At 39.9% G+C, this 72089-nt stretch overlaps 2 protein-coding genes across 2 annotated transcripts; both read right to left on the reverse strand.

The window, feature by feature from the left end:
- Positions 1-38398: 38398 nt before the first annotated feature.
- On the reverse strand, positions 38399-57542 carry cops9 (COP9 signalosome subunit 9). The gene is made up of 3 exons (XM_063044935.1): positions 57409-57542; positions 55765-55837; positions 38399-38631 (listed from the first exon to the last, which is right to left on the reverse strand). The coding sequence occupies exons 1-3, from the start codon at positions 57469-57471 to the stop codon at positions 38594-38596; spliced, it is 174 nt and encodes a 57-aa protein (XP_062901005.1). The 5' UTR covers positions 57472-57542; the 3' UTR covers positions 38399-38593.
- A 9751-nt stretch (positions 57543-67293) lies between these two features.
- otos (otospiralin) lies at positions 67294-70595 on the reverse strand. The gene is made up of 4 exons (XM_063044936.1): positions 70486-70595; positions 70240-70302; positions 69953-69979; positions 67294-67905 (listed from the first exon to the last, which is right to left on the reverse strand). Exons 2-4 carry the CDS (start codon positions 70295-70297, stop codon positions 67688-67690), a joined length of 303 nt encoding a protein of 100 aa, XP_062901006.1. The 5' UTR covers positions 70298-70302; positions 70486-70595; the 3' UTR covers positions 67294-67687.
- Between the last annotated feature and the right edge of the window lie 1494 nt (positions 70596-72089).

Genomic DNA, 72089 nt, shown 5'->3' on the forward strand with positions numbered 1-72089 from the left:
GGTTTAAACACAATAAGACAAGGTAATAGATAGAAATAATGGATTTAGGATCCAAACTAGCAAAATAAAACTCGAGAAATTCTGATGATAAGATCTGAAATATATCAGATTAGTCTCGATGTGACATTTTTACATTACATGGAATACATTTGCAGCAAGATTACAAAATAAATTTGACCTTTAAAATATCTTTGTATTTCATTTCTTATGTTTCAAATCTTGCTATATTTTTGTAATTTAACATGAATCCAGTAGCATTAAAATAGGCATGCTTTTAGATATTCAGCCAGATGGAATGCATCTGTGTACTGTTATACAAGAATAAAATCTTTTATAGAATATTAAAAGTAGTTAAAATAATTTCCACTCACCGGGTAAGAACAAAATAGTCAGAATCATAGTCGCCAGGATCAAAGAGGAGAAGTTCCGTTTTGTGTCGGCCATGTTAACCTATGTTTTAACACCTCTATATATTGTGGAAAAAACACAGTAAAAATGTGCCTAATTGCCTTGTGATGCTGAGAGCAAATTGATGACACATTTCCATTTGCAATCTGGGTTTAATAACATACACAACAAATCTGCAAACTCAGACCATTATATAAATCTTATCAGAACAGTTGAAGATTACAGACCTATTGCTGTTTCACAACCAATTCCATTTTCCTCATTATCCCTTCTAATCTCCCACCAGAAATGATATTAGTTATACTCCCTGTTTCAATTGCTAATTTATTCCAAAACCTATCCCTCGAGCAGAAAATTTACATAAAATCTTCTAGGCAAAGTTGAAAACCTCAAAGCATTGCTTCTCCATCATTCCTCCTCACCTCTCCCAGAAAGGTGTGTTATTTATATTCATATTTAATTTAATACAAATTAAATTAGTGACTTATTTCAAAACTTTATTCCTTTGGCAAAAATATTTAGAGAAATTTGCCCCAATTATTCAGTTCCACATTTTTCCTTGTTGTCTGCTGTCTTCAACATGGTCTTCAGTCTTCACTGTTTCACTGGGATCATTCATATTTATGAAAACAAAAAGCAAGCTGAAGAATGCACACTCAATGTTATTAAATTTAAAACTCCTTTAACCTGTAGATATATATGATTTATACTACTGGCAAAAGTTCATGTGCATATAAATATATTGTCTTTCATATTTTTAAAAAATCTGATCTCTATAACTAAAGAATGTTCCAATAAATCAGAATTTATAGATCATGTAATACTCTAGTGAAGTGATGAAGGACAGCTTTAGCTGATAATAGACAATATTCACACCACAAATGTACCAGGCAATAATCATCACTGAAAGGAACGTCCAGTGTACCAGTTAGGGGTTAATTGGTCATGGTAAATTGTCCTGTGATTAGGCTAGGGTTAAACCAGTGGGTTTCTGGGTGACGTGGCTCAGTGGGCTGGAAGGGCCTACTCCTTACTGTATCTCTAAATAAATAAATTCCATTGTCAAGGGGATTACTGTCAGCAAGTCTCCCACCAACAACATTCCATGGGTGTCACTATTGACCAGGGACTCTGCTGGCTGTGCAGCAGCTGGGTGCCTGCAGTGCTCATGACACTAATCCACACATCCACCACCTTCAATGTTCACCTCTTTCAGCAAAGACCAAATATTCCTGCAAGCTGCACTCTCTCAGAAGTACTGCAGAGACTTGACAAGGCTAAGTCCATAGCATCTCAACGGTTTATAACCTGGAGTCATAAACAGAAACACCTACCGCACGGAAACAAGCTGTTCAGTCCACTGAGTCAATGCATAATAAGCCGACAGTAATCCCATTTTATTATCCTCATATTCCCTTCAGCTCCTCTAGATTCTCATCATCATCATCATCATCATCAGGTGCCATGCCCAGTTTGAGCTTTGACTGCCATGGCCCACACACTCCTGTTTCAGGTCAAGATTCTAGATTCTACCAAACAAAATATACAGTGGTTCAAAGTATCCTACCAAATTACCAGACCCCAGTCAGTTTGGATCAGCAACAACATCTCCTCCACATTCACCATCAGCACAGGTGCACCACACTGGGCTTAGCCATTGCTCTACTTGCGTTACACTTACGACTGTGAGGTTAAGCACAGCTCCGATGCAGTGGTGCTTGGTGATGACATGACACCATTTTCATTTGCAGAATCAAAGGTGGTGACAAATCAGCATATTGGAAAACAGTTGAAAATCTGCCTGAGTGGTGCCACTACAACAACATCTAACTCAATATCGGCAAAACCAAAGAACTGATTATTGACTACAGGAAGAGGAAACCAAAGGTCCATTAACCAGTCCTCATTGGGAGATCAGAGGTGGAGAGGGTCAGCAAATTTAAATTACTCTGCATTATCATTTCAGATTATCTATCCTGGGTCCAACATGCAAGTATTATTACAAAGGCACAGCAGCACCTCTACTTTCATAGATATTTGCAATGATTTGGCACGTCATTTAAAGCTTTGACAAATTTCTCTAGATGCACGGTGTAGTGTATACTAACTGGCTGCATCACTGTCTGGTATGGAAACACTAATACCCTTGAACAGAAAAGCCCACAAAAAAGTAATGGATGTAGCCCAGTCCATCACAGGTAAAGCCCTCCCCACCAGTGAGCACATCTACAAGGAGTGCTGTCATAGGAAAGGAGTATCCATCATCAAGGACCTCCATCGTCCAGGCCATGCTCTCTTCTCGCTGATGCCATCAGGAGGGAGGTATGGGAACCTCCAGACCCACAGCACACAGGTTCAGGACATCAGACTCTTGAATCAGAGGAGATAGCTTAAATCACCCCAACACTGAACTATTTCCACAACCTATGGACTCACTTTCAAGGACTCTTCATCTCCTGCTCTTGATATTTATTGCTTATTTATTTATTATTATTTTGTTCTTATAATTCTTCTACTTGAACAGTTTGTTGTCTTTCGGAGATATGTTGCCATTTTTCATTGAGGTCTTTCATTGTTTCTATTGTCTTTCTTTGTATTTACTGTGAATACCTGCAAGAACCGAATCTGAGGGTGGTATATGGTGACGTATATGTACTTTAATTATAAATTTTCTTTGAATTTTAAACACATCTTTGGGATGTGGGAGGAACCCAGAGGCCCCAGAGGGAACCAACATGATCACAGGGAGAACCTTAAAGCTCCACATACACAGTACCGGAGGTCACGATTGAACTTCAGTCACTTGGGTGTGAGGCAACAACTTTGCTTGCTGTGCTGTTCTTGATCAATATGACACTATCATAGAAGGACAAGGGCAGCAGGGAGCTCTCTACAAAGTCAAAGACTGTCTGAACTTGAAAATATATTATCATAACAGTGAGAAAAATCCTAAAATTCACAATGTAAATGTACTCTTGTGGTACCTTTGGCACATTGCCTCCAGGATAGTCAGTCACCAGCAGCTTTCAAAGGACAATAAGAATTGACAATGAATGCCAGCCTTACCACCGATGGCCATATCTTGTGATTGGACGGAGAAAAGAATCAATACTGAAATGATTTCAGTTTAACTGAACATGACTTAGTGTGAAATGCAAAGCAAACTGCAGGGATTTCCCAAAATAAAATTGCCATTTCTGGTGGAGCCTTGATCATGCTCACGTCAAATCTGTCATTTCATAGTCCATTAAAACAGTGAGTGATGTTGGGAGTGAGCTTAGAGACTGCTGATCAAAATGTGCACCAAATGAGTCTGTAAAATTGCCAGACACAAGGCTCAGGCACCAAGCTGTTTTAATTTGCTGTACTATCTCCTTTTATGGGAGCAATCTAAATTCTGCTCATAATGACTTTCCAGCTTTTGTAGACAGAACAGTATTTCCTACCTACCAAGAGGCACCCTTGAGTTTCCTTTAATCATAAGATGAAAGGAACATATAAACTGGCAGGAAACCATTGACTGATGTGGAGAAGTACCAATGCTTTAGCTTACCCACTTAAACCTAGACAACCTTTAACGCTGTGTTTTCAATTATATAATTACAGTTCACTGTTACTCTGCTAAAGTAAGCATTTTCTACAACTTTATTCCATCAATGCCCTGCATTGGGAGTTGTAGAAATGGTAGACCACTGAAAAATAGATGTTACACATTGTTTTAAACTGTGTTACTTTAAAGTATTTCAACGGAAGTAGCTTTTGGCCATTATGCAAGTCAGATTAGTATTCACAAACTAATGTAGGAGATAGCATTTAGGTGTAGACACTGATGGAAAATAACAAAACACAGCAGCCAATTTGCACCCAGCAAGCTCCCCTGGATCACAATGTGATGATAATGATTACTACAAGTGTGGGTCACTTGTAACATGGCCTCAGCACACAAATACAGTACATTGGAAAATCTGGGCAATCGGCTTCGTCCCCAGTACTACTGAATAATCAGTGCATGGAAAATATTGAGAATCTCTTCTGTTTGCAACAGATGATCAAGCTGTTTTGGAGACATTTTTACTTGAAAGGCAGTATGTATCATCTTAGCAGTTCCACAAAATTAACTGTTAATTTGGTTCTTCTACAGCAGAGGAGAGTTTAAAAAAAAAACTCAAACATATTTTCTAAATAAAACTTTGGAAAGAAGATCAAGATGTACTTTATATCCAAAAGTGCAGGAAATATGTTCCTGTAATTTGTCATTTTCTTAGGCTCTGGCAAAAGAAACTGCAATTAATGGAAGGAATTTAAACCCACAAACAATTATTTCCATGATTCAAAGATTCAAAAATTCAAGATTCAAAAAACTTTATTGTCATTCTAACCATACATCAGCTCTGCAGGGCAGAATGAGACAGCGTTTCTCAGGGGCAGTGCAATCATAACATAACAAACGCAACACTAAATAATAAACATAACAATAAATAGTAAAACACAACAGCCACATGTTAGTTAAAATCAGTTATAAGTGTCCAGTGCAAGTTAAAAGTGTCCAAAGCAGTCAGGTGGAGCAGCTATTTAGTAGTCTGACTGCCTGTGGGAGAAAGTTGTTTAGTAGCCTTATGGTTTTAGTTTTGATGATCCTGTAACGTTTGCCTGATGGCCGAAGAATGGATTGACCTCAGGACCACCATCATGACTGAATCATGACTTACAAATGTTACGTATTTTTATAGCACAGGATTACAGAAAAGTGTCAGAATGTTAAACCAACCCAATTTCACTACTGTGTCCTCAATAAACAATTCCTTTAAAAACAAACAGGCCTTTTTCCACCTGAATGCACCAGCTCCTTGATCTTTCTGGAATCACCAGTTAATGTAAAGTGATATGCACAAATGCTTACATTTTAATACGTGTGCTTCACCTCAGATTGGACTGATTTGTAAATGACATTCAGTGGACTTGATCTTGTTTCAGTGAAGGGTTCTTTATTGTTGGAGTGACAGTTAGGGAAGATGGCTTTGGAAATGTTGGATGTGATCCTGAAAAAGAAAACTAGTTGATTTTCACTTCCTATTTTGCAAAATTCAGAATAAATATGTAAAACAACCTCATATGCAGAAGTTGTAGGAGGAAGGAAAAGCATGTTTTTAAAAAAATGTATATCAGAGAACAATTACTAAACATTGAATGGTACAAAATAATTAGTAAGATCTTATTCTGTTCGATCAATCTGATGACACACTTACTCATGTTATGGATCCGACCAAGACAATATACACTGCTCTTAGAAAAATAGATCAAGTGGGATCCACGTGCTTCCCCATAGAATGGCAGGGAGAGCTGCAGAACAAGTCACGTGATATTTATTCTTATTCTTTATGGAAGATAATTGTAGAACTCTGAATTCAGGCCTTTCCCACCATGTTCTGTTGGTCCAGGAAAGGGTACAATGTGGGTGCAGAAGCAAGAAAGATGGGGCAGTAAACACCAAAAGCATTTATGTATTACCTTTAATACAGTAAAGCATTCCAAGGAGATTCACAGGGGTAAATCAGTCAAAATGTAGCATGGACAAGAAAGCTTTAGAGGGATATGGGCATTTTGCTCAGCATGGATGTGTTGGGTCAAAGGCGCTGTTTCCATATTGCACGACTCTGTAAGCAAAAGGACAAGCGACCAAGAGTATTGTTCGAAGAGCTAGGTTTAATTTTAAAACAAAGTAAGAGAAAATAAAGGAATTCCTCAAAATAAAAAAGTGAGGAAAACTTAATGATTAAGTGTATTCTAAGAGAGTAACATCATTTTAATCTCTTAAACACAAGAGATTATGCAGATGCTGGAAATCCAGAGTAACAAACACAAAATGCTGGAAAAACTCGGGAGGTCAGGTAGCAGCTATGGAAAGGAATAAGGAGCTGACATTTTGGACAAAGACTTTTCATCAGGACTCTTCATCAGAACTTACATTCAGACTTTTAATCTCCGCCTATTAAGTTTGAATTAGGATATTCCTTCACTATCAAAATTCTTTAGAAGTACGTACATTATTTCTAAAATAAGCACTTCACATTTCAAGTATACTAATGAACCAAATAATTATTATACTATTACAGTTTGTAAAGAAATAGATACAATTTTGAACACTTATTGAATATTTTGTGATCATTGTTCTGATTAGAGCATCTATACCTGTACATTGGTATGCTTTTCCTTATGAGAATATGTTATGGAAATAAATGCAATTATTTTAGGAGTTAATTTTATTTTTATCATGACAGCCAGGAATCCAAGGGCAATACTGAATTTCCTTTGTGCTTCCTGATAACATCAAGTTTGGTATTAACCCAAGTAGGATGTTCCTTTGGCAATATCTTATTTCTTGGTTAACTGCCCATTGTTGTGCTGTTTTAGCAATGGAAATTCAATCATGAGCACCACTGTCAGTGGTCAGATCACTGTGATTAAATTGCCAACTAGAAGGGTTAAAGCGCAAGTCACAAGTCTCATAGTCACTACCTTTGCTCTTCTGTCCTGTCTACTGCCAGCTTTATTCAGGCTCAGCCTTGATGCAGTCCCTTTTTGAGTTGTTCAGCTGTGAAATTGGCCCATGAACCATTGCTAGGGAAGTATTTGGTACATCCAACTGTTATTTTCCTCAGTTTTCTGAATCAAAGATTGAAAAAAAAAACAAATATGCAAAACACCTTTCTGTGGCTGGGCGATGAAGATAGATCAGTACTGTGGAATTTCTAATGATTTATTGGAGATGTCATTCCAAAGATCATGTTATTTTTTGCATGGGTGATAATTTATGACAAATTGGACTGCAAAAGTAACATGCCTTTTCTAATCCCATGCTCTCCATACAGTTTTCAGTTTTATCCTCTTGAAATTAGAAGACAGAAAAGTTAAGTGCAGTAATGATTATGATATTTCACATTAAAGATTGAAATTTATATATGGGGCCTCTTTTCAACATGGATTAAACAAAACATTATCAAACAACATCCATTTTAATTACTAATAATTCAAATGAACCTTGACAGAATAAAGAATCAAACCATGCAGTTTCATCATCTTCTCCCCGATTGAACTACTATTGTAAACAATATATCAATGAGGTTAAGTAACCAGTGCTAATTAAAGTAGTATTATGGGAAACCTAATATCATAAATGTCTGCACACAGGGAATTTAGTAGATTTCCTCAAACTGCTTTGATTTAGGATCTTTAACAACTACTTCAGACAGGAAACTTATGCCCCATCCATATGGAGTACATTAAACTGTCCAAGAGGCAATGGGATGTGTTCTAATCAAGTGTAGCTCACAGATCTTGGCTTTCCATTGCTACATTACTACATATTAGCAGAGTCACCGGAAAAAAAAACAATAAATATTTCCTGAAGCAAAATCTGAAATTTATGAGAATTAAATACATAAATAAATCAGTTTTCAAACTGTAGAGTTTTTAATGAGCACAGTTTTTGTGGTTGTTTGCACCACTTCATAAGTTTTCCTTGGAGAACAGCATTGGTAGGATTTGTAAGTTAACATACATTCTGAAAAATCCCACTCTTTCCATTGTATTCATTATCTTTATATGTGATGTTAAGACTAATTCCATAAACTCCTTTGAAGTAAGCTGAAGCTTGTGAAGAATGATTGAGAACATGGAGAATTTCACTTCTCAAAAACTGCCATTCCCTTTATATTTGTAGCTATTAAGCTGATGGCTGAGAACTTCTAAGTTACATCTTTGAGGGATGTAACCACTACCTGAAAGTTACAGAGTACAAGCAAATGGCTGCGTATGCAGAACCAGGGAATAGGACTTTTTTGTTCCAGCCCTCTTAAAATTGGTTTCATTAAGTCTTGAATTACCATCTTCCTCTTTGATAGTTGATAAAGCTCTTACCTACATTCAGCTTCCTGAATGCAATTGTTTTAACATGGAAAATGCACAATTAGAATCAACAACTACCATAAGTATCCAAATAATTTTCAGTTTGTCTGTTTAGTTGAGGGTCAATTTAAACAGACATATTGGGCCTCAATACGTATTACAATTGTTGTGGAATGGGGTGATCTGAACTTTATTACCCCAACCATCTCCCATGTATGCCACAGAAAGACTTCTCGGGAAGAGATATGCATTTTGCTATTTATTTGTGGGATATTGGCATCATTGTCAAGAATGGCATTATTTCCCTTTCAACTTAATGACTTGCTACAACACGTTATGTTTGAAGTCACATACAAAGTTGGCATACAAATCTTCTTCCCCAATACTCATCAATAAACCAGGGAGGTTTTTCCGTCATCTCAATACTGCATGGCTACCATTACTGATATTGGCATGACTTACATTTACAGCATGTAGTTAATTGTCTTTAAGTTACTGGTATTTGAGCTTATTTCTCAGATAAACAGTTCTGATCTCTGAATTATGGGTCCACAAGCATAATGTCAATATTACCTTTGTCAGCTTTTTTTAAGCAGACTAAGTATCCTTTTGAATTAGTAAGCAAAAAAAATGCACAATGAAGATTTGCAAGAATTCTCCAAGACATTATGATTAGTGTTCAAAATGTAAATCCAACAACGTTGACATGTTTTATGCTCTGCCTGTGCTGCAACAAAACTTTCAAAAGTAATCATCTATTTCTTCTATAAATTATTTGAAACTCTACTCTTCCCTGAGCTTTTACAAATGAAAGATCATTCTACAGTATTCAAACTTACATATTTTTCAGTGTGGACAATGCAAAACAATTATGAATATAATTTTCAATGATAGATCAAACAGTGATGGAAAATACACAAACACAGAGTTGGGAATTATGGGTGCTATCTTGAGATGAGGAGATAAAGTATTTAAAATCCATCTCTGAACCTGATTCCGTCACTGAAAGCTTATTTCATTCAGACCACGAAACAGGCGTGTGGAACAAGTGGTAGATTGAAAAGAGGAGGTACGGAAGCCGCAAGGAAACACTCAGTGATTCAGGAACAGCTTCTTCCCATCTTCCATCCAATTTCTGAATGGATATTGAACCCATGAATACTATCTCATTACTTTTTCATTTCTATTAATTTAGTATTCAATTTAATTAGTTAATATATAATGCATGTTTTTTCTATTATTATGTGTTGCATTGTACTCCTGCTGCAAAGACAACACAACATGTGCTGGTGATGTTAAACCTGATTCTGATTTTGATTTTGAGTGATTGAATACCACTGCCTTATTTTCATTCTACAAGAATGTAGATTCAGTTTAATAAAGATACAGGGAAAAATAGGTTCATCCTTTAATGACTTTTAATCCTGAACCATATAAATCTCACAAGTATCACACTGCTCAACTGCTAAAAGTGTTTAAACTGCCATTATTAAAAATATTATAAATGCAGTAGCATGTAAATTAATAACACTGAACTCTCTGTAAAAAGTAAACGTTATAAACAAAACCAACTCACCAGCTATTCATTGGTATCACTAACCAACTTTTGTTTCAGTATCACTTGTGTGATTTAACCAAATCTCCGATCGAGAATGATTGGCTCCATAAAGTATTGCTCCAGTTCTCTGAGCAAACACTGCAGCAACTGTTACTAAGCAGGGAAAATCCTAGGAACCACTTTCAGATCACTCCTGCGTTTCTGCAACCATTTTATATAAGAAACAAATAGGCATATTACATGAAGAATGCATGCTGGTAGCTGAAAAGCAATTGGTTCCTTTCTACTGCCTAAGATTCCTGTAATACAACCACCAGTTAAGATATTAAAGGCTCTGTGTTGCTTTCATAGATAATAATTTGTGTTAAGTACGCCTTAGTCTGACAAATAAAATCGAAAGGTACAGATGTGTAATTCACTGTAGAAAAATAAATCAATTTATAGAAGATAAGCCTAAATAAAATCACTCATAAAAATGGATATTTTAATGTACTCGTTTTATGATAATATTGATAACATTTCGAATACAAAAATATTCTTTTAAATCCCTATTCAATATTTTTCTGATAAAACACTCTCTGAGAAATCAAGAACAGCAAAAAATCACCAGGAGGGGAAAGACTATTTCTGAGCTTGTGTCAATCAACATACAAATTCCTTCTGATGAAAAGAAAGTACATTTCAGGAAATACAAAATAATACTTCAAATTTATAATTATATTCATTTATTCTGACAACTAATTATTAAACTATGAATAAACTTTACAGAAGAATAATAATGATATAATCTGCTTAAATTTCCATTAATGCCACACATGCTCAAATGCAGATCATGACATATTTTCAGGCATAATGCCTCAGTTTGCACACGAGTTCTTCTTCTCAGGAGAATATAATCATCTTTCCTTGATCTTTATAATAGAAATAACTTCCACTGGCCATAAAATCGGGATATGGTAGATACTGGAAAATTGAAATAAAAACAAATTGCTTTAATTAAATACACAGCATTCAAGCTAATATGATAATTTGGAATCAAATTTCAAGAATATTTAACCATCGGTAATGCTTCTCCCAACTCAAGTAAACCTATGGACTTTGTGAAATCATAGTAGAACCTCCACCATTTGCAACACGGCACGGAGGTACAATTGTGGGAGGATGAATGGTAGCTTTCTTGTGACTGTAACATAGCACAGACGATCACAGATATTAACATCAGTTGAACAAAACCATTCTACTCATCGCACGTGTTCCATTGCCATATGTCATTTGCTTTCTTTTATATTATACTCTTTCAAACATTCTTTTTAATTGTGTTAAATAGACTCCAGCTTCAGTAGCCTACCAATAACCTTCTGTACAGAAATAACGCCTTCCAATTTCTCATTCAATGTTTTTGTCCTATATATATATATGAATCAGAATTAGATTTAATATCATTGCCATATTTCATGAAATTTGTTAACTTAACAGCAGCAGTACAATGAAATAGATGATAAATAAATATAGAAAAAATCTGCTACATTAAGTCTATTAAATAGTTAGTTAAAATATGTCGTGCAAAATAATTGAAATAAGTAGTGAGGTAGTGTTTATGGGTTCAAAGTCCATTTAGAAATCAAATGGTAGAGGGGAAGAAGCTGATCTTGGATTGCTGAGTGTGTGCCTTTAGACTTATGTACCTCCTTCCCAACAGCAATAGTGTGAAGAGAGCATGTCTTGGGTGGTGGAGATCGTTAATGATGGACACCATCTCCCTAGGCACCACTCCTTGAAGGTGCCTTGGATACTATGGAGGCTGCTACCCATGATAGAGCTGACTAATTTTACAAGTTTCTGCAATTTATTTCAATCTTATACAGTAGCCTTTCAGAATGTTCTCCATGGTACATTTGTAGAAGTTTTTTGAGTGTTTTATCTGGCAAACAAAATCTAGTCAAGCTCCTAATGAAATATAACCGCTGTCTCGCCTTTATAACTGTATCAATATGTTGCCTCCAGGTTAGGTACTCAGAGATTTTGACACTCAGGAATTTGAAATTTCTCACTGCTTCCACTTTTGATCCCACTATGAGGATTGGTTTGTGTTCCCTCATCTTACTCTTCCTGAGGTCCACAATCAGATCTTTGGTCTTGCTGAGTGCAAGGTTGTTGATGCGACACCACTTAGCTAACTGGTATATCTCGCTCCTGTATGCCCTTTCGCCACCATTTAATATTTAATAAATTTCCAAAAAAAACTTTCAACATCAATTCTTCAGAACTCTGAAGGCTTGCAGGAAATCACACATTTTTAGTCCTTTATCATTACAATGTCTCATTTTATATAGGAGATAGAAGATTCCCAGCCCCCTTCATGTGATATTTTAGTTCCAATAAGGAAGGATATTTTAATTGTGAATAAAAAGCTTACTAATAAGTTACAGCATTTCATTTTTTTAAGTAAAGTTGTTCTTAATTCTAAATACAATCCCTTTAGTGCCCTGAGGATGGTATATCAATGTTCTTTCCTTTGTTTGTATACAGCTGGTAAATGAGCTGAATGAGTGAGATTGGCCAAAAGCTGATAATTTTATCATTATCAAACTAAGTAATGATTCAGATTAGGAATTGATTATTTAACTCCAAGACATGTTGGTAATGAAATGGATGAAGTGTTTTAATATTTCCATTGGGACGGTTCACAGAATACTAAATAATCAATGTAATCACAGAGGAAGCAGTAACTCAACCCACTAAGGAAAAGGTTGTGTTAATGCTAAAGCTTTCTGGTTCCTGCAGTGGGATCCTGCCGCCTTTTGGTATGGAAATGAAAGATGCCTGTAGCCAAACTTAGAAAAAAAACAGATTAGCTGTATGTTTGTAAAAGAAGTAAAGTCATTTTTTTTTGCAGGAACAAGACCAGGGTTTCTCTTTAATTGAGCTGCTTTGAATTAGTTTACACACATTCTATTGTAGAATATTTAAATATTAGTTTTTAAATTTGACATTAAAAACAATGCATAAAAAGACCTTTTTGGGGCATTCATTCCAACATACAATTATATCTGTGCCAGCTAAACAAGCACGTTTGGTGTTATCCTTCACTTTTCCAGTTTTCTTCCTAAATCCATCTGGCTGTAGATCACATATTGTTAGACAATTCTGTCTTCTTAGAAGATACCCACCACCAAGTTCAAGGCATATTATACAGTCTGGGAAGTTGCCTGTATTCACATTTAAACTGGTCATTGTTTGTTTAGCGTTCAGTAATAAATTGAATTTTCGCGTGTAGTTACTGTGACTCCTAGTCAAATACACCCTTCCTTTAAACAAGATTATCAAACTTTCACTGACTGTGGTAAATATGGTTCACCTTCATCTCAACAGCTTCTTAATTTCAGGTCAATTTTATTTGATTTTCTTCAGTTCACCACCCAGAACATTAGAGCAATGGATTTGAGTGTTTTTAAAAATGTCAAACAAACAGCAGAAGTAAGCCAGGGAAATACAGGCTGGTGAGCCTAAAGTCAGCAGTGGAAAAATTGTTGTGAGATACAGGATTAATTGCTATTTGGAAAGGCAAGGACTGATTGGTAATAGTCAACATGGCTTTGTGCATGAGAAATTTTGTTTCATTCATCTGACTTTTTTGAAGAGGTGACCAAGAGGATTGGTGAGGGCAGGGTAGTAGAAGTAGCCTATATGGATCTTAACAAGTCCTTTGACATGGTCATTCAAGTTACTCTGGTCCAGATATTGAGATTGTATGAGATCAAGGATGTGCGAGCCAATTGGACACAAATTTGGCTTGGTGATATGAGGCAGAATGTGGTGGAGTCAGATTGGAGATTGGTGAGTCCTATGTAGTTATATATTAACGATTTGATGAAAATGTAGGTGCATGATTATTAAATTTGCAAAAAAACCAGAACGGTGGTATAGTGAAAAGGGAAGTAGGATGTCTAAGGTATACTAAAGAGGACAATCTGGGTGTTCCCAAATGGATACCATGGATCAACTGGGAGATCCAATCTATACTGAAGTCTCAGATTGCGGTGTTTAAATCAGGTGAACCTGACCTTTACAAGAAATTGAGATACTACCTCCATCAGGGATGCCATGAGACAAAATTGGGTCCCAGATGAGCCATCCATTGCTATAACAAGCCACAAAACACAACCAATCTGCATTACCAACAACAACACATGCCTTCCTGATGAGCTTGATGTATTCTATGCACATTTTGAACAGAAGAGATTGGAATGTCAACACTCGATGCACCTGTATTCACAGTCAACATTGTGGACATAAGATCTATCATCTGGAGAAATCATTGAAAGTATCTGGCCTGGATGGTGCACTGACCATGTCCTTACATACTCTAGAGATCAGCTGATGGGGGTATTTGCAGACATTTTAACCTCTCCCTGCTTCAAAATGAGGTTCCAACCTGCTTTAAGTACCAGGATAATTATCATCCTGCTACCTAGGGAAAAAACAGGTAATGTGCCTTAATAACTACTATCCAGTGGCTCTGACATCCACCATCATGAGGCGCTTTGAGAAAGTGGTCATAGCACACGTTACCTCCAGCCTGACAGATACCTTTGACCACTGTGACTTGCCTAGTGCAAAAGCAGGTCTACAGTTTGTCCTACATTCTTTTCTGGAGCATCTCCACAATAAAGAAACTAGGTTAGACTATTATTTATTAACTGTAGCTCTCCCTTTGATACTATCTCTAGATTCCAAGATCGGGGACTCAACACCTCCCATTACGACTGGATCCTTGACTTCTCGACCAAAAGACAGCAAGCAATCAATAAGGATGGAGAGTGATACTTCCACCTTTATTATTCTTAACACTAGCCCCACAAAGCTGTGTCCAGAACCTCTATTCTACTCCCTATACATTTACAAATGTGCAGCCAGATTCTGCCCGAAGTCTAATTACGAGCTTGCACATGATATCACCATAATGGGGCATATCTCAAATGATGATGAGTTTGAATACAGGAAGGAGGTAGAGAGCCCAGTTTCATGGCGTCATGACAACAATCTTTCCCTCAAGGACACCGAAAGAAAAGATCTGGTTATTCACTTCAGAAAGGAGGGTGGTGCACAAGTTCCTGTTTGCATCAGTGGTGCTGAGGTCAGGGTGGCTGAGAACTTCAAGTTCCTGGGAGTGAACATCAGCAATATCCTGCACTGGTCCAGCGACGTGGATGTTATGGCCAAGAAAGCTCACCAATGTCTCTTCTTCCTCAGGAGGATGAAGATATTTGGCATTCCCCTTTCACTCTCACCAACTTTTATCAATGAACCATAGAAAACATCTCAGCTGGATGTGTCATGGCTTGGTCTGCCAGTGACCACAAGAAACTGCAGAGAGTTGTGGTACGGTGCAGCACATCATGTAAACCAATCTCCTCGCCATGGAATCTATCTACAATTCTTACTAGCTCGGTGAAGCAGCCAGTGTACGAAGACCCCACCCATACACACGTTTTCTCTTCTGCCCCCTCTCATCGAGCAGAAGCTACAAAAGCCTGAAATCATGTGCCACCAGACTCAAAGACAGCCTAGGCAGCCTTCTACTCAACTTCATACGATTATTGAACAGTTCCGAAGTACAGCAAAATAGACTCTTGAGCTCACTAGCTTCCTCATAAAGACCTTGCACCTTATTTTCTACCTGCACTGCACTTTCTCTGTAATGGTAACATTTCATTCGGCATTCTACTAATATTTTATTTTATACTGCCTTAATCAATTGATCTGTAAGAATGGTATGGAAGACAAGTTTTTCACTGGACCTCAGTACATGTGACAACAAAAAATTTATATAAAAGTTTATGAATTTACTGACAGAATCTAGATCAACTGAGTAAGTGGGCAAGGGAAAGGCAGATGGAACATAACACAATCAAGGACATTGATCATGTGCATAGCCAGGGCTTTTTCCCAGGGCTGAAATGGCTAACACGAGGGGGCATAGTTTTAAGGTGCTTGGAAAAACGTACCGAAGGGATGTCTGGGGTAAGTTTTTCACACAGAGAGTGGTGGGTGTATGTACTGCACTGCCAACGGCAGTGATGGAAGCTGATACAATAGGGTCTTTTAAGAGGCTCTTAGATAAGTGCATGGAACTTAGAGAAATACAGGGCTAAGCACTAGGGAAATTCTAGGCAGTTTCTAAAGTAGGTTACATGATCAGCACAACATTGTGGGCTGAAGGGCCTGTAATGTGCTGTAAATTTCATGTTCGATGTTCTATGTTCTAAGTGCATTTTGGGACGTTAATTCAAGGAAAGACTTAAACAATGAATGTCAGGGCACTGAGGAATGTTGTTGAACAGAGAAACATGGGAGTACATAGTTTCCTAAAAGAAGCATCGAGTACAAGAGTTGAAACATCATATCACTGTTGTCCAAAATGTTAGTTAGGCCACCCTTGGACTGCAGAAAAGATGTGACTAAGCTAGAGTGAGCACGGAAAATAAATTCAGAAGGATATTACCTGGATGGGCATTAAGTTATAATGAGTGCTTGGGTAGGCTGAGTCTTTTTTCCCTACAGCAAAGGAGACTAAGAGGTGACATGAAAGGGGTATATCAAGTAGGCAAATGGAATGTTGGCCTTCATTGCTAGAGTGATTGAATTTAAGAGCAGGGGGGTCATGCTGCAACTGTACAGGGTACTGGTGAGACTGCACCTGGAGTACTGTGTGCAGTTCTGGTCTCCTTACTTGAGGAAGGATATACTGGTTTTGTAAGTGGTGCAGGGAGGTTCACCAGGTTGATTCCAGAGATAAGAGGGTTAGACTATGAGCAGGGAATGATTCACCTGCGACTATACTTGCCAGAATTCAGAAGAATAAGAGGAGATCTTATAGAAATATATAAAATTATGAAAAGGATAGATAACATAGAGACAGGAAAGTTGTTTCTACTGGTAGGTGAGATTAGAAATAGGGGACATAGCCTCAAGATTAAAGGGGTAGATTTAGGACAGAGATGAGGAGGAACTACTTTTCCCAGAGAGTGGTGTATCTGTGGAATTCTCTGCCCAATGAAGCAGTGGAGGCTACTTCAGTAAATATATTTAAGACAAGGTTGGATAGATTTTTGCATAGTAGGGGAATTAAGGGTTATGGGGAAACGGCAGCTAGGTGGAGATGTCGATGACCAGATCAGCCATGAACTTATTGAATGGCGGAGCAGGCTTGACGGGCCAGATGGCCTACTCCTGCTCCTATTTCTTATGTTATTGTGTTCTTATAAAATTATGTGTCGCGAGCCCTGCTATCCTGTGCGGTGAGCTGTAAAGCATTGTGCTCTGAAGTATTCAGAAGACCTGGATTTGTTAATTGTTGTCTTAAGTAGAGTTGTTAAGACCTTGCTCTTTCTGTTTAATCTTCTCAAGCTTATTTTGAGTTGCACAGGTTTTCTGCATTCTGTGATTATTCAAAGCAGACTCCCAATCAGCACTTATCACAGAGTTATCAGTCTGAGAATGATTCGTCTTGCTGAGTCGCTCGATTGCGCCACCGATGTTCTGATGGAATTCCTACATATAAACTCCTGCTTCTATCTCCTCGTGGGATTTCCATCATTCCTCCGCTCCTAGGTTCAGTCGTTACCAGCACACACCGTAACATTATGAGAACCATAGGGTAGATAGCTAGTGTCTGTTTACCATGATAGGGGTGCTTAAAACTAGAGATCATTGACTTAAGGTGAGAGGGAGAAGATAGAAAGGGGATCTGAGGTGTATATTTTTGATACAAAGAGTAGCTGGTGTCTAGAATGAGCTGCCAAAGGAAGTAGCAGAGGCAGGAACAATAACAACAGCTAAGAAGCATCTGGCAGATAGCTGAATGAGCAAGACATGTATAGATAGGGAATTAATTCAGATTCAGAATCAGGTTCATTATCACTGGCATGTGTTGTGAAATTTGTTAACTTAGCAGCAGCAGTTCAATGCAACCCTTCCTTCCTAGCGTGTGGCACCAGACAGTCAGCCATTCTTGTCTGGTGCGTGGTGTCAGGATTGGTCTCCTTTCGGATTAACCGGGTCACGATATCAATGTTTCTGACTCGTCCCTTGTTTTTAACGAGGCCAAGTGACTAGCTCAATGCTTAACCCAGCACGGATGGAAAGCATGCTTGGGGGTATGGCCCGACTTGGATTCGAACTCGGGAGCCTTAGTTCCTAAGTCTGGCGCTGATGCCACTGCGCCACCAGCCAGCCAATACATAATATAGAAGAAAAATAAATAAATAAATAAACTACAGTATACACATATTGAATAGATTAAAAATCATGCAAAGACAGAAATAATATATATTCAAATAGTAAGGTAGTCTTCAGAAGTTTAATGTCCATTTAGGAATCAGATGACAGAGGGGAAGAAGCTGTTCGTGAATCGCTGAGTGTGTGCCTTCAGGCTTCTGTACCTCCTACCTGATGGTAACAGTGGGAAAAGAGCATGCCCTGGGTACTGGAGGTCCTTAATAATGGATGCTGCCTTTCTGAGACACCGCTCCCTAAAAATGACCTGGGCACTTTGTAGACTAGTGCCCAAATTGAGCTGACTAAATTTACAACCTTCTGCAGCTTCTTTTGGTCCTGTGCCATAGCTCCCCCATACCAGACAATGTTGCAGCCTGTCAGAATGCTCTCCCTGGTACATCAATAGAAGTTTTTAACTGTTTTTGTTGACATGCCAAGGATATATCAGGTATGTGGGATTAATATTGTTAGGCATGATGATTGGCATGAACATGTTGGGCCATACAGCATGTTTCAATGCTTTATGTCCTTTCACCTCCATGACTCTAAATGATTAATGCGGCTGGAAGAGAGACATGGCGGGCTGTCATAAAGGAATTTACAGCCTGGTTCGGCTTAGCTGAACAGAGATATGAGAATAAAAACTTCTATCTCTCTCTCTCTCTCCTTCTCCCTCTTCCTCTCCCTCTCCCTACTGAGGGGGAGAGATGTCTCGTCCCTGCCTCAGCAAGACCAACAGCTTGGTGTTTTAATGTTAAAATGTACCATGTTGCTTGTCCAAATTCCTCTGAGTCAAGGAGCGTCAGACTCTCACTCACTATCGAGAGAGAAAGAGATCGCGCTCGAGTGCAGAGGCCTTCTTTCAACAGCAGTGTACATTGCCAGCCTGCCTGTTGTGTCAATGGTTCAATCTTCTGAGACGCTTCAGCTGGCAACACCAGAGAGGAATCGGGTCATCCACAGGGCTGCACCCTGAAGGCGAACGGATTCTAGCTACAGTTCATGGACTCCAACAGAACATAAGAACATAAGAATTAGGAGCAGGAGTAGGTCACCTTGCCTATTGAACCTGCACCAGATCATGGCTGATCTGTCCATGGACTCATCTCCATCCTCCTGCATTTTCCCCATAACCCTTAATTCTCCTACTATGCAAAAATCTATCCAACCTTGTCTTAAATAAATTTACTGAGGTGGCCTCCACTGGTTCAATGGGCAGAGAATTCCACAGATTCACTACTCTCTGGGAAAAGTAGTTCCTCCTCATCTCCATCCTAAATCTACTCCCTTGAATCTTAAGGCAATGTTCGCTAGTTCTAATCTCACCTACCAGTAGAAACAACTTTCCTGTCTCTATCTTATCTATCCCTTTCATTTTTTTAATATTTCTATAAGATCTCCTCTCATTCTTCTGAATTCCAGAGTGTATAGTCCCAGGCGACTCAATCTCTCCTCATACTCTAACCCCCGATCTCTAGAATCAACCTGGAGAACTTCCTCTGTACCGCCTCCAAGACCAGTATATCTCTCTTCAAGTAAGGAGACCAGAACTGCATGCAGTACTCCATGTGTGGCCTCACCAATACCTTATACAGTTGCAGCACAACCTCCCTGCTCTTAAATTCAATCCCTTGAGCAATGAAGGACAAAATTCCATTTTCCTTTTTGATAGCCTGCTGCACCTGCAAACCAACCTTTTGTGATTCATGCACAAGCACTCTCAAGTCCCTCTGCACAGCAGCATGCTGCAATCTTTTACCATTTAAATAATAATTTACTGTTTCATTTTTTTCTTCCGAAGTGGATGACCTTGCATTTACCAACATTGTACTCCATCTGCCAGACCTTTCCCACTCACTTAACCTTTCACCTTTCTGCAGACTCTCCATATCTTCTGCACCATTTGTTTTCCCACTCAATTTAGTATCATCAACTAACTTAGATACACTACACTTGGCTTCCTCTTCCAGATTGCTAATGTATATCATGAACAGTTATAGACCCAGCACTGACCTCTGTGGTCCACCACTTACCACTGATTACCAACCAGAGTAACACCCATGTATCCCAACTCTCTGCTTTCTATTACTTAACCTATACTCTATCCATGTTAATACACTATCCCCAAATCTACAGATCTTTATCATATGTCTTTTATGTGGCACCTTATCAAACATCTTCTAGAAATCCAAGTAAATAACATCCGTTTCCCTCTATGCACTGCGCTCGTTATATCCTCAAAAACTCCAGTACATTTGTCAAACAGGACCTGCCTTTGCTGAATCCATGCTGTGTCTGCCTGATGAATCCATTTCTTTCCAGATGCCTCACTATTTCTTCTTTAATGATAACTTCAAGCATTTTCCCAACTACAGAAGTTAAACTAACTGACCGATAGTTACCTGACTTTTGCCTACATCCTTTTTTGAACAGTGGCGTGACATTTGCCATCTTCCAATCTGCTGGAACCTGCCCAGAGTCCAGAGAATTTTACATAACATAAGAACATAACAACATAAGAAATAGGAGCAGGAGTAGGCCATCCAGCCCATCGAGCCTGTCCTGCCATTCAATAAGATAACGGCTGATCTGTCTGTAAATTCAGCTCCATCTACCTGCCTTTTCCCCATAATCCTGAATTCTCTTACTATGTAAAAACCTATCTAACTGTTTCTTAAACATATTTAGTGAGGAAGCCTCAACTGCTTCCCTGGGCAGAGAATTCCACAGATTCACCACTCTCTGGGAAAAACAGTTTCTCCTCATCTCCATCCTAAATCTTCTCCCCTGAATCTCGAGGCAATGTCCCCTAGTTCTAGTCTCACCTACAGCACCAATGGAAACAACTTTCCTACATCTATCTTATCTATCCCTTTCAAAATTTTGCATGTTTCTATAGGATCCCCTCTCATCTTTCTGAACTCCAGAAAGTATAGTCCCAGGTGACTCAATCTCTCCTTATAGGTTAACCCCTTCATCCCTGGAATCAACCTAATGAATCTCCTCTGCACTGCCTCCAAAGCCAGTATATCCTTCCTCAAGTATGGAGTATGGAGTATGGAGACCAGAACTGCACACAGTACACCAGGTGCAGCCTCACCAGTACCCTGTATAGTTGCAGCATGACCTCCCTACCCTTGAATTCAATCCCTCTAGCAATGAAGGCCAACATTTCGTTTGCCTGTTGTACCTGCAAGCCAACTTTTTGCGATTCATGAACAAGCACTCCCAAGTCCCTCTGCACAACAGCATGCTGCAATCTTTCACGATTTAGATAATAATCCACTCTTCTATTATTCCTTCCAAAGTGGATGATCTCACATTTACCAATGTTGTATTCCATCTGCCAGACCTTGGCCCATTCATTTAACTATCTATATCCCTCTGCAAACTCTCCACATCCTCTGTACAATTTGCTTTTCCACTCGGTTTAGTGTCATCAGCAAATTTTGCTATGCTACACTCAATCCCCTCTTCCAAATCATCAATGGAAATGGTAAACAGCTGCGGACCCAGCACCAACTCCTGCAGCACAACACTCACCACTGACTGCCAACCGGAGAAACATCCATTTATACCAACTCTCTGCCTTCTATCGGTTAACCAATCCACTATCCATGCCAATACACTTCCTCCGATTCCATGCATCTGTATCTTAATTATAAGTGTCTTATGTGGCACCTTATCGAACGCCTTCTGGAAATCCAGGTGTATGACATCCATTTGTTCCCCTCTCTCCACTGCACTCATTATGTCGTCAAAGAACTCCAGTAAGTTTGTCAAACAGGACCTGCCCTTTCTGAATCCATGCTGTGTCTGTCTAATGGAACCACTCCTTTCTAAATGTTTCGCTATTTCTTCCTTAATGACAGCTTCAAGCATTTTCCCGACTACAGACGTTGAGCTAACTGGCCTATAGTTGCCCATCTTTTGCCTACATCCTTTTTTAAAAAGTGGCATGACGTTTGCTGTCTTCCAATCCGCCGGGACCTGCTCAGTGTCTAGAGAGTTTTGATAAATGATTACCAATGCGTCTACTATAACCTCCCCCAATTCCTTTAGCACCCTGGGATGCATCCCATCAGGACCAGGAGACTTACCTACCTTCAGGCCCTCTAGTTTGATCATCACTATCTCTTTAGTGACAGTGAATTTATCGAGGTCCTCACCTCCCATTTCATCCATAACATCCTTCTTTGGCATATTAGACGTGTCCGCCACCGTGAAGACCGACACAAAATAGTCATTCAATGCCTCAGCCATTTCCTTATCACCCAATATCAATTTCTCCTTCTCGTCTTCCAAGGGATCTATGTTGACTTTAACCATTCTCCTCCGCTTTATAGATTTATAAAAACTATTGCTATCTGTTTTTATAATTTTTGTAGATCATCACCAAAGCCTCTACTATAACTTCTGCTATTTCTTTCAGTACCCTGACACGCATTACATCAGGACCAGGGGACTTACTTACCTTCATGCCCACATTTTGCTTAGCACTTCCTCTTTAGTGATAGCTATTGAATCGAGGTCCTCACCTCCCATTGCATCCATAACATCTCTCTTTGGCATGTTAGCTGCATCCTCCACTGTGAAGACTGACACAAAATGGTCATTCAAAGCCTCAGACATTTCCTCATCACCAAATATCAATTCCTCCTTCTCGTCCTCCAAGGAACCTACATTCACTTTAGCCATGCTTTTCAGCTTTATATAATTATAAGAACTTTTATAATCCATTCTTATATTTTGTGCTAGTTTTTTTTTATTTTCTTTTCTTTCTTTATTGCTTCTCTAATGGTACTTTGCTGCTTTTTAAAGTTTTCCCAATCTTCCAGTTTCCCACTACTCTTGGTGACTTTGTATGCATGAGCTTTTAGTTTAATGCCTTCCTTTATTTCCTTAGTTATCTAAGGCTGGCTTTCCCCACCCTTACTGTCCTTGCTTTTACCTGGAATATACTTTTGTTGAGCACCGTGAAAAATCTCTTTGAAAGATTTCCACTGTTCCTCAACCATCCCACCATAGAGCCTGTGTTACCAGTCTGCACTAACCAAATCCTCCCTCACCTCATTGTAGTCTCCATTGTTTAGACATAATACACTAGTTTTAGATTGAACTAGGACACTCTTCATTTCTATGAAAAATTCAATCATACTATGATCACTCTTTCCAAGAGGATCCCTAACTACAAAATCACTAATTTTACCTGTCTCATTGCACAGAACCAGATCTAAGATAACATGATCCCTTGTAGGTTCAGTAACATGCTGTTAAAGAAAGCCATCATGGATGCATTCTATGAAATCCTCCTGAAGACTGCCTCAACCAACTTGATCCACCCAATCTATTTGCAAGTTAAAGTCCATCATGATAACTGCTGTTCCACTCTTACATGCCTCGGGTATTTCTCTGATTATTGCCTGTGTCACTGTAATGTTATTATTTGGTGGCTGATAGCCAACTCCTACCGGTGATTTTTTCCCTTTACTGTTCCTAATCTCTACCCAGATGGAACCCCCGCCACCTTGAAAAAGAAAACAAAAGACATGAGAAGAGGAGAATTACACTGTCCCATGGACGAACTGGAAGAAGTCACGTAGGTCCACTAAAATCTCTGACACCATCTCCAGTGTGTGTGAAAACTTGCAATTCAAAGCCCAAGATTGGCAGTCATGCAGAAATATTTAATTTTCTACATAAAAGGAATATAACAACATCATGGGCTCCATTATGGAGAGGGGAAAACTCAAAGAGCATACACTCCATAAACTTGAGAAGGTTGAACAGGGAATGGACAAAGCTGAATGGGTTAAGTCCTGGAGCCCAGAGGAGCGTTGGCATTGATGGAAAAGCCAAATAAAAGAGGAAGGGAGATAAAGCAGCAGTCATTCTTTGTCATGTTTCTTTGTAAGAGAGAACAAAATGCCTGGAATTGCAAAGTATACAATGTAGTAGAGCTATGGAAGGACAGGGATGAATATGGGGAACAGAGGCAGTGCACAAGTAGAACTGGATGGAATGAAGGAACAGGTCGTACACTAACAGAGAGAGAAGTGGGTGAAAAACAGGCAGAATAATTAGAACAATAAAATAACTAATTACTCAGGGATTGAGGAAGATTGAGAGGTAAAAGGAATATGGCCCAGCAGCTGGGTGCTCACTGGGCAGCTGCCTTGGGAATTACTGCTGAGAAAGGTGATGAGGTAAATTTGGGAAAGGAGTTGACAAGTGGGCAAGTACCCACTAACAAGAGAGGTTAGACTCAGTACTGCCTGTCAGAAGGGAACGGTTAGAGAACAGGGAATGACAGCCTCGGGACCGCCATCCCAATCGGCCACTCACATTCATCACCACTACTGACAAGCCCTTCACCCCAGGGGAAAAGCAGAGCATTCTGTCTGAACTGTCATCAATTAGAGTTCCGTGTGACAATGCAGAATTTTGGCCTAAGCTAGAAGAAATGACCAAAATACACCAGATGTAACCCAAAGAAGTACTCTTATTGGTTAAATCTAAATGCCCAGGAAATATGTGGGACAGGCTGGAACATGGATAATTTGTCAGAATGCCAGCAATGAGGAAAGATAGCGGAACTTTAAGGAAGAAGTGAGGCAGTGACTTGAAGGAGGAGAGACTAACTGGGGAATGATGATGTCAGTTGATTAGAAGGCCGATGAACCTGACATGGACGATGCAGAGTGAAAATATTGGGCCTATGAGATATACTCAGGGCTGGGCAATCGAGACAGAGATGGTCCAATCTTCCTGAAAAATAAGGGCAGAGCTCAGCCCACCAGGATGTTTCAGACTTAGAGATAACAGTAGGATTCACCTACCTCACAATAGTTTAATGGGCTGGGGAAATAGATTGAACAAAAGGGAAAATAGTTGTAGTAGATGTAGCTGCTGTGAAGATGCAGGAATCTTGCTTTGTTTACCAGTTTATTTAGTGACAGGCTGCTGCTAAGACAGTTGTCCAGAGTTTAGTGAAGGAACTAAAACACCAGGGGATACTAAGAGAGAGATGAACTCAATCTATAGAGAGGATTAGCAATCAATGTTTTGGCCTGAGACCCTTCATCAGGACTTGATGAAGGATCTCGGCCTGAAACACTGACTGTTTAGTCCTCTCCTTAGAAGCTGCCTGACCTGCCAAGTTCCTCCAGCATTTTGTGTGTATTACTCATTTACTTTTTTTTTTGGTTTTCTAAATGTGTTTTCGGATGCTCAAAGGATTATTTTGAAACCATAAAAAAATTAGTTTTATTTATTGCTCAGCAAAGTCTTATTTTACACTAAGCATCTCTCTAAAGCAGGGATTCCTAACCTGGGGTCCATGGACTCCTTGCTTACTGGCATTGGTCCGTGGCATAAAAAATGATTGGGAACACCTGCTCTAACAGAAACCAATCAATTAGGTCAGTTTGCATTTGTTGTTGTATGCAAAAGTACAATGAGTAAAGGAACAATAAAAAATTTCCTTGCAGCAGCATCACAGCCACATAAATACGGGCAACACACACAATATAAATTATACATATATTTACAAGTCAGTGATGAGAGAGAGAAAAATATTGAGTAAAAACAAGAACTTTGTGCAAAAAAAAAACAAAGACCACTATCAATTAAATCAGTTCCATGGAAGTTCAAGAAATAGTTGGCAGTGTTCCATTGTTGAGATAGATTAGAGTTAGACAGGTCAATTCAAAAAGCCTGGTAGTTGTGGAAAAGCAGCTGATCCCGAACCCGGTGGTGTGGGACTTCAGGCTTCTGTATCTCCTCTTTGATGGTAGCAGCAAGAAGAAGGCAAGGCTGGAAAAGTGGTGATCCTTGATGATCCTCCTTGAGGGAGCACCTCTTGTTGATGCTGTCTATGATGGGGACACTTGTGCCCTTGATAGACTAAGCTGTGCTCATAATTCTCTCTAGTCTCCTGCATTCCTGTGTGTTGGAATTGCCATACTAAGCTATGATGCAACCAGTCAGGATACTTAAAACACTCCATCTGTGTTTTTTTTAAGATATCTGATAACATGCCAAATCTCCTTCAACTTCTAAGAAAGAAGAGGCTCTGCTATGTCTTCTTCTTGTTTTTCTCCATAAGCTTAGCCTAGGACAGGCCATCTGAAATTTTAACACCAAAATATTTGAAACTGCTTACTCTCTCCACTCTGACACACCAATGGGAATTGGCATGTAGCCAAAAAAACTACTTGCAGATTCTATGGCCAAGTATGCAGATGATATGAAGATAGCTGGTGGGGCAGGTAGTGTAAGGAAGCTTAGAGTTTACAGAAAGCAGTGGTAGATTAAATATAGTGTGGGGACGTGTATTGTCATGAACTTTGGAAGAAGGAATAAAAGCATAGTCTAGCTTCTAAACAGGGAGATTTTTTTAAAAATTGGAGGTGTAAAGGGACTTAGGTGTCCTCATGCAGGATTCCCTAAAGGTTAACTTGCAGGCTGAGTCAGTGGTAAAGAAGGTAAATACAACATTAGCATTTATCTTGAGAGAACTAGAACATAAAAGCAAGGATGAAATACTGTGGTTTATAAAGTATTGATCAGAATGCACTTGGAGTGTGAACAGTTTTGGGACCCTTATCTGAGAAAAGATGCACTGGCATTGGAGAAGATCTAGAGCAGTTTCACAAGAATGATTCTGGGAATGAAAGGTTTAACATACGAGCAGTGTTTGATGACTCTGGGCCTGTACTCACTGGTGTGTGGTGAGCAATGCCATCTGGAGCTATGCTCCTGGTAGGGTCACCCATGGTGGTAAGGTCGAGGGTGAGGTCCCTGACAAAGGACAATCCAACCAAGACCTCAACGGTGGAACAGGCGTACAAAGTAACTTCGAACTCAATGGCTGTGAAGGCAGATGAAGGCTGCAACAAATCCATTAGCTCCAATCATCGTGGTTTCCATGCCATTGGGATCAGTTGGTTGATTTGTGAAGTATCGTGTGCTTCTTGGAGTGCAACATCAAGTACACATTAAACAAATACACACACAAGCGTCTATGGCCTATTTCTGCTCCTGGTTTTATATGGTATTTCTTTAGACTTTTCCCCCAGTAATGGCCATTAGCAGAAGCCACATACTCATCTCCAAGATCTCAAATGTAATACTGTATACAATTCACTCTTGTAGGTAAATTTTTATGTCATAATCCCAAATATTTCAGAACATTGTTCAGGTATTGTGCTATTCCTCGAGGTTGAGGATGATGGTCTTCATTCTGAAAAAGTGGCCCACAGAGCGAAGACGCTTGTGTGTGTATTTGTTTAATGTGTACTTGATGTTGCACTCCAAGAAGCACACGATACTTCACAAATCAACCAACTGATCCCAATGGCATGGAAACCACGATGATTGGAGCTAATGGATTTGTTGCAGCCTTCATCTGCCTTCACAGCCAGTGAGTTCGAAGTTACTTTGTCCGCCTGTTCCACCGTTGAGGTCTTGGTTGGATTGTCCTTTGTCAGGGACCTCACCCTCGACCTTACCACCATGGGTGACCCTACCAGGAGCATAGCTCCAGATGGCATTGCTCTCAGGATCACAGGACCACAGAAGCTTCTACACCACGACAAGGTGACAATCCACGGAGAAGGTGCAGATTTACTTAAACATATAAATTGGCTCTTCTTTAATGCTTATTTGGACAGCATCTCATTTTAAAAATATATGCCAGTAGAAAATGCGCAAATAATTAAAGTACTAGAGTCATAACAAACAAACTGGGATATTAGAAATAGAACCCAAGCTGCTCCCAATTAAATATGTGGGAGTGATGGGGGAGGGGATGTGAAATTTTAATGTTACTGTTTACTTGTAATTCTGATGGAAAAATAATTAAAAATGGGCAACTACCCTGCTGTGATGTACACGTAAAATGTATTTTATTACAACAAATAGATGTTCAGAGCACAATTAATTTTCATTCATTAAAGGGAACATTCACTTATTTTAACTTTAAAATGTATCTACTCTGATCTGCACAGAGTTCCAAAGATAGGCATGCTTCTTCTCCCCTTCCCTTTGCCCCTGATTTTGTTTTCACTATTTTTCAGTGTGTTTAAGACAATTAAAGTTATTTGCTCAGTTTTTTTTATTTCACATAATTATTTCCTCAGTCTCTTTCTTAAGGGACAAACATTAAATGTAGTTCCTCTCAAAACAGCACACACAAAATGCAGGTAGAACTCAGCAGAATGGGCAGCATCTCTAAAAAGGAATGCACAGTCTATGTTTTGGGCTGAGATCCTTTATCATGACTTCCAGTAATTATAAACATCATCTTTTGTATTCAGGATTCTTACTGTCACATTTATCAAATAATGCCTTGATGTCCACTGTAATTATTTTCACATCACTTCCATAATTCAGCTCTTCTATTCATGCTTTTTTAAAAATGACTATCACTATATTCATGATTGACAGGCATATGATGAGGGAATAACCAGGCAGAATCAATTTGTTCTATTTTTTGTGTATAGGCTTACCTGGAAAATCTTCCATGATGGATGATTGATAATCTTTAGCTATACAATTAGGATGCTGACATCTCCCATTGTTTTTGGTGCATCCAGTGAATTTTACCACTTCCAGGTGGAGAGTGAATCAAATATTTTGAAATATGGCTTCTTTGATGTCAATCTTAAGAGATTGGGGACTGTGAATCTTTGAGATTTTCTTCTCCAGGAGCTATGGATATTAATTTATTATGTATATCCAAGATTGGGATTATTGGATTTAGATCTATAGATATCCAGTAGGAAAATTGGAATTGCACCCTAAGATCAGATCAGCCACGGTATTACTGATTGGTAGAACAGCAATATGTCCCAGTGTCGATCCCGTTCTTGCTTCTAAGTTCTGATGCGGGACATTTCCAGAGAGCTGGTTTTACATATGCTGTAGTGTTACTATTCCGAAAACACTAATACACAGTCTTAGAACAGAGAACAGAGTTTAAGAGACCTGAAGAGTTCACATTAATGTTGCTGATAGACAACATGCTGGAGGAAACTGTAGCAAAGAAAATCCGAAATGAAAGAATGTTAATAACGCCCGCTCCTCAGTGAATTCCACGCCCACTACTCTGCTAAACTCTTCTTCCATCACCTGTCTCTGAGCCCACTTCTTTAGCAAGAATTCCACCCGTTTCCAACGCTGCCTCTCTTCTGGGACACCTCGCTCTGGTTTTGCCTGTTCTGGATCTTTTCATCTCGAATTGCCAACGAGATAGCAATTGCTTCAACTTCAGCACTCATTTCTTCGCCTCAAACCCTACTCCAGATCATCAGGCCACTGTTTCCAACAAATCACTGATCTCATAAAATATGGAGAACTCCATCTACCACCACCACACTCATAGTTCCCTTACCCTGCACTGCTCATTTCTACCTTAAAGCTCTTCACTTATTCCACAGGATACAGAATAAGGTATAGGAGCTTGTAGCACAATTACAGATTAGCATGTGTGACGTTGTGGACATCACGGAATCGTGACTGAAGAAAGATTATAGCTGGGAGCTTAAAATTAAAGCGTACACACTGAATGGAAAGAACAGGTAGATAGGCAGAGGGGTGGCGTGTCTCTGTCGGTAAAAATGAAATCAAATCATTAGAAGGAGGTGACTTCGGATCAAAAGGTGTTGAAGTATTGGGAGTTATAAGGATGTGGTCTACAAATTTGAACTGGAGATAGAAAATGCATGTCATAATCATGGGAGATTTCAATATGCAGGTAGATTCGGAAAATGAGGCTGGTGTTGGATCCCAAGATGAGGAATTTCTAGATTGTCTGTGAGATGGCTTTTTAGAACAGCTCGTGGTTGAGCCCACAAGGTGATTACCTATTCCGGATTGAGTGTTGTGTAATGAAGGGATTAGATTAGGGAGTTTAAGAGAAAGGAACCCTTAGGGGTTCACACTATGACAGAATATTAATTATAGAATATTCATAATATGATAGAATTCACTCTAATTTGAGAGGGGGGATCTAAAGTCAGATTTATCAATATTATGCTGGAGAAAAGAATATTACAGAAAATATACTAGCATGGATAAAGCATTGACTGATTGGCAGGATGCAAAGAGTGGGAATAAAGGGAGCCTTTCCTGTTTGGCTGCCGGTGACTAGTGGTCTTCCACAGGGGTGAGTGTTGGGACTTCTTTTTACGTTATATGTCAATGACTTGGATGACAGAATGAATGGCTTTGTGGCTAAATTTGCAAACTATACAAAGATAGGTAGTCTTCAGGAAATAGGGAGGTTGCAGAAGCATTTAGTCATATTAGGAGAATGGACAAAGAAGTGGCAGGTAGAACACAGTGTCAGGAAGTATATGATCATGCACTTTGGTAGAAGAAATAAAAGGGTATACTACTTTCTAAATGGAGAGAAAATTCAAAAAATCTGAGGTGCAAAGGAACTTAGAAGTCTCGTACAGGATTCCCTGAAAGGTTCATTTGCAGGTTGAATTGGAGGTAAGGAAGGCAATGTGATGTTAGCATTCACATCAAGTACACTAGAACATAAATGCAAGGACGTAATGTTGAGGATTTGTGAAGTACTGTTGAGGCCTCACTCGAAGTATTGTGACCCCATTGAAATCTATCGAATGTTGAACGGCCTCGATAGAGTGGATGTGGAGAGGATGTTTCCAATGGTGTGGGAGTCTAAGACCAAGGGGGACAGCCTCAGAATAGAGAGGCTCCCTTTTAGAATGGAGATGAGGAGGAATGTCTTTAGCCAGAGAGTTGTGAATCTGTGGAATTAATTGCCGCAAGCAACTATGGAGGCCAAATCATTGGATATATTTCATAGATTCTTGATTAGTCAGGACATGAAGGGATAAGGGGACAAGGCAGGAGATTGAGGCTGGGAGGGAAAATGGATCAGCCGTGATGAAATGGTGGAGCAGACTCAAAGGGCCAAATGGATGGAGGAACAACACCTTATATTCTATCTAGCGAGCCTCCAACCCAATGGCATGAACATCGGTTTCTCCACCTGGTAATTATTATTTTCTTTTTGTTCCCTTTCCCTTTTTTTCCCACTCTGGCCTCTTCTCTCTTCTCATCACCTGTCTATCACCACCACCTAGTGCCTCTCCTTCCCGTTCTCCCATGGTCCACTTTCTTCTGTCAGAATCAGAATCCTTTATTATCGCCAAGTATGTGGACACATACAGGGAATTTGATGCCTGTTTCCCTGAGCTCTCGCTGTACAGAATCAAAAAGCAAACAAGACAATAGTGCAAATAATCGTGAACTATATACAATGAGGTATACCTCTGTATGTACAGGTGGACTTGGTTTATAATAGACTAAAATTCAAGTGTTCGTAAGACTGATGGCACATGGAAAGAAATTGTTCTTGTATCTATTTGTCCTGGCATACAGTGATCTAAAGCGCCTACCAGAAGGAAGGAGTTGGAACAGGTGATGTCCAGCGTGTGATGGGTCTACAATTATGCTGCTTTCTCACTTCCTGACTCTAGATGCATATAAGTCCTGGATCGAGGGCAGCTTCACACCAATAATCCTCTCTGCAGCCCTGACAGTTCTTTGGAGTCTATTCTTGTCTTGTTTGGTAGCTGATCCAAACCAGACAGAGATGGATGAACAGAGAACAGACTGGATTATTCCTGAATAAAATTGAATCAGCAGCTCCTGAGGCAGGTTGTACTTCCTGAGTTGACATACGAAATACAACCTCTGCTGAGCCTTTTTGATAAGCGTGTCTGCATTGGGTGTCCACTTCAGGTCCTGGGAGATTGTGACACCCAGAAACCTGAAGGTCTCCACAGCAGACACAATACTGTTGAGTATGGTGAGTATTGGGGGGCTCCTCCTGAAGTCCACTGTCACCTCCACAGTCTTGAGCGCATTTAGTTCCAGATTGTTCTGACCATACCAGAGGGCCAGCCGTTCCACCACCCATCTGTATGCAGACTCATCACCATCTCGGATAAGGCCAATGACAGTTGTGTCATCTGCAGACTTCAGGAGTTTAACAGATGGATCCTGTGAGGGGCAGTCATTAGTGTAAACGGAGAAGAGCAGTGGGGAGAACACACACATCCCTGGGGGGCACCGGTACTGATTGTCCGGGTGCTAGAAATGATGCTCCCCAGCCTCACTTGCTGCACCCGTCAGTCAGGAAGCTTGTGATCCACTGACAGATGGCAGGGGAGACAGTGAGCTGGGTGAGTTTGGAGTGGAGGATTTCTGGGACGATGGTGTTGAATGCCAAGCTGAAGTCAACAAACAGGACCCTCGCAGAAGTTCCTGGGTTGTCGAGGTGTTGTAGTATGTAATGCAGTCCCATGTTGACTGCATCATCCTCTGACCTATTTGCCTGATAGGCAAACTGCAGGGGGTCCAGCAGGGGGCCTGTGATGTCCTTCAGGTAAGCCAACACTCGCATCTCAAAGGACTTCATGACCACAGATGTCAAGGCAACAGGCCTGTAGTCATTTAGTCCCTTGATAGTGGGTTTCTTAGGGACTGGAATGATAATAGAAACATAGAAAAACATAGAAAATAGGTGCAGGAGTAGGCCATTCGGCCCTTCGAGCCTGCACCGCCATTTATTATGATCATGGCTGATCATCCAACTCAGAACCCAGCCTTCCCTCCATACCCCCTGACCCCTGTAGCCACAAGGGCCATATCTAACTTCCTTTTAAACATAGCTAATGAACTGGCCTCAACAGTTTGCTGTGGCAGAGAATTCCACAGATTCACCACTCTCTGTGTGAAGAAGTTTTTCCTAACCTCGGTCCTAAAAGGCTTCCCCTCTATCCTCAAACTGTGACCCCTCGTTCTAGACCTCCCCAACATCGGGAACAATCTTCCTGCATCTAGCCTGTCCAATCCCTTTAGGATCTTATACGTTTCAATCAGATCCCCCCTCAATCTTCTAAATTCCAACGAGTACAAGCCCAGTTCATCCAGTCTTTCTTCATATGAAAGACCTGCCATCCCAGGAATCAATCTGGTGAACCTTCTTTGTACTCCCTCTATGGCAAAGATGTCTTTCCTCAGATTAGGGGACCAAAACTGCACACAATACTCCAGGTGTGGTCTCACCAAGGCCTTGTACAACTGCAGTAGTACCTCCCTGCTCCTGTACTCGAATCCTCTCGCTATAAATGCCAGCATACCATTCGCCTTTTTCACCGCCTGCTGTACCTGCATGCCCACTTTCAATGACTGGTGTATAATGACACCCAGGTCTCGTTGCACCTCCCCTTTTCCTAATCGGCCACCATTCAGATAATAATCTGTTTTCCTATTTTTGCCACCAAAGTGGATAACTTCACATTTATCCACATTAAATTGCATCTGCCATGAGTTTGCCCACTCACCCAACCTATCCAAGTCACCCTGCATCCTCTTAGCATCCTCCTCACTGCTAACACTGCCACCCAGCTTCGTGTCATCCGCAAACTTGGAGATGCTGCATTTAATTCCCTCATCCAAGTCATTAATATATATTGTAAACAACTGGGGTCCCAGCACTGAGCCTTGCGGTACCCCACTAGTCACCGCCTGCCATTCTGAAAAGGTCCCGTTTATTCCCACTCTTTGCTTCCTGTCTGCTAACCAATTCTCCACCCACACCAATACCTTACCCCCAATACCGTGTGCTTTAAGTTTGCACACTAATCTCCTATGTGGGACCTTGTCAAAAGCCTTTTGAAAATCCAAATATACCACATCCACTGGTTCTCCCCTATCCACTCTACTAGTTACATCCTCAAAAAATTCTATGAGATTCGTCAGACATGATTTTCCTTTCACAAATCCATGCTGACTTTGTCCGATCATTTCACCGCTTTCCAAATGTGCTGTTATCACATCCTTGATAACTGACTCCAGCAGTTTCCCCACCACCGACGTTAGGCTAACCGGCCTATAATTCCCCGGTTTCTCTCTCCCTCCTTTTTTAAAAAGTGGGGTTACATTAGCCACCCTCCAATCCTCAGGAACTAGTCCAGAATCTAACGAGTTTTGAAAAATTATCACTAATGCATCCACTATTTCTTGGGCCACTTCCTTAAGCACTCTGGGATGCAGACCATCTGGCCCTGGGGATTTATCTGCCTTCAATCCCTTCAATTTACCTAACACCACTTCCCTACTAACATGTATTTCGCTCAGTTCCTCCATCTCACTGGACCCTCTGTCCCTTACTATTTCTGGAAGATTATTTATGTCCTCCTTAGTGAAGACAGAACCAAAGTAATTATTCAATTGGTCTGCCATGTCCTTGCTCCCCATAATCAATTCACCTGTTTCTGTTTGCAGGGGACCTACATTTGTCTTTATCAGTCTTTTCCTTTTTACATATCTATAAAAGCTTTTACAGTCCGTTTTTATGTTCTCTGCCAGTTTTCTCTCATAATCTTTTTTCCCCTTCCTAATTAAGCCCTTTGTCCTCCTCTGCTGAACTCTGAATTTCTCCCAGTCCTCAGGTGAGCCACTTTCTCTGGCTAATTTGTATGCTACTTCTTTGGAATTGATACTATCCCTAATTTCTCTTGTCAGCCACGGGTGCACTACCTTCCTTGATTTATTCTTTTGCCAAACTGGGATGAACAATTGTTGTAGTTCATCCATGCAACCTTTAAATGCCTGCCATTGCATATCCACCGTCAATCCTTGAAGTGTCATTTGCCAGTCTATCTTAGCTAATTCATGTCTCATACCTTCAAAGTTACCCCTCTTTAAGTTCAGAACCTTTGTTTCTGAATTAACTACGTCACTCTCCATGTTAATGAAGAATTCCACCATATTATGGTCACTCTTACCCAAGGGGCCTCTCACGACAAGATCGCTAATTAACCCTTCCTCATTGCTCAAAACCCAGTCCAGAATAGCCTGCTCTCTAGTCGGTTCCTCGACATGTTGGTTCAAAAAACCATCCCGCATACATTCCAAGAAATCCTCTTCCTCAGCACCTTTACCAATTTGGTTCACCCAGTCTACATGTAGATTGAAGTCACCCATTATAACTGCTGTTCCTTTATTGCACACATTTCTAATTTCCTGTTTAATACCATCTCCGACCTCACTACTACTGTTAGGTGGCCTGTACACAACTCCCACCAGCGTCTTCTGCCCCTTAGTGTTACGCAGCTCTACCCATATCGATTCCACATCTTCCCGGCTTATGTCCTTCCTTTCTATTGCGTTAATCTCTTTTTTAACCAGCAACGCCACCCCACCTCCCCTTCCTTCGTGTCTATCCCTCCTGAATATTGAATATCCCTGAACGTTGAGCTCCCATCCCTGGTCACCCTGGAGCCATGTCTCTGTGATCCCAACTATATCATAATCATTAATAACAATCTGCACTTTCAATTCATCCACCTTATTACGAATGCTCCTTGCATTGACACATAAAGCCTTCAGGCACTCTTTTACAACTCTCTTAGCCCTTTTTAATGCTTGCCCTGGATTTGTCGGCCTGCCACTTTTACTTTTCCCCTTTGTACTTTTTGCTTCTACGCTCACTTTACACCCCTCTGTCTCTCTGCACTGGTTCCCATCCCTCTGTTGTGAACTAACCTCCTCACACCTAGCCGCTTTAATTTGATTCCCACCCCCCAACCATTCTAGTTTAAAGTCACCTCAGTAGCCCCCGCTAATCTCCCTGCGCTTGAAGCAATAAGGGACTTCACACAGCTCCAGTGATCTGTTGAAGGTCCGTGTGTAGATGGGGGCCAGCAGATCAGCACAGGTCTTCAGGCAGGAGAGCGACACGCCGTCTGGGTCTGGCACTTTCCTGGTCTTCTACCTCCTGAACAGCTGACTCACCTCCCTCTCACAGATCCTGAGTGCAGGTATGAGAGGGTTGAAGTGAAGGGGGTTAGGGGGAGCAGTTTTTGTAATGTGGGGTGAGAAAGTGGACACTGAGATGTCGGGGTGATGGATGATGGGCGTTGCAGGTAGGTCTGTGTTTTGGCTGGGGGGAATGAAGGTGTCGAATCTACAATAAAACTTGTTCAGATCGTCAGCCAGTTGATGGTTCACCACAGCCTGGGGAATGGTTTCTTGTGGAGCCCCTTCCACACTGACACGGGGTCATTGTCTGAAAACCTGTTTTGCAGTTTTCCAATGTAGCGCTTCTTCGCTGCCTTAATCTCCCTTGTCAGCGTGTTCCTGGCTCGTTTGTACAGAATCCTGTCCCCTCTTCTGTACGCCTCCTCCTTCTTCCGACGAAGCTGACTGAGTTGTGATGTGAACCAGGGCTTGTTGTTGTTGAATGTGCAGGTTTTTGCTGGAATGCACGCCTTCACAAAAACTGATGTATGAGGTCACGATGTCAGACAGATCATGAAAATCTGTAGCTGCAGCCTCAAAGACACTCCAATCTGTGCAGTCGAAACAGGTCTGAAGTTCCAGCTTTGACTCGTTGGTCCATCTCCTGACTGTCCTGACAACAGGCTTAACCGATCTTAGTTTCTGCCTGTATGTCGGGAGAAGGTGAACCATGCAGTGGTCGGAAAGTCTCAAGGCTGCCCGTGTAACAGAGCGATATACATCCTTTATTGTCAGATTCCTCCTTCTCCAGCCTTTCCTGCTCAACTGGTTTCACCTATCGTCTTCTAAGTTGTCCTCCTTCCCCTACCTCCACCTTTTTATTCTAGCATCTTCCCCTTTCCTTCCCAATCCTGATGAAGGTTCTCAGCTTGAAATTTTCATGATTGCTGCCAGACCTGCAGAGTTTCTCCAGCATCTTGTATGTGTTGCTCTGGACTTCCAGTATCTGCAGAATCTCTTGTGATTATTAATATCGCATTTAATTAAGGCTGGAGTAACACTATTTTCACAAATAATCAAAGCAGACAATGGATATCAATCGTGATATGTGGCTTTACCTTTGCTTTGCTAATAAACCTCCTCTAAAACACCTTCCTTGTATTCCAGTTATTGTGAAAACAAAATTAAAGTACGGGAAAATACATAACAAATTCAATTTCATTTACAGATTTCATGCAATGCATGCCCAGTGACCTTAATGACCTTGAAGTTATTTCAAATATATTAGTCAATTCTCCATGACATGAACAGTCACTAAAAACAAATTCAAAGACAGATTGTCTATGGCACAATGTAATTTAGTGTGTTCCTCACCACACTGCCCAGCGATCCAAATTCTATATTTTCACTAAGTTGCTAAAACTGAAATACACTGCTCTAAGTAGCAAAATTCAACTGCTTGAAGTATATCTAAATTAAAATGCAAAACAGTAGTATTAAACAAGTGACTGATATCTCTGCATTACAAGTTTATATTTGTAATTCTCATTTCAACTTATGATTCCCAAATTACATATTAATTTAATTCATTCATAATTATTTATTCAAGAAAATCCAATGTTAAAAATCTTATTTAATTATGTCTTTACAGCCAGGTCCAGTTATAAGCAAATTCATCACATGAGGAAATATAAATTACTAGGGATACAAATACAAGATTGCTGTAAGATATCTAAAAAGGAACTCAGGAGAAATTTCTTCATTCAGATATGATTAGAAGGTAGAAACTTACCATAAAGGTTGAGACAAAGGTTGTTGGTTGAGACAAACAGCACAATGATATTTTGAAGGTGAAAAGGAGGTAAACACCACACAATGGTATTTTAAGGAATTAGATAAGTAAGTTCCAGGATGGGCTGAGTGTGGCTTCTTTCTCCACTCTAAATACCATGCAATATATATTTTTTTAAAAATCAGGCCCAGTGTGCAGGTTTGGAGAAAAGAGCAATTTCCACAAATGAAAACAAAATGAAATAACTCAGCGCCAGCTGATTTTTGAGAAGATATCTTTTTGACATTACAGCAAGTTAGATGGTGTGATAACCTTGTATTCAACGCTGTGCACTCAGCATCAGAGTGAAACTGCGAATAAAAATTGGAAGCCCCCACTAAGTTTACACATATTCTTCACAGCTCTGGGAATAGGTCTAATCACATATTTTTGAACAAAATACATTCTACTAATGCAAAACTTAGTACAAAATTAACAAGTTTTAATCACTGGAACCGAGTCAGACTTAAATTATTTCATTCAACTGTGTACCTTAACATGTGTTTTTAAAAACTCAATCCTTCAATCATATTAGAACTGTGATTAGGATCTGAAAACATCAACACTGATTTTCACTCCAGGTGAAACTACAAATTTGTTAGTTGTTGGAAAAAAACACAAATTACAGAAGTTTCAAGTTTATTTTACAGAAATACGCAGAATGTTGTTAACTTAATAAAATGAATTTACATTTTTAACACAAAAAATGAAATTCACTGGTAGGATTTTGATGATATTTTGATGTATGTAAATGTGCTAAGTTGTTGCCCATTTTCTTTCCTCTTCTATGCTTGAAGTATGGATGAAGCAAGGAGAATGAATCACTGAATATCATCGTCATCAAAGAGGTCTTCAAAATCTAAAGTTTAAAGAAGGCACATTAATATTCAGAAAAAGTTACTGTTTTTCTCTACAACCTTCTTTTCCTTCCTGTTAATTTTACATACTCACAAAACTCATCTGTTGAAAATGATAGACAATTTTCCTTAGAATACTTCCCCACATGAAACTAACATTCCCTCATTCGTACAAGAAAAAAATGTTTGATGATGCCAAAAGAACTCACATTCCTTTCTTGAGTAACAGGACTCGTAGAGTATATGATCAAAATAAAACAGTGTGAATGCCAATCTGGAGTAATATTTGAATTCAGGACTCCAAGAAATGTTTTGGGATTACTTATATGAAGGACCAAACTCTTCTCAATCCAGGTACCAACTATGCATTGCTAGGACACATATAAGCATTTTAATTTAAAATCAACCAATCTTCCCTTAGTGTAGACCATGGCATACTGCACATCTCCAGTAGTCACTATTTTCAGACTGAACAAATCTAATCATTACTATCTCTTGTAACTGAGTCCTCCAATGCTCTAAGACCACTTCACTGAACAAATTCTGGCCACTTCACAAGCCCCATGTCATTGCTCCACCACTGACGTGTCCCCAGTTACAGAATGTACACTTTTTAAACACCTGTCAAGGTAAGTTATAAATCCTCAATTTAACCATGTGTTTGATTACCTGTCTAGCATCTGTTTTCTATCTGCATTGTATTCTGTGCTGCGCATTATTGTGTTTATTGTGGTAGTTAGCCACTTGGGTGAAATGTGGTAAATTCGAAGGGAATAAGTTATGTATTTGTGCTTTACTTCGGGTAGTTCAGTTCCGGGTTCCAGCGGATGGCATATCTTTTGGTGACTGCTTAATTTCATCGTTTCAAGATTGTATGTTTTGTTCATTGCTAATAAAGGCTTTAATACAGTTCGTCAACATTATTATTGGGTCAATTGGAGGGCGCATCATACAAGGATAACAATCCACCCTAGGTCGCCAGCAGTGGCAATTGATTTGTTAGAATTGGCCATTAGAGTATTTATATTTGCAGCTCAATGTCATTCCAAGAAATACCTTGAACAACTGTACATGTTAAATGTTGATTGAGAATATTTGTGTTGTAGGTTCAAACGAAGCAAACTAACTAATTGAGATAGCACACACTAATTCCACAAGACAAAAACATGGTGGTGGTGGGAGAGCCAGGAAATGGTGTGAAGGTATTTGGCTTTTTTAAAAATCAAACAGAATCAACTGTAGGAATGAATATAATCTGCAACTCAAGTGACTTCAAGGCTTGGCTTCCTGTCTCACCACAATTTTTTAGCAATGACTCTATCAGTAGACAAAATTCAGTTGTGCAAAGTGTTCCCAATTTTTCTTCCCTAGTAAGACTTTTGCCACTTTTAGCAAGAACCGAATTTAATTCAGTACTCCAACTGAGGTCAAAATGGAAGCAGAGATTAAAATCCTATACTTCTGTCTAAGATTTCAATGAAGTTGTTTAAGGAAATACCTAATAGCTTTAACACAGTACCTTATGTGGGTTTAAGAATATCACAAATAAGGCCATCCCACATAGAAATTTATTTACCTTCTGTAATTCTCCATAAATTACAGAACTCAGTGATTATTCCAGGTTAGAAAATAAGAGGCTGAAAATGTTGTTTCAATATAGAATCCTATTTGGGAAGAACATCAATATACATATGGACACACTTCGATAACAGCAAGAAACTTGCAGTTTTGGCCACTAAAAAATTGCCTGTCAAAGTTCATTGGTTCAAAAATCAGCACTTTGAAACCTATTGAGGTCTTTTAAGTCACATCAATTTCTACAACACCATTCCAAGTATCTGAAGTAGATCTCTGCTCCTTGTTCTCAAAACAGCTTTTTGTCACAGTTCAATACCAAGCTTATAAAATAGAAATTTTGGGGAAGTTTGATGGTTGTTGAGATTTTTTTTTTATTTGTGAATTTTGGTATCTATATCATGGCCCAACAAGCGAAGGCATAAAATAATCAGATCCTTCTTTCCAATTTCAAATGTACCCATACTTACCAAAATTAGCAACTGTAGACCTCAGATTGGCTGTGTGAAAGTATTGCAAGCCTATGTGTAAAAGGTAGTATAAACCTGAAGTAGAGCAAACCCAATGTACACCTGTTCGCTACATAGGTGCCAGTGGAGTTCAGTGCAGTGCCATAGCACCACTGGCTTCAAAAAACAAAAAAAAAAATACTAACAAGGAATATCACATCAAAATTGATGTCTGCAAGATTCTAAAGAATTGAATAAACCTAAACTGGTAATTAGACACCTCTATAACCAGAAGGATGGTGATGCATAAAAGTCCACTTCCTCTCTTCAAACCGCAAAGCCTGCCAGTGCAAACTAATTCATACATTCCATTAAGGGTATTGAAGTGAATCAGTATTCTAAAATATCATGCAAATAAAAGGACTTCAATGTGAGCAGTTTACTTACAGATGCAAGCTAAAGAAATTAAAAGTATATCCAGCCACATCTAATAACCTCTCAGATACATGTAATTATCTTGTTGAAATTTCTTTGGCCATCACCGCCTCACTCAATTAAACACTTGAAAATATTTTATTGTGGCATGCAAATACGAGGGATGATTGATAAGTTCGTGGCCTAAGGTAGAAGGAGTCAATTTTAGAAAACTTAGCACATTTATTTCTCAACATAGTCCACTCCTACATTTACACACTTAGTCCTGCGATCATGGAGCATACGGATCTTGGATCTGCAGAAAGTGTCCATAGCAGGGGTGATTGATAAGTTTGTGGCCTAAGGTAGATGGAGATGAGTTATACAGCTCTCGTTACATGCACATGCAGTTCAACTCTGAGTGATTATGCAGAAAGTTTGAAGTTAATAACTCATCAGGGGTGATTGATAAATTCGTGGCCTAGGGTAGAAGATGAGATATTAACTTCAAACTTAATATAAAAATAAATAGTTACACAAAAATAAACAAATGCATTTCACAATTATAAAACTAAGTTTCAGAGTGATGGTTAATCTGTGATAATGTTCTCTATTCCAGGGATAGTCAGCAGGACTTTGTGCAGAGCAGGTGACAAAGATGATTGATGTAGGTAGAGTAGTGAATGTCACATATATGTACTTTAATAAAGCTTTCGACAAGGTCCTTTGTGATGAGATGATCCATTAGCCCACAAGACAGGAGCAGAATTATGCTGCCTGGCCCATCAAGTCTGCTCTGTCATTTCATCACAGCTGATTTATTATCCCTCTCAAACGCATTCTCTCTGTAACTTTCTAACACCCTAACTTGGCCTCCACAGCTGCCTGTGTCAATGAATTCCACATATTCATCACCCTCCAAATAAAGAAATTATTCATCTCTGTTCTAAATGGACGTCCTTCTATGGGTCCTTTAGTCCCAGACTCCCCACTATAGAAAACACCCTCTCCACATCCACTTCCTCTAAGCCTTTCAGCATTCAATAGCTTTCAATGAGATCCTCCTTCATTCTTCTAAACTCCAGCAACTACAGGACCAGAGCGATCAGCAGCTCCTCATACATAAACCTTTTCATTCTCAGAATAATTCTAGTGATGCTGCTGTGGACTTTCTCCAATGTCAGCACATCCTTTCTTAGATAAGAGGCCCAAAACTGCTCACAATGCTCCAAGTACAGTCTTGCCAATGCCTTATAAAGTCTCAGCATTACATCATTGCTTTTATATTCCAATCCTCTTGAAAAGAATGCTAACATCGCATTTGCCATCCTTACTACCAGGTAAACCTCCGAGTTAACCTTTGCAACTCCCAAGTTTCTTTGTACCTCTGATTTTTGACTGTTTTCCCTTACTCTACACCTTTATTCCTTCTACCAACACTATATTCTGTCTGCCATTTCTTTACCCATTGTCCTAATCAGTCTGCCCCTCTGCAGTCCCCCTGCTTCCTCACCTGCTCCTCCATCTATCTTCATGTCATCCGCAAACTTGGCCACAAAGCCATCAATTCCCTCATCAAAATCACTGACATACAATGAAGCAGACCCAACACCAACCTCTGCAGAACACCACTCGTCAGTGGCAGCCAAACAGAAAAGGCCCCCTTTATTCCCACTCCTGCGCCCCCTGCCATCCTATCCATCCTAGTATCTTTCCTTTTAACACCATGGGATCTTATCTTCTTTAGCAGCCTCATAGTAGCAATTTGGCAAGGGCCTTCTGAAAATCCAAATAAACAAAATCAACAGACTTTTACCTTTGTCTATGCTGTCTGCTATTTCCTCAAAAAAATTCCAACAGATTTGTCAGGGAGCATTTCCCCCCAGGGAACCCATGCTAACTTCAGCCTATCGTATCATGTCTCTCCAAGTACTCTGAAACAACCTCCTAAATAATGGACTGAAACATCTTCCTAACCACTTAAGTCAAGCTAACTGGCCTATAATCTCCTTCCTGCCTCTTTCTTCTAAAAGAAAGCAGAGACATTTGCAATTTTCCAGTCCTCTGGAACCATTCCAGAATCTAGTGATTCTTGAAAGATCACTACTAATAGCTCCACAATCTTATCAGCTTATAACTCTTTCAGAACCCACACGTGCAGTCCATCTAGTCTTGCTGACTTATCTACTTTCAGACCTTTCAACTTCTCAAGTACCTTCTTAGTAATAGCAACTGCATTCACTTCTGTTCCTTGACACAATTGAACTTCTGGCACACCATCTATATCTGCCACAGTGAAAATTGATGCAAAATACTTATTCCATTTCTTTGACCCCATTACTACTTCTCCAGCGTCATTTTCCAGAGGTCCAATGTCCATTCTCACCTCTCTTTTACTCTTTACACATCTGAAAAAAACTTTTTAGATCCTCTTCTATATCATTAGCTAGCTTACCTTCAAATTTAATCTCTTCTCTCCTAATGGCTTTTTAAGTTGCCTTCTGTTGGTTTTTAAAAGCTTCCTGATCCTCTAACTTCCCACTGAATTTTGCTATCTTATATGCCCAATCTTTTGCTTTTATACTGTTCTTGAGTTCCCTTGTCAGCCAGTTATGTCATATTCCCTTTAGAATATTACTACTTCTATGGGATGTAACTATCCTGCACCTTCGGAATTGCTCCCCAAAACTCGAGCCATTTCTGTTCTGCCATTATATCTCTCCTTTTACTCCACTGGAATATTGATACATCTGAATTTATCTTCTCCCTCTCAAACACTAGGGTGAATTCTATCATAGTATGACATTGCTTCCTAAGGACTCCTTTACCTTAAGCTTCCCAATCAAGTCTGCTTCATTACGCAACACCCAATTCAGAATTGCCTTTTCCCTCGTGGACTGAACTATAAGCTGCTCTAAAAAGCCATCTCATAGGTATTCTACAAATTCCCTCACTTGGGATCCAGCATCAACCTGATTTTCCTAATCTACCTGCATATTGAAATCCCTCGTGACTATTGTAACATTGTCCTTTTCACATGCTTTTTCTGTCTCCCATTGTAATTTGTGCCCCACATCCTGGCCACTGCTTCAAGCCCTGTATACTGTGTAACTCCTGTCAGGGTCTTTTTACCCTTACAGTCTCTCAGCTCTACTAACAAGGATTCTATCTCTTCCGATCCTACGTCACCTCTTTCTAAGCATTTGATTTCATGTTTTACCAACAAAGCCACCCCAAACCCTCTGCCTACCTTCCTGTCTTTTTGATACAATGTGCATCCTTAGCTATTAAGTTCCCAACTATGATCTTTCAGCCACGACTCAGTGATAACCACATCATACCTACTAATCTCTAACTGTGCTACAAGATCTACTTTATTCTGTAAAATACATACAGGACCTTCAGTCCTGTATTCATCACCCTTTTTGATTTTGCTCCCCTGTTACACGACAACTCATCCCACTGACTGCAAATTTTCCCTGTCATCTGCCTGTTCTTCCTCACAGTCTCATGACACACTGCTTCTGCTAATTCTGCAAATGTCCCATCCACAGCCTATCACTCCAGTTCCCATCTCCCTACCAGATTAGTTTTAACCAACTGCTCAGCAAAGCTGCCTGCAATGACATTCACACCCCCACCCCCAGTTCAGGTGTAACACATCCTTGTTGAACAGGTCATACCTTCGCCAAAAGAAACCCGTGATCCAAAAATCTGAAACCCTGCCCCCTAAACCAATTCCTCGGCCACAGATTCATCTGACAAATCATCCTATTCTTACCCTCACTGGCACATGGCAAAGGCAGCAATCCAGAGATTAGTACCTCCTTTTCAGCATCCTACCTAACTCCCTATATTCTCTCTTCAAAACCTTGGTGCTAATATGTAACATGACTTTCAGCTGTTCACCCTCCCGCTTTGATGACCCGATCCAGGACATCCCTGGCCCTGGCAATGGGAGACAATGTACTATCCGGTATCTCTTTCAGGTCAATTGAATCTACTATCCTGGTCCTCTAACAATGGATTCACCTATCAATACTGCGCTCCTCTTCTTCCCTCCCTTCCCTTCTAAGCCACAGAGCCAGACTCAGTGCCCGAGACCCGGTCACTATGGCTTTCCCCTAATTGGTCATCCCTCTAAACAGTATCCAAATTCCCAATCCAACTAATATTAGACAGATGGGGTCCATGGGAACGGCATAGTCGATTCAAAACTGGTTTTGCCACAGAAGGAAGAGGGTAGCAATGGAGGGGTGTTATTTTAACTGGAGGTCACTGACTAGAGATGTTCCACAGAGACTGGTGCCAAAACCTCTGTTACTTATGGTAATGATTTATATAGGTGGGCAAATTAACGAAGCTTGTGATAACACAAATCTGGTAAAGTTATGAATAACGAAAAAGGTTGTCAAAGGATTGAACAGTTAGAAATGTGCACAAAAAAATGGCATATGGACTTCAATCCAAACAAATACAAGGTGATGCAGTCTTGCAGGTCAAACATAAGAGAAAGTATCCAGTTAAGGGCAGAAGCTCAAGGAGCATTCATGTACAGAAGGATCTTGGGGTACAAGTCCATAAAGTGGCAACACAAACAGATAGGGTGGTATAAGGGTAGCAAATGGCACATTTGCTTTCGCTTAGTCGGGGTGTTGAGTATAACAATTGAGAAGTCATGTTACAGCTGTATAAAACTTTGGTCTAGCGACATTTGCAGTACTGTGTGCAGTTCGGGTCACTGCCTTACAGGAAGGATGTGGAGGCTTTGCACAGGGTGCAGAGGTGACTCACCAGGATGTTGCCTGCATTAGAGTACTAGCTAAAAGAAGAGGCTGGAGAAATTTGTGTTGTTTTCTCTGGAGCAGCTAAGACTCAGGAGACCTGGCTGAAGTTTATAACCTTACAAAAAGCTTAGGTAAGGTAGACAGCCAGTCTTTATCTCCCAATGTGAAAATATCAAATACAAGAAGGCATAGCTTTCAGGTGAGAGGGGAAAATTTAACTGACACTTATGAAACATTTGTTTTTATACAGAGTGACAGGTACATGAAAATGTGGTATCGGGGAAGTTTTGAAAGCAGATATGATAGCTATGTTTAAGAAACACTTATGACAGGCATATGAACAGGCAGGGAATGGTGGGATAAAGACATTGTGCAGGGAGATGGGATTCATTTAAACTGGCATCATGACTGTGGGCTGAAAGGCAGGTTCCCATGCTGCACTATTCCATGTTCTAATCTAATTGGTCTGGAAGAAACACAAAGGAGGTTCAAGCCTCTGCTGACAACGTTCCCTCTAAACACACTTTATATCATGGAAAGGATACTTCTAGTGGCTAAAACATGGCATGTACAGTTCCTTCCTCAATTTAAAAATTTCTAAATGCTGCATGTATAGGCTCTACTTCAAGTGAGCTTGCAGAAATAAAGTGGAAAGGGGAATGGTGTTTCCCCAAAATTACCATATTCACTGTACACAACCGTGACCCAAAACAAATGAAAAACTAAAACACAAAAGTTTATAAATGTTAAGTATAGACAAGGTAGACAGTAGGGTCTTTATCCCAGGATGCAAATATCAAATACTAGAAGGCATAGCTTTAAGGTGAGAGTGGGAAATTTAAGAGAGATTTATGAGGCAAGTATTGTTTTTAAATACCCAGAGCAGTAGGTGCATATCTTCAAAAAGATAAGATAGAAACATAGAAAATAGGTGCAGGAGTAGGCCATTCGGCTCTTCGAGCCTGCACCGCCATTTATTATGATCATGGCTGATCATCTAACTCAGAACCCCGCCCCAGCCTTCCCTCCATACCCCCTGACCCCTGTAGCCACAAGGGCCATATCTAACTCCCTCTTAAATATAGCCAATGAACTGGCCTCAACTGTTTCCTGTGGCAGAGAATTCCACAGATTCACCACTCTCTGTGTGAAGAAGTTTTTCCTAATCTCGGTCCTAAAAGGCTTCCCCTCTATCCTCAAACTGTGGCCCCTCGTTCTGGACCTCCCCAACATCGGGAACAATCTTCCTGCATCCAGCCTGTCCAATCTCTTTAGGATCTTATACGTTTCAATCAGATCCCCCCTCAATCTTCTAAATTCCAACGAGTACAAGCCCAGTTCATCCAGTCTTTCTTCATATGAAAGTCCTGCCATCCCAGGAATCAATCTGGTGAACCTTCTTTGTACTCCCTCTATGGCAAGGATGTCTTTCCTCAGATTAGGGGACCAAAACTGCACACAATACTCCAGGTGTGGTCTCACCAAGGCCTTGTACAACTGCAGTAGTACCCCCCTGCTCCTGTACTCGAATCCTCTCGCTATAAATGCCAGCATACCATTCGCCTTTTTCACCGCCTGCTGTACCTGCATGCCCACTTTCAATGACTGGTGTATAATGACACCCAGGTCTCGTTGCACCTCCCCTTTTCCTAATCGGCCACCATTCAGATAATAATCTGTTTTCCTATTTTTGCCAGCAAAGTGGATAACTTCACATTTATCCACATTAAATTGCATCTGCCATGAATTTGCCCACTCACCCAACCTATCCAAGTCACCCTGCATCCTCTTAGCATCCTCCTCACAGCTAACACTGCCACCCAGCTTCGTGTCATCCGCAAACTTGGAGATGCTGCATTTAATTCCCTCATCCAAGTCATTAATATATATTGTAAACAACTGGGGTCCCAGCACTGAGCCTTGCGGTACCCCACTAGTCACCACCTGTCATTCTGAAAAGGTCCCGTTTATTCCCACTCTTTGCTTCCTGTCTGCTAACCAATTCTCTACCCACACCAATACCTTATCCCCAATACCGTGTGCTTTAAGTTTGCACACTAATCTCCTGTGTGGGACCTTGTCAAAAGCCTTTTGAAAATCCAAATATACCACATCCACTGGTTCTCCCCTATCCACTCTACTAGTTACATCCTCAAAAAATTCTATGAGATTCGTCAGACATGATTTTCCTTTCACAAATCCATGCTGACTTTGTCCGATCATTTCACCGCTTTCCAAATGTGCTGCTATCACATCCTTGATAACTGACTCCAGCAGTTTCCCCACCACCGACGTTAGGCTAACCGGTCTATAATTCCCCGGTTTCTCTCTCCCTCCTTTTTTAAAAAGTGGAGTTACATTAGCCACCCTCCAATCCTCAGGAACTAGTCCAGAATCTAACGAGTTTTGAAAAATTATCAAAGATGTAAGTGGGGAACTCAGCATATCAATAGTAGACAACTGTGACTCAAGACAGATTAAAATACTGAACACATAAAACAATGCTAACAGAATGGCAGAGTTAAATAAAAGTTAAAACTGTAACTCAAGAGGCTACAAGATAGCTAGTACAAGTTAAAAAATGTTGCGTGAGGATTCTGTATTCTCATTCATTTCATCTCTGGGGGGTGTCTGCTGTGATCAATGACATTTTACCTTCTCTCAGACAACAATCAGAAACATCAATGGCATTTATTCAAGATGCTGCCCGACCTAATGTGCATTTTTGAGCACTTTCTGATTTTATTTCGGATCTCCAGCATTTGACTTTTATTACTTACTGAAGCATCATCGTATTTGGCAGTGGGGTGGGAACCGGAGTGAAGGGATAGGACAGATGGTAAAAAAGTAAAGATAGTGTGCAGTCAGACTGTCAGGAAGGGCAAGCAGATGATAGGACAAAATTACAGCCAGCAGGGTATCAGTGCATTAGGGATGCAGTTTCAAAAGGGGTAGCAAGTGTTACATCTCAGTGCACACAGTATAAGGAACAAGGTGGATGATCTTGTTGCACTATTACAGATTGTCAGGTATGATGTTATGGACATCACTGAATCGTGGCTGAAGGATGGTTGTAGTTGGAAACTGAATTCCAAGGTTACATGTTCAGAGGGTTAGGAAGGTAGGCAGAGGGAGGTGTGGCACTGCTGGTAAAGAATAGTAACAAATCAGTAGAAAGACGTGACATAGGATCGGAAGATGTTGAATCCGTGCTGGTTGAGTTAAGAAACTGCAAGAGCAACAGGACCCCGATGGCAGTGACATACAGGCTTCCCAACAGTAGCTGGGATGTGGACCACAGATTATAACGGGAAATAGAAAAGGCATATAAAAGGGCAATGTTATAATATTCACGAGAGATTTTAACACGCAGGTCAATTGGGGAAAATCAGGTTGGTAATGGATCTGTCGAGAGTGAGTTATTGAATGCCTCTAAGATGCCTTTTTAGAGCAGTTTGGTGTTGATCCTACCACGGGATCAGCTGTACTGAATTGGGAGTTATGTAATGAACCCGAGGCAATTAGGGAGTTTAGGGTAAAAGACCCCTTAAGAGGCAGTGATCACGAGATGATTGAGTTCAACTCGAAATTTGATAGGGAGAAAGTAAAGTCTGATGTTGCTTTTTTTCAGTGGAGTAGAGAAATTATAGTGGTATGAGAGAGGATTTGGCCAAAGTAAATTGGAAGGAAATGCTGGCAGGGATGACAGCAGAGCAGTAACGGCGTGAGTTTCTGGGGAAAATGAAGGTGGTGCAGGATAAACGTATTCCAAAGACAAAGAAATACTCAAATGACAAAATATTACAACTGTGGCTGACAAGGGAAGTCAAAGCTATTGTAAAAACCATGAGAGGACATGTAACAAAGCACAAATTAGCAGGAAGATAGATGATCAGGAAGCTTTTAGAAACCTACAGAGAGCAACTGAAAGAATCATCAGGAGGGAAAAGATGAAATATGCAAGCAAGCTGGCAAACAATATCAAGTGGATAGTGAAAGCTTCTTCAGGTATGTCAAATATAAGAGAGATGAGTGTGGATATACGTCCACTAAAAAATGAGGCTGAAGAAATAATAACAGGGGACAAGGAGATGGCAGATGAACTAAACTGAGTATTTTGCATCAGTCTTCACTGTGGAAGACACGAGCAGTATGCCTGATATTGTATTGTGCGAAGAAAGAGAAGTGGGTGTAGTTACTGTTACAGGGGAGGAGGTGCTCAAAAAGCTGAAAAACCTTAGGTGTACACAAGCCACCTGGACCAGATGAACTGCACCCAAGGGTTCTAAAAGAGGTAGTGGTAGAGATTGGACGCAAAAGTAATGGATCTTTCAAAAACCACTGGACTTTGGCATGGTGCCAGAGAACTGGAAAATTGCAAATGTTACTCCATTCTTTAAGAAAGGAGGAAGGCAGCAGAAAGGAAATTACAGCCCAGTTAGCCTGACCTCAGTGGTTGGGAAGATGTTGGAGACAATTGTTAAAGATGAGGTTATGAAATACTTGGTGACACAGGACAAGACAGGACAAAGTCAGCATGGTTTCCTTAAGGGAACATCTTGGCTGACGAAGCTGTTGGAATTCTTTGAGGAGATGCAGTGAATATCGTATATTTGGACTTTCAGGCCTTTGACAAGGTGCCACACAATGAGGCTGCTTACCAAGTTAAAAGCCATGATATTACAGGAAAACTTCTGGCATGGTTAGAGCACTGGCTGATTGGCAGGAGGCAGTGAGTGGGAATAAAAAGTGCTTTTTCTGGTTAGCTGTCAGTGACTAATGGTGCTCCAAAGGCGTCAGTGTTGGGGCCACTTCTTTTTATGCTGTATATCAATGATTTAGATGATGGAATAGATGGCTTTGTTGCCAAGTTTGCAGATGATACGAAGATCGATGGAGGTACAGGTAATGTCGAGGAAACAGGTAGGCTGCAAAAAGTCTTGGACAGATTAGGAAAATGGGCAAGAAAATGGCAAATGAAATACGTTGCTGGAAAATGCATGGTCATATACATTAGTAGTAGAAATAAATGTGCTATTTTCTAAACAGGGAGAAAATCCAAAAAGCTGAGATGCAAAGGGACTTGGGAGTCCTTGTACAGAACATCCTAAAGGTTAACTTGAAGGTTGAGTCAGTGGTAAGGAAGGCGAATGCAATGTTAGCATTGATTTCAAGAAGTCCAGAATAAAGAACAGGGATGTGACGCTGAGGCTTTATAAGGCACTGGTGAGGCTTCACCTTGAGTATTGTGAACAGTTTTGGGCTCCATATGAAAGAAAAGATTTGCTGGCATTAGAGAGGGTTCACAGGAAGTTCACAAGGATGATTCCGGAATTGAAAGAGTTATTGTACAAGGAACTTTTGATGGCTCTATGTCTGTACTAGCTGGAATTTAGAAGGATGAGGGAGGATCTCATTGAAACCTTTCGAATACTGAAAGGCCTAGACAAAGTAAATGTGGAAAGGATGTTTCCTATGGTGGGGGAGTCCAGGACAAGAGGGCACAGCCTCAGGATAGGGTGGAACCCATTTAAAACAGAGATACGAAAATTCCTTTAGCCAGAAGGTAGAGAATTTGTGGAATTTGTTACCATGGGCAGCTGAAGAAGGCAGGTTATTGGGTGTTTTTAGGGCAGAGATTGATAGGTTCTTGATTGACAAGGCACCAAAAGTTACCGGGAGAAGGCCGGGGAGCGGGGCTGAGGAGGTAAAAAAAGGATTCAGCCATGATTGAACGGAGCAGCAGACTTGATGGGCCAAATATCCTAATTCTGCTCTGTTGTCTTATGGTCTTATTAGTTTGAAACCTGGCCACAGTCAGAGCTGAGTAGTTATAGCCTGACTCCATGCTTCACTATGTACAAAGTAGCTATCATACCTAGCTTTGGATTTCAGGATATCGGTATTAGATCACAAGAGAATGCTTATGATAGAATCTGGAGCAAAAATCCTTGACTAACTCAGAGGGTAAGGAGGCATGTGTGGAGTGTAGTGGGCATCTGGATAAAGGAACTCGACCTGAAATGTTGACTATCCGTTTCCCACCATGGATCTTGCATGACTTGTTGAGTTCCTCCTGCATTTTGTTTTTTTGCTATAAGTACTGGATCTGAAGTTATAAGAAACCTGACAATTTCAATAAATATTTACATTTTAAAAATACAATTGAAAATCAATTTTAAACTTCTGTAACTTAAATTACTTTCGTAACAAAAGTAATGCACAAATATTTCCCTGAACGTAGCAGTTCAAAAAGCAGCATCTGCCCTCTAGTTGTGAACAATACCACTTGCAATTAAACATCCAAGTCATGAATGCACTGAAAAATTGTTCCGCTGGTTATTATATTTCCCCAGCAAATTTATTTTCTCAAAGGGGTCATTTCTAGTAAAGCAAGGTGAAAGCCAAATTCCACTGACCAGCCATGAAACCAAAACAAAAGACATGAGAATTCCAAATGTTTAAAAAGTTCATTTTTTTTTAAGTTGACCATGCTTCTTTATATTAGTTTTAAATACATCATTATTTGCTTAACCCAGCTAACAAGTACATCAGTGGGATACTTTTGGTAAAGCAGCACACAAATAGCACAGTAAATGTTCTATTACTTAGTTTGAAACTTTAGTGCTCTACTTTCCATCCTGTGGAAAGCAGCAGTGACGGTTTTGGGTTTGCTAACCGCAATGTTCTAAACTCAAAGATCTTAATCCCTATGCGATATAGATTGCAATGGGTACCCTCACTAAAAAGTTATATTGTAACCTACTCTTCAAGGACTATTTCACTTCCCTGTTTATTCTCAATGGCGAGTTTAACTGCCAAATCCACTATTTAAGCAGTGGGCTCTCCTCTCCCTACCAAGCAGGAGCTACTTCTAGGTAGCAAAGTAGTTTAAAGACAGTTCATTTACTTTTAGTGATACATGTTTAAATCCTGGCTGGCGGGGTGGACATATGTCTCTACCAAAGGAGGTGTAAGACACTTCTACACTCCATACGTCTGCAGGTCAACCTTGAGCAAGATGTAGCTTCTGTTTGCACCCACCCACCACTCCCAACCTCCGATCAGGATCCCATGAAGTCATAAGAGAAGATAATGGTGGTGGTATGAGCAGCTGGTGCATATTTTGTTTGGTTATGCATGCTTTGATGCCAGGTCGAAGACAGTCTCTGAAGAGTATTAATAATTATTGGGGTCACCCGTCTTGTAGAGACACTGTGCAAAAGAATGCAATGGCAAGCCATTTTGCCAAGAACAATCATGGTACAGATGGAAGACCATGATCACCCAAGTCATACAACATGCCAAATAATGATGAATATGATGGTTAAATCCACAAAAAATTCTTAAAACACATTTAAAACTCACAGGGCATATCTTATAGAAGATTTCCAAGTTACAAATAGTTTCCAAAACAAATGATTTCCAAAACAGATGCAATTTCTATAAGCTAAAAAACATACCAATGATGTAGACAAATGAATTTATATATAGGCATCTGTTAGTCTCGAGAGACCATGGATTTGCGCCTTGGAAGGTTTCCAGGGTGCAGGCCTGGGCAAGATTGTATGGAAGACCGGCAGTTGTCCATGCTGCAAGTCTCCCCTCTCCACACCACCGATTTTGCCCATACAGCTTGACACCGGTGTCGTCGCAGAGCAATATGTGGTTAAGTGCCTTGCTCAAGGACACAACACGCTGCCTCAGCCAAGGTTCAAACTAGCAACCTTCAGATCACTAGATGAACGCCTTAACCAGTTGGCCATGCGCCAACACAAATGAACTATCTGTTGCAGAATTCAAAGGCAAAGGAATGGATTCTACTTCACCCTGTTTCTGTCATCCTTCTTACTGTTCCTGGACCATTCCCAATAAGCCTGACTGCTCTCTACATTCTTCTGGGTTTTTTTGCCACTTTGGGGACTTCACATGCATATGATATTTTTTCAGATACCTTCAAACACAAATACTCTAAAAGTTTCTGGAGGTACAGTTTCCAGGTACCCACAATTAATGTTTTGAAGCTGACTCTCTGAACATATACACACTCCAACTACTAACAGATCAGCTATTTGATGTGCTATGTGGTAGTATAAATCTGGTCTGCAAGCTTCCTTGAACTAAGTAATTTAACACATTGTCTGGTTTGAAACGAGCCCCATTATCTTACAGTGCAACTTCTGAGAAGTCAGCCCAGGTGCTCTGACTAAGCATCTTGTGTTCTATAGACAGTTCTTGTTTTCAAAGCTGTCCTTTTAATTTCAGACTGATTATTGCTTGCCGCTTACATTAAGAACTGAAGACCGGCTCCCGTTTACAACAAGACCAAAGAATATTGGTTGGAAGTTTATCTTACTCAAAAACTACCCTTTAATGTCTAGAAGTTTCACCTGCTATGTTAGATATAAAAGCTTAGCTATGAAGAAAGCTCCCTTGACCCTCAACAGTGAATCCACCAGAAGATAATTGGAGAGGTTGCAGAACGAAAAAAATACCCACAAGAAATGATACCCAATACAGATACAGTTCTCAACACAAGTCATTAGATCTTTGAGTCAGCTTCTCAAGGTCACCAAACAGTGCTATTGGTTCATTATTGCAGCAAATTCTGACCCATTTCTCATACAACCGTCTCAAGAGTCCTACATCAAATAGTGGTTCAGGTCTTAACTCAGTTTAAAACTAACCACAGACACCAGTGTAAAAATCCGCAATGTTTTAACATGCTAAACTGAATAGCTGAAGTGGGAAATTTTGGTTAAAAGTCTTACTCAGAATCCACATGATAGCAAATGAAAAATAGTGCAAGGAAGGTTAGACATTCAATTGAAACCTGAGAGCAACAATGTGGCTAAGAAATCAAAACTTTGTTCTGTATTTCAAGAGGGGTTTGGATAAGTACACAGGTGAGAATGGTTTGGATATGGTACAGGTGCAGGTAGATTGGCAAAAGATCAGGCAGCATGGACCAGATGGGTCAAAGGGCCTGTTTCTGTGCTGTGGTAGTCTATGACTCTATAATACGTCCTAGCTATTTATTATGTATGTTACAAATACCAAGTGTTTGAAATACAGATTTAATAGAAAAATTCAATTAACTTGCAAATTTCCAAAGATATGGTTGAAAATTACAATGACTACTAAAATTGAGACTGTCAACATTTTGATGCCTGGATTGTGCATAAATAATCTATTTCAGCCAGTGCCATTTTCCCTGTTGCAGTGAGCAATATTTCAAGTTAAATGACTTAGAACTGCATCATTAATGTTTCTTCCACTGGGATAAAACAAGATGAAATTTCACTAGAAAGCCAGAGAAGCCAAACAAAAAATATGAAAACAAATGGGAAGACTTTCAGAATCCATAAATGTTAATCTCTGTCTCTTTTGAATTTGTTGTCCACTTTTATTAATTTCCTACTGTAACTTTTGCTGCAACATTTCTTTGAACATGGCTGGTTATACTGTATACTACGAGGTATTGCAGCTACACTTATATGAAGAGCAAGTAATCCAAAATTGCAGGCAAGAGCATCAGCAATTATTCTGCTGCATTCCTTGAAGTGATTACGTTCATCTTTCCACTCTTCTCAGTCAAACACAAGCCACTTAAGCTTTGCAAGTGAAGATCATTTAGTGCAAGGCGTGAGAGAGAGTCTCCAGAACATTACAATAAAATGTGAAACAGAGATCACACACCAGTACAGCTTAAAAAAAAACTAGGCACTACATCTTGTGAATTCTGAACAATATGGGCCAAAGAAGCAACAAAAATATGTGAATAAAACGGAAAGAAAAATGGGCAAAGTTGAAAATCATATTTAAAGCAGAATACTCAATTGGCCACAATACATTCTCAATAAACAAAAAGACTGTGCAAAAAACAAAACAATATTGATAAATCACTCACCATTAAAGAAATCTGCATGAACTGCTTTTTCATTAGCTGCAAGGTCCATCAGAAGTCCCGAACTTCCCCCTGCCTGAAAAGTTAACATAATGTTTGGACTTTACAGAACTAAACTCTTTGATTTAATTTCTCTGCCAAACTCAAAACTGAGTTTGTGTTCTGTTATTTAATCTAAATTAGGGCAACAACTGGGAAGGTTTAAATTAGTGGGAAAAAAAATTGCGTTCCAGATCCCTGCTGAAAGTATGCCTACATGGGAACGAACTGGTGAATCACGTTGGGCTTGTGAGCAAACTGCTGATATTCACTGAATAATTCTCATATCAAGAATATTTACTTGAACAATGCACTGGTATGTGGATTCATATAAAAGTACACTTGTAAGAATTTATTGCAATTCAAACAAGTCTACTAGAATAAAAAAGGTGAATGTACAATAGCAATGGAGAAAATAAAAAAAGGAGATAATGCACATCATGAATAACAAAACTAGACTTAAATGTCCAGTAGCTTCTAGTTGTAGCCAAGTCTCTGTAACTGGGTATTGAGTAATGCAGATAACTAAAAGGAGAAACATTCTCATTCACCCTTTACTCACCGCACACAGTTACCTGGTGCTGGGGCTGGTGCAAATAGAGAACAGAATAAAGCGGCACAAGGTGAGGTAAAGGTGCTAAAGTTAAGGAGTTGTTTTTTTAAAGGAGAGAGAACACTGTGAATGGGCTTAGGGAGCTTTCAAGAAAAGATTGAGAAAAGAGAGCACTTCTTATGCTGGAACAAGTCATCAACAGACAAAGACAAGGCCAAGAGAGATTTGTAGATGAAAATGGATTCTAAATTGATGTGCCAGGATTTAGGAAATAATGGATGTTATTGGGAATTAATTTTATACTGGTAGCATAGATCTGAATGTATTGCAGCTTACATTAAAAGGAATTCAGGATATACTGTAGAGAATGCTGGAATGGGAATAACAAAGTTAAGAAAGTGGTCACCAAAGTTTTGGAGGCACGTTAAAATTCAACGTAAGGAGAATATAAAGTTTATGTACAGTTTTGTTTAATTTAAATGAGAAACTATATAGGAGTTCCGAATTAGACTCACTAATGTTAAGAGAATAAGTTGTGTTTGTTCTTTGCAATGTTGGTTAAAGTACATAATAATTATTGTTTTCTGCTCAATGCTATTACGAAGATGTTATCCACGCAAAGAAACCAATTCAAGCTCATCAATTGCATTGCCATGGGGACAGCAAGTGGGTAAAGGGAAATAAGAAAACACACTGGAGTGTAGTTCCGCGTCTGAGCAGAAGGATGGAAAGATTAATAATCAGATACAAGGAATAGGATGGAGGATGCAGGGAATGATAGAATAGGGTAGGGAAATCATTATGTCAAAGGGAGACTATCACGTCTCCTACAGTCTCTGTAAATTCAGCCTGGGGCTCTCATGTTTCGGCACCATATGGCCTGAGCCTGTGACAACTCCTCTTCTTCGCACCAACCTTCCCCTGTCCTCCTCCCGACACTAAGCCTCATCCAAATCTATGTCGAGTTTCCCTGAACAATCCTTCCCCTCCTCTCCCCCCCCCCCAACAAAGCCGGGCCGGCACTGAATCCTTCCCTTCTCCCTTTCGCCTCTCACCTCATCCAGGTCTACATATGGCCCAGCACCTTCCGGAAACATCTCATCCACCGCCGGTTTCATTCTCACTACAATTCCCTGTAACGGACCAAAAGCCCGGACTCAAAACCGGAACTTCCGGTGCACCGCCGTTTCTCTGTCGCTGGAAACCAGCGCCGCGGATAAAGGATCTGCTTTCCCAAATTATCACCTTTTCTGGGGGCTGAGGCAGAAATTGTAGGGGCTATTTTACTGTAAAGGTTCTCGAACCTATTCGTGTTTACAATATAAAAAATTTTATTTTGCATTTTGAAGGCAACAAATTTGCCTTATTGGTGCAAAGTTGTCTTGTGAGCGGGAGAGAATTGGGAGTTATGTCGAATCTTCAATCAATGAGCGTACCTGAAGGTTGTTACTAAGGTAAATAAATATACATTTAAAGTCAGAAAGACAACATAACCTTCAAAATATAGGCACTTTCCGATTTGTTTATTTGCTGACTCTCAATAGCACAACTTAGAACTTACTGGATTAAGGTAAGTGCCAACCCTGATCTCCAGCCACAGTCACTGTGTTTACACAGACATAATAGACAACTTGGTTCCTAAGGATTCAAACCAGCACCACTGTTTTTCTTGATATATTTTAAAGACCCGCACCTGGATGAGTCGGGCAGTATTTCGAAAATTGCAGCTATCTGAAAATATGGTGAATGGGGTGCTCAGTGATATATTTCAAGATCATATAGTTTGATGAATAGTGGAAAGAAATGGAAGGTTGCAAAGGATGTATTGTGAGCATGACTTCTTTGGCTTTGTCAGAATTCCAGTTTCCATTGAGGAAATTATGTCAGTTCACAGTAAATTTCTTATTTAGCCAACAATGGTTTCCAGAACTGCAAAATCCTGGCCATTGGATCTCTTAGATCCAGGATGATCTTAGGTATCTAAATTATGAAAATCCTAACAGTAATTTATGTCCTGTAGCAACCTACTTTTTCTATTGAAAATGGAAGTTGGTTAATATACCAAAGATCTGGAGGGCACACTACAAGAAATACTAAAAACATCAGCTGCATAAAGTTACCCAATATAAGAGGAAAAAGCACTGTTTGGATGCACAGTATAAGGGGTAATATGATAGAATACAGAATGATTGCCGTGAGAAGGCTAAATTTATTTTTCCAAAGGAGGATCAGACCATAAAGAAAACTGTTCTGAGGTTGAAGGATGTGAAGTTAACTTCATTCAAGAGAATGTTTGCCTTCAAGAGATGCAAGTACTTTAAGATTGAAGGAGACAAGAAAAAGAGGGGCTACGCGTATAAAAAGAGCTGACCACAAGGCAGAGCTATCTTTCAGCCTTTTGTCTTTCTGCTTCTATCTCCCTTCACCTAGTAGACTCTATTACTGTTCATTTTTCAATTTTCTATGCTCTATAACACTTAATAAAATGATTGTGAAGCAACAAATTTTATGCCTCTTTTTGGACTTCCAAAAGAACCTTGGATTGAAAACATCAGAATCCAACAGGAAAAAGGGAAACAACGAATGGAAGTGATGAGCAGGTGAGGAGAAAAGAAGTGAGTAAGAGGGGACCCCTTTTGAGTAAGAGGGGACCCAGAAAGGGGAATGGGAACAGAAAGAAGTGGGAGGAGGGAGAAATTACAGGAAGTTAGAGAAATCAATGTTATTGCCACTGGATTGGATGCTACCCAGATGGAATATGAGGTGTTGCTCCTCAAACCTGAGAGCGACTTTCATCATGGCAGTAGAGGAGGCCATAGACCAACATGTCGGAATGGGAACAGGAAGTAGAACTAAAATGGGTGGCCTTAATTTATGCTGTCTTTGTGAATGCTGCTTATCTGATTCTATGTGCTTGTGATACTGCTGCAAGCAAGTTTATCATTGACCTGTGCATACGTGTGCTTGTGACTATGGCAATAAAGTTGACATTGACTTAAGGGCTGAGGTCAAACATGAGTTCTACTCAAAACACAAAACTCAGTGACAGGTCAACATATAAGATGACGGTCAGCATCTATGTAGTTGTGTTGACTGGCTTGATGAAAAGCCTGCATAGAATGTTAAGGAGTCAAGTACCTTTCTTAGATATAGAGGTGGAGCCCATTCTTTCCAACATGGAAATATCGGGCAACCCCATTCACAGGTTTGTGAATCCAACCATAATGCAAATGTCCCATGTGCAGGATATCATTGCACCACATTTAGAACCATTGAAGATCGCAGTGTTGTGGTGAAGGCTCAGATAGAGCTTGTATCGGTTTCTCCCAATGAAGCTCCAAGATATCGGTGCCAAAAGGGGCTGTGAATAATGCACATCACTCTAGCAATCTGCCATCTAGTTAATAGCCAGGGTTTCTAAGACATTAAAATCAAAGGAGGGGCAGTAATGAATGGAGCATGAACCTCTAGGCCTCACTCAGGATGAGAGTAATCATGAACACAGCCAGTGCCCTTCCTGATGCCTAAAGGCTAGCCAGCTCAAAAGGTTGTAGTCAAGTGCCAAACCTTCTAGAATCCTTTCACAAAACCACAAGCAGCCTCTTCCATTTAAAATCAACAGACTTGCATTAATCATGCTGCAGAAACAGGAAAGGAGCATCGGGAGAGGATAAATAGTTGATGTTTGTATGGAAGTTGGCACACTGATTTGTTAATTTGACTCAGGTTTATTTTCCATTGGTTTCTGTGTTCTGCTGTTATTTTCTACAGAAGAGGGTGTGAAACTCCTGGTGAACAGGGAATTAATGTTGTGTTTGTAGTGTTGAGGTTAAATGAATTGTTTGCAATCAGTCTGAGTAGACATGTGTTGTCTGGGATTGTCCTATCCACGTCCTGCCACACAGGAGGTTGCCGTACAGCAAGTATTCAAGCAGTGAGCTCGTTACAGCAAAAGTTTGCAACAGGCAAAAATCTACCACAGAACCTCAGACCTGCACTGCCAAAGACTATGTGGTGCCTTTAGAGAAATCTAGACAGTGAGATCAGTACTTGAGCAATTGTGTGGCAACATCACATATATTGTTGAGTTATAGCCACAGTTATGAGCCATGGCTAGAGGATCAGGTAAGAGATTCTATAAACGTGAAGAAGAAACCCAGATGGCAATTTGCCTACCGAAGGGTTTCGGCCGGAAACGTTGACTGTACTTTTTTCCATAGATGCTCCTGGCCTGTTGAGTTCATCCAACATTTTGTGTGTGTTGCTCAGATTTCCAGCATCTGCAGATTTTCTCTTGTTTGTGATATTTTGCCTCCCAGGTGCCAGAGTCAGAGATGTATCACATTGGGTATGCAGTGCTCTGAGAGGGGGTGGTGAGCAGCCAGATGTCATGGTACACACAGTATAGGGAGGAGGTCCCAAAGAGAGAATATAGGGAGTTAGGTATAAAGCTGAAAAGCAGGACCTCCAGAGTAGTAATCTCTGGTTTGCTGCCTATACCATGTGCCAGTGAGTGTAAGAATAGGATGATGTGGGAGATGAATGCATGGCTGAGGAATTAGTGCAGGGGAAAAGGTCCCAGATTTTCTGGATCATTGGAATCTCTGCTGGGGAAGGTATGACCTTTACAAAAAGAACGGGTTGTACCTAAACCCGAAGGGGACCAATATCCTTGTGGACAGGTTTGCTGGAGCTGCTAGGGAGTGTTTAAACTAATTTGGCATGGGGATGAAAACAGGAGTCATAGGGCTAAGGATGGGGCAGTTGGTATACAAGTAGGTGCAGCGTGCAATGAACTTGTGAAGAAGGACAGGTAGATGATAGGGAAAAATTGCTGTCTGTGGGATGAGTTGAAGTGTAACATGGGGGCAAAATCTAAAAGGATGATGAATACAGGGCTGAAGGTGTTATCTTTGAATGCACGCAGTGCGTGGAATAAGGTAGATGCTTCTGTAGCACAGTTAAGAGATTGGCAGATATGATATTGTGAGCATCATGGAGTTGTGGCTGAAAGAAGATCATAGGAGCTTAACATTCAAGGATACACATTGTATCAAAAGAACAGGCAGGTAGGCAGAGGGGGAAGTTGGTTAAAAAATGAAATCAAAAGCTTAGGAAAAAGTAATAGGAGTTTATGGAACACTTACGAAATAGCTTTTTAAGCAGCTTGTGGCTGAGCCCGTGTGGAAAAAGGCATTTCTGGATTGGGTGTTGTGTAATGAGCCAGATTTAGTTAGGAAGCTTGAGGTAAAGGAACCTTTAGGAGGCAATATCATAATATTCAGCCTACAGTTTGAGAGGGAGAAGATAAATTCAGATGTATCAGTATTCCAGTGGAGTGAAGGGAATTACAGAGGCATGAAAGAGAGGCTGTCCAAACTTGATTGGAAGGAGGCACTGGTAGACATGACAGCAGAACAGCAATGGCTAGAGTTTTGAGGAGCATTTCTGAAGGTGCAAGGTAGTTAGATCCCAAAGAAATAGTTGTATTGTAAAAAGGGACTGTCACAACTGTGGCTGATGAGGGAAATCAAAGACAGAATAAAATCCTAAAGATAGGGTATATAAATAGCGAAAATTAGTGGTAATTTATAGGACTGGGAAGCTTTTAAAAACCATCCTTTCTTTTTTCTTCTTTAGGCATCCGTTAGTCTCGTGAGATCATGGATTTACACCTTGGAAGGTTTCCAGGGCATAGCCCTGGGCAAGGTTGTATGGAAGACCGGCAGTTGCCCATGCTGCAAGTCTCCCCTCTCCACGCCACCGATGTTCTCCAAGGGAAGAGTACTAGGGCCGATACAGCTTGGCACTGGTGTCGTCGCAGAGCAATGTGTGGTTAAGTGCCTTGCTCAAGGACTCTACACGCTGCCTCAGCTGAGGCTTGAACTAGTGACCTTCAGATCACTAGACCAACACCTTAACCACTTGGCCACACGCCAACACTTAAAAACCATCAGAAGGCAACTAAAAATGCCACAATAGAGAAAAGATTAAATATGAAGGGAAACTAGCTAATAATATGAAAGAGGATAACCATATAACAATTAAGCAAAAGATTAATCAAAAGGATACCAAAAGATTTTTCAGATATATGAAGAGTAAAAGAGAGGCAAAGTGGATATTGGAGCATTGGAAAATAACACTGAGAGGTAGTAATAAGGGACAAAGAAATGTCAGGTGAACTTAATAAATATTTTATGTCAATCTTTACTGTGGAAGACACAAGCAGAATTCCACAAATTTTAGACTGTCGGGCAAAAGGGAGTGTAGTTGTTACTGCTGAGGTGAAGGTGCTTAGGAAGCAGAAAGGTCTGAATGTAGATGTCACCTGGACCAGATGGATTACACCCCAGGGTTCTGAAGGAGGTAGATGAAGAGATTGAGGAGGCTTTAGTAATGATCTTTCATGAGTCTATGGATTCTGGAATGGTTCTGAAGCACTGGAAAGTTGTAAATGTCACTCCATTCTTGAAGAAGGGATGAAGGCAGGAGAAAGGAAAGTATAGGCCAGTTAGCCTGACTTCAGTAGCTGGTAGATGTTGGAGTCCATTACTGTATTAAGGATGAGATTTCAGAGTACTTGAAGGTACATGATAAAATAAGCCAAAGTCAGCATGGTTTACCTAAGGGCAAATTTTGTCTGAAAAGTCTGTTGGAATTTTTTGAGGAAGTAACAAGCAGGTGAGACAGGAGAGTCGGTGGATATTGTACAAACGTTGTAGAAGGCCTTTGACAAGTTATCACACATGAGGCTGCTAAACAAGGTAAGAGCTCATGGCAGTACAGGAAGGATACTAGCATGAATAGAAGATTGGCTAACTAGCAGGAGTTAATGCTTGGGAATAAAGGGAGCTTTTTCTGGTTGGCTACCGGTAACTAGTGGTGTTCTGCAGAAGTCGGTATTGGGACTGGTCCTTTTTACATTATATGTCAATGATATGGATGATGAAATTGATAGCTTTGTGGCCAATACGAAGATGGGTGGAGGGTCAGGTAGTGTTGAAGAAGCAGGGGATCTGCAGAAAGACGGGTGACAAGAATGGTCAAAGAAGTGGCAGATGAGACATAGTGGAGGGAAGTGTATGGTCATACACTTTGTAGAAGAAGTAATGGTATAGACTATATTCTAAATGTGGAGAATGCAAAGGGACTTGTGAGTCCTCATGCAGGATTCCCGAAAGGTAAACTTGCAGGTTGAGTCAGTGGTAAGGAAGGCAAATACAATGTTAGCATTTGTTTTGAGATGACTAAAATGTAGGAGCAAGGATGTAATGCTAAGGCTTTATAAAGCATTGGTCAGACTGCACTTGGAGTATTGTGAACAGTTTTGGGCCCCTTATGTGCTGATTTTGGAGAAGGTCCAGAGGATGTTCATGCAACTGATTCCAGCAATGAAATAGTTAATATGAGGAGCATTTGATGGGCCTGTACCCACTAGAGTTTTTTTTTCAATTTTCTTTCTAAATATTCATAGTATGAATAAATACAAAAAATGTTTAAGTTGCCGTACAGGTTTAAGTTTGTGTAAAAATTTCCTGTTCAGAGCAATGGTTAGTCCATGCAGCTGTAAAAAAAATTAGAGGGAACATTGGTGTTCCAATATACATAAACAGCTCAGAAGACTCCCTCAGAATGGAGATGCTATGACTGCCTTCTGAGTGTTGACCTGCAAAACGTGATGGATATTGTGGGACTGGAATAGTTTGTGCAGTTCATGTACACCTTTCAGTTAGTATACACTACCCAGAATTTGATGTGCATGTAGTTAGTTGTACCCTGCATTTACGAGCAGCCTGCAACCCTGAAAAATTTTTCCCACTGCTCTATGTCAGGGAAAAAAAAAACTCTCTTTGAAAAGAGGATGTCGGTTTCTGCATTCATGCAGCACAGGGCAGCAAACAGTGAGAAAGGAGATCTGGAAGTCCTGGTCACAATGACCTCAATAAATGATCCCTCAACTTGTTCTGAGATTGGAGTTGTGGCTGGTTGTGGTACCTTTCAGTCGGAATGTTCTTGTGAAGAGCAGATCTTGCATGCAGTGTTTCTTGCTGTGATCAATTGCTCACTGAAGATCCTTTGTGGACATGCTTCCTGCTAGGAATCTTTTCTCTCCTCTCTCATTGTAGCCTATGCTGTCGTGGAAGGTCTCTGCATTTTTTGTCCAAAGGGAATGCTTTCTTGCATCATGATGTCACAGAGCCATTATTGTGTGGGGAACCCAGGTAAAGTCCATCTGAACCTGCACACCAACTCCCATAAATTTTCAAAACCTTTTTCAATGAACAGCCAATACAAAGCAGCTAGAAAGTGATCAAAATGTACGTGATCATTCCTTTAAACAGTGCATCTTCTGGTCCTTCCAGTTGCTCAGTATGTAGTGTATTTAACTGTGTGAGGTGAAGTGCCCTAACTGTAACCATGAACTCCAGGTTTGCAGTCTTGTTCTCAAATCAGCAGTGTTTGCTGACTGACGTCATGAACATTATGCTTTTCATATTTCAGAGGGAGGTTGCTGTGCACTTCTTGATGTCCGTAAGAATCTGCCATTTGGTCCAAGTTGTGCTACATCTTGAACTTTCCCACAAAGCTGACCATATTGGAAACAATTCATTCAGCAGACGGAGATCAGATTTTGCAGGCTTGGTTTTTTTTTAAACTCTTCAAGCCTGGCCTCTCATGGGAGGAATGTGGCTCTTTGGGTAGGCTGGCTTGCCATTAATTCTCTGCTTATTTCTGCCCTAATGAATAGTCATGGACCATGCACATCTTGCCTTTGCTGCACCACTGGCATCATACAGAGCTGGTGGAAGTTCTCATTATTAATGCTTGTTTCAAATTTCACGTTCTGCTCTCTGGTTGGAATGTTTAAGCAGCTTATATGAGTAATTTTGAGATAAAATTCTATGTTTAACTCCATTTACCTTCTATCAAGGACAACATAATTCACTTTTATATATACTGTCTTTTGATAAAATTTATTTACAGTCCATTATGCCACTAGTGCTTAGGGTAGCAATGAAGGTCCTCCATCTCTGATGGTGTTCAGGGCTTCCTTCATCACGTCAGTAGCTTTCTCTCGGTTTTCGCTACTGTTAGTTATGCAAGTCCTGGGTGGTGACTCAGGAACACTGTTACACTCAGATATAGAAGGATTTTTCATTGATGTTTCCACAACAATTTTGTTTTACCAGTCAGGGTTGTTAGCCCTGAGTTGAACCCCTGAACCTAGAGGACTGGTGGACCACATGTAATCTGGCTTTTACCCTTTGACCTGCTTGGCATGGGTGACCCTACCAAGAGCCAAAGCATAAAGCCCTGACTCCAGCTAGGACAGCTCTCCAGAACATTGAAGTACACCAGCCTCCAAACCACACGATCCCCCCTTTTGGAGGGATAAATTTTAAAATGAACTTATTCTAAATAACTGGCATACTGTCTATAAACAATCTCTTAGGGAATTTAACTAGTGAATTAACTTCATAGAGGAAATGATGTAATAGAAACTGTGCCACAGCATAGATTGTGAATAAGGAGTTCAATTAAGGACAGAGGAAACAATGCCAAAGCAATCTTCAATATAATCTTTTTCACTCAGCTATAGGAAGATTGGAAGAGTGCAGAAAAAATTTACCAGGCTGCTGCTGGGACTTGATGACCTGATTTATGGGGAAAGGTGAATACATTAGGAGTTTATTCCCCAGAACATAGAGAAATGAAGGGAAGTTTGAGGGTATACAAAATTATGAGGGGTATAGATAGGGTAAATGAAAGTAGGTGAGAGGTGAAAGGTGAAATGTTTGAGGGGAACATGAGGGGAACTTCTTCAATCAGAGAGGGTGGTGAGAGTTTACAACAAGGTGTCAGTGCAAGTGGTGGATTTAAGAGAAATTGGGATAGATACATGAATGGGAGGGGTGCAAGTCAATGAGACTAGGCAGATTAATGGTTTGGCATGGACTAGATGGGCCGAAAGGCCTGTTTCTTTGCTGTATTGTTTGATGGCTCTATGTCTCAACTGCCAGTATTAGATCAGTGTAGACCGATGAGATTTTACAATCAACATTATCGTTACATAAACCACAAGAAGGTCTGCAAATGCTGGAAATCCAAAGCAACTCACAGAAATCACTGGAGGAACTCAGTAGGTCAGGAGCATCTATGGAAAAGAGCAAACAGTCGACTGTTTACTTTTTCCATACATGCTGCCTGACCTTATCATTAGATAGTTTTGCAGCTGGCTTTGACTTGTCTGTATAGTACATATTTAGGGACATAATATGTGTTTCAAACATATGGCATTGAGAAGAATAACCCAGTTAAATTATACATTGATGGCTCATTAATGGGCTTTAAGATATGTGCATATTTTTTCCTCAATATGTATGTGCACAAAACTGTTTTGGTTAATTTTCATGTATTACCAAATGCAAATTGCACTTAAACAACTAATTATGTACAATACATGCAGGAAAAGTCATTGGGTGTATTTAAGGCAGAGATTGATAGGTATCTGAGTAGCCAGGGCATCAAAGGTTATGGTGAGAAGGCGGGGGAGTGGGACTAAATGGGAGAATGGATCAGCTCATGATAGAATGTCGGAGCAGACTCGATGGGCCGAATGGCCGACTTCTGCTCCTTTGTCTTATGGTCTTATGGTCTAAAAGAGCACTATCCCTTCAGCCAAAGAAGTGAAAGGTAATATTGCCATTTACGTTTAGTTTTATATAATGTTACACCTTTTCATTAGATACTGTATGTAGATTTTATTAGAGCAAATTAGTAAGAGGTTAGACTATGCATACTGGCTAATTGATTCTGAGTTAAGAAATTAAATCTTTGACAAGATATAGATTCCTTTGAATAATTATTACAATGTTCTAATAAGTAAATAAATCCAATTTAAGTCACAAAAGAGAAAACAAATTATCTAGATAGATAGATACTTTATTAATCCCGAGGGAAATTTGATTTCGTTACAGCCGCACCAACCAAGAATAGAGCGTAAGTATAGCAATACAAGAACCCCCAACAATCAAACAACAAAATGCAAACTATGCCAGATGGAAAATAAGTCCAGGACCAGTCGATTTGCTCACGGTGTCTGATCCTCCACGGGTCTTGCTCTTGCTAAAATAAAGATTATTTAAGGAAACTCTTTATATAATACAGGTGAATTCCATAGGATGATTATATATAAAGAATCATACAATTATGACACTACATAAAGGCAACACATAGATAAGGCAGATTATTATGTTAATTAATTATATGCTGATGAAGTTAACCACTGTTTACTTTTGTTTCAGACCAACTCTGTTTCCTTGCATTTTCACTCTACGCGTGTGCCTCCTTTGCAATCTCAGCTTGTATTTCCTGTTGTTCTGGGGTGTCATAGCCCATGTAATTCCCTATAGGGAAGTGAGCAAAAAAAGTGTGGGCCAGCTGCTGGATTCTGTCATAATCTCCAATGCTTCGGAAATACTCGACGTATCTCCAGAAATCACTGGTGGAGTAAGGCCAATATGGGGGGCTTCGTTTTTCCACATGGTGGCCTAAATAAGGAATGAAGATCCACAAGTTACTAATTTGGAACAAAGAATATGTTGGTTCTGCTCATCAGTAAAAGAAAATAATTTATAACATCTTGCATTCACTACTAAAATAAGAATACGAGGGCAATCTACACTCAGTGGCCACTTTATTAGGTATACCTGTACAGAATCAGAATCAGGTTTATTATCACCGGCATGTGATGTGAAATTTGATATCTTAACAGCAACAGGTCAATGCAATACATAATTTAGCAGAGAAAAATAAAATAAAAATAGTAATAATAAATAGACAAGTAAATCAATTACATATATTGAATAGATTTTTAAAAATGTGCAAAAACAGAAATACTGTATATTAAAAAAAAGTGAAGTAGTGTCCAAAGATTCAATGTCCACTTAGGAATCAGATGGCAGAGGGGAAGAAGCTGTTCCTGAATCGCTGAGTGTGTGCCTTCAGGCTTCTGTATCTCCTACCTGATGGTAACAGTGAGAAAAGGACATGCCCTGGATGCTGGAGGCCCTTAATAATGGACGCTGCCTTTCTGAGACACCGCTCCCTGAAGATGTCCTGGATACTTTGTAGGCTAGTACCCAAGATGGAGTTGAGTAGATTTACAACCTTCTGCAGCTTCTTTTGGTCCTGTGCAGTAGCCTCTCCATACCAGACAGTGATGCAGCCTGTCAGAATGCTCTCTACGGTACAACTAACGCAAATATCTAATCAGTCAATCGTGTGGCAGCAATTCAATGCATAGAAGCATGCAAACATGGTCAAAATATTTCGTTGTTGTTCAGACCAAACATCAGAATAGGGAAGGGAGGTGATCTAAGTGCCTTTGACCAAGGAATGATTGTTAGTGCCAGACAGTATGGTTTGAGTATCTCAGAAACTGCTGATACTTTTGGATTTTCATTCATAACACTCTCTTAGAGTTTACAGAGAATGGTGCAAAAAAACAAAAAAAATATCCAGTGAGCAGCTGTTCTGTGGGTGAAAATGCCTTGTTAATGAGAGAGGTCAGTGGAGAATAGCCAGACTACTTCAGGCTGACAGGAAGGCAACAGTAACTCAAATAAGCACAAGTTCCATCAGTGATGTGCAGAAGAGCATCTCTGCATGGACAACATATCAAACCTTGAAATGGATGGGCTATAGCAGCAGAAGACCACAGCGGGCTCCACTCTCATACCTAATAAAGCGACCCCTGAGTGTGTGTACTGTATATACTGATCCCTGTAAATACACTGCAGAATTATCCAAAACAACAATGGATCCATACAGTATAATTATATTAATTCCAATAAAAATACAGTAGATACACTACAGGAAAAATATCTAAATAGAAAGTACCTTTCTAATAACACAGATGTAACAAAGATATATGGTAAACTGGTAATGAAATTGTGTGCAGGTGTCAATCATCCATAAGTACATAGTACACTGTCAGATTATTAATATAATTCATTTGAATACATGTAAAATTAATACTGATGATATTTCATTAACATTAATCATCCTTTCATCATACAACCATGAAAATGTATTAAATCTCTCCGACTGCTAGTAATTGTCATATATTTATAAGGACTCAAAATATATGACTATTTTTAATTGTGTGATTTTTTTAGGTTTCAATACAAATATTCTGTTAGAGTCTTATCAAGGCAAAATTACTTGAACTGTTACTTTGACTAAAATGTTGACCAAAATAGACCATGCACATGCAAACATTTTCCTGCATCTCTGCTCTATTGTATTTGCCATATACAGTGCTCAAAGTTTCCTTCTGAAGAATAACTTACTTATTTCTCCCTCATATTTAAAGGATGTGAGATTTCCCTCTTGGATTTCCCTACATTTTATCTATTTTCTATCCAAAGACATAAGTAATTTAAAAGACTTATTTGCATTCAGTATTTTTATACTGACAATAACTGCAAATGTAAATATAAATTATTTGTGAGGGAAAATTCTGGTATAAAATTAAACTTATATTCTCAGTGCTGTTGTGTCTCTATTGCAAGTATGTCAAATAAGATTTCTTACTGTCTGACTGTCGGATCACATTGGCATCTGAAAATAAATATATAGAGAAGTGATCAGTATGCTGAGATGGACAACTCACAAAAGAGCTTTTCATAGCCCTGAAATAAAATGCTTCCCTTGAGAAATGCCAACACAGCATTTCAAGAATTTTTCCATCTTGTTGACAATTAATATAACATTTTAGCTTATTCTATAACATTTATAAGTATAAAATCGTAATGTAAAATATGTTCATTATTACAATATTAAAGGAAAATTTGTTCTAAATTAAATATTATTAAACCTACCAGTTAGTATGCTCAAAGTGAGAAGTATGAACAGTCCAATACAGACAAGCCCCTTCATTTTGACTGTAAGAAAAAACTCATTTCATTTTCAGCATCTAACCAATCCACACATCATGAAGTATTTAGCATTAGTCACAAATTAAACTTCAATAAGGTCTACAAATTATTAAATTGAATCATACTTTATTTGCAGATTATAACTTGGCTTTACACTTAAAAGATTTCCAAATAACATTCAGTACTTACATTTTTTTTGATCAGAGATTTCAGTGATTGTGGGGGAAGAAAGCTTAAACCTTAAAATTAAGCTTCAGAACTGGAATGCGTTCCTAGCTACCTGAAGGACAAAATGTTTAAATTGGCTCATTCTCAGTAAGTGCAAATAAACGTCACTTCTCAAACTAGAAATTTTTTCTGTGTGTATAACGTGTCTTTCCACGATATGCAGCGGACCAGAGAATGTTATGTCGGATAGCGCCCTCTCGTGTTAAAGTTAAAAATTTACATTTAAAGGGAGAAAAACTTGGGTTACGAGTCTGTTGGGGCAAGATATCTTTCAACTATTCTCGTAAATTTGAATGGAATTGTTTAGATTTTTAAATTGCCTTTTATGTACTGAAAGTGTGAGCTAATAGCAGTGCTGGGAATAAAACCATCAATTCAACTAGGATCTAGAACCTTGGATGTCAGCCTCAAGACCTAGGCCTCAATAACTCCTTATTCAATTAGATCCTCAATTCTGTCACTTGCAGACTCCAGTCAGCACATATTGGCAGTAATATCTACTCCACAATCACTTTCAGCACAGGTGTATCACAAGGTGAGTGCTTAGCCCTCTGCTCTACTGGCTTTATTCTTATTACTGTAAGGCTAAGTACAGCTCCAATGCCATATTTAAGTTTGTTGATGCCACCACCGTTGTAGGCCAAAACAAAGGTGGTGATGAATCAGCATTTAGAAAATGATGAATCACCCTGGTTTCCTCTTTTGCTTTGATCAGTCCTACCCTCATTCACGTCATGCACCTGTTCTTCACATGTGTGTGGAATGCCTCAGGATTTTTTATAATCCTACCCACCTAGGCCTTTTCATGCCCCCTTCCAATTCTCCTAAATCCCTTCTCAAGCTCTTTCCTGGCTACCTTGTAACTCTCAAGAGCCCTATTGGACCCCTTACTTCTTAAACCTTAGGTATGCTTTCTTCTTCCTCTGGATTAGATGTTCCACTTTTCATGTCACAATGGTTATCAACCTTTCCTTGCGTCAGTGCGACAAGCATATCCAAAATACCATCAAGTGCCTCCGAAACAACCTCCAAATTTTCATTGTACATTTCCCTGAGTACGTCTCTTCCCAATTTATGTTCCCAAGTTCCTGCCTAATAGTTACTTTCCCATCTTCTCTCTCCTATCCCTGTCCAAAGCCTTGCTAAAGGTCATGGAGTTGTGGTCATTTTCTCGGAAATGCTCACCTTCCTGGAGATCAGTCCCTTGACCAGGTTCAGTGCCTAGCACTGGATCCGGTATGGCCTCTTCTCTATTTGGCCTGTCCACGTATGGTGTTCTGAGACACACTGAGCAAATTATATTTTTGACTCTGAAGCATGATTTAAAATCCCATCATCAAAGCCAGGGTAATTTAAATTGAAGCACCTCAATTCATAACAAAACTGTCTAGTATACAAATGTTCACAACTCACCACTGTCCTGATCTGGTCTGGACTCGATGTGACTCCAGCCCAAAGCAACGTGATGGCCTCTGAATGGTTCAGTCAGCTGATGGCCATTTTAAGGGCAGACACTAAATACCAGCCTTGTTAGTGATATTTTATGAAGAAATATAAAATATAAA

The sequence above is a fragment of the Mobula hypostoma genome, chromosome 4 (genome assembly GCF_963921235.1).
Source record: "Mobula hypostoma chromosome 4, sMobHyp1.1, whole genome shotgun sequence".
NCBI classification, from domain to species: domain Eukaryota; kingdom Metazoa; phylum Chordata; class Chondrichthyes; order Myliobatiformes; family Myliobatidae; genus Mobula; species Mobula hypostoma.

Excerpts from the sequence above, each read along its gene's own strand:
- cops9 (XM_063044935.1), bottom strand. The coding sequence starts at position 57,471 with ATGAAACCGGCGGTGGATGAGATGTTTCCGGAAGGTGCTGGGCCATAT. Across the intron at positions 55,838-57,408 it reads CATATGTAGACCTGGATGAG|GCAGGGGGAAGTTCGGGACT; the intron begins GTGAGAGGCGAA and ends TTAACTTTTCAG. Across the intron at positions 38,632-55,764 it reads TCATGCAGATTTCTTTAATG|ATTTTGAAGACCTCTTTGAT; the intron begins GTGAGTGATTTA and ends TTTAAACTTTAG.
- otos (XM_063044936.1), bottom strand. The coding sequence starts at position 70,297 with ATGAAGGGGCTTGTCTGTATTGGACTGTTCATACTTCTCACTTTGAGC. Across the intron at positions 69,980-70,239 it reads CACTTTGAGCATACTAACTG|ATGCCAATGTGATCCGACAG; the intron begins GTAGGTTTAATA and ends ATTTATTTTCAG. Across the intron at positions 67,906-69,952 it reads TGTGATCCGACAGTCAGACA|GCCACCATGTGGAAAAACGA; the intron begins GTAAGAAATCTT and ends TTCCTTATTTAG.